Source organism: Vicia villosa, linkage group LG6 (genome assembly GCF_029867415.1).
Source record: "Vicia villosa cultivar HV-30 ecotype Madison, WI linkage group LG6, Vvil1.0, whole genome shotgun sequence".
Taxonomy (NCBI): domain Eukaryota; kingdom Viridiplantae; phylum Streptophyta; class Magnoliopsida; order Fabales; family Fabaceae; genus Vicia; species Vicia villosa.
The window spans coordinates 76,877,671-76,949,759 of record NC_081185.1 but is presented as its reverse complement, the minus strand read 5'-3'; the positions used below and the strand labels follow the sequence as shown (position 1 = coordinate 76,949,759).

Genomic DNA, 72,089 nt, shown 5'->3' with positions numbered 1-72,089 from the left:
GTTTCGAGAATGGCGGAGTTTGAAGAAATGATGAGCAAAGAGCGCGAGCAAAATAGAGAGCGGTCGAAGAACGTGCCTATTTTGGACTTAGGATCCACCGATTGGTTCGGTGAATTTTAGTTCGTTCCGGATCGTTTTTTGTTTGTAACGATCATTTTTTGTATGTATTGTTGTTTATCACGTAAAATCGGATAGATTCAATACATATATAATATAAGTATGTTTTATGTTGTCATTGCCTATTTTATGCCTATTTTGTATGCTTTTGGTATTGTTTACACAAAACAGAATGCAATGCACAAAATGCAAAATTCACCTCTGTTTCTGCATAATTCGGAAATGAACTTCCGAAATATACATGTCTGGAGCCTATTTTCGGAAGTTCATTTCCGAAATGTCCCCTGAGGCAGGATAAGGTTTGTTGGGTCATCAATGCTCCAATAAGTCTATAAATACTACACACTTTTCTTCATCCTCTTCACACCACAAAACACAAATGACACAAACCTACCCCCACCTAGCATTCGTCTACTTTGAAACCGGCTACCCGATGCCGTTCCAATTTCGCTTCTCGCGCGACACGCCGTTTGCGGAATTGATACCGTCGCTCAACACGCTTTTGCGCTATCCCGAGAATCGAAAAGTTGTCAAGCTCGAGTACTGCTCGCCATCGCTTAACGACGAGGGAGGCATTAAGTTCACACATTTTGAGATCAAGAACGACGAAGATTTAGCGGTTATGTGGAGAACGTTCGACCGATTTTCTTCGAAAGGCCCGATCGAGTTGGACGCCAAACTTCAAAGATCGGCGGACGACGTTATCAAAATGTTGACTCATCCCCACCTACCCGTGTTCAACAATATGTAACTTTAATTTTCAGTAATATTATCGTTGTAATCTTCACCCGATTAAATAAAGCGAATCGTTGTTGTTTTTCATTTTTCTTCTGTCCAGACATAAATTCGGAGGTTCATTTCCGAATTCCATCATGGGGGGTGAGTTCGGAGATGAACTTCCGAAACACCACATTTTCTGAAAATGTAACTTTATTTCGGAGATGCATCTCCGAAATCAATATTTTATATTAAAAAAAACACGTTTTCGGAAGTTCATTTCCGAAAACACCTTTTTTCCAAAAAAAAGTACCTTTTCGAAAATGAACTTCCGAAACTAGGGGTAGTGTGGTAAATTCACCAGGGGTGGGCAAGAAGGTTAGGAGGTGGGTGAAGAAATTTTCTAATTTAAAATGGTAGTTAGAATTTAAATCCCTCTTTCATGTGTTTATCACTACTTTCATTGGGTTTAATTTTTTCATCTTTGTTTTAAAACCAAGAAATATAATTATATAAAGTTCCAGTTCTTCGACAAACCTATTGAAGAAAACACACAACAATCTGACAACAATAATGAAATCCAAACAGAAATATGACTCACAAGACACAATCTAATGAAACGACGAACTTCAAAAAATCTGTGTTGATTAGTACATGGTTATGTTATTTTATACCTGCATTTAACATAATATGATCTAACGAACACAAATTCGATATAATATAAAACTAAGAATAACAAATTTGGAGTGCGTTGATTTCTAGCATACAGTGAAATGAGAATAATTAAACAAAGCAATTCCAACAATCATGATCTGTCATTGAAATGTCATAATATACTATTATTATATTTTTATAAACTAACAATTTGTCTTTTTAAGTTATACAATCTTTTTTTTTTTTGTGATATTTAACTTGTACTATGTTAATATTAAAATTCTATAAACAGATATGATTATATTAATCTATAAAAAATAAAATTTCATACCTTCCAACTATTTTAGTATTAAAATTCTATACACACTTATATTTTATTAAAAATATTCATTTTTTAGAAAATAACTTATTATAACTTTTTTCCAAAATTTATTAATTGAAAAATAAATTTAGTGGAAAGGTATGTCCGATTGGTTGGGATTGAAATTCCAATTGATCCATGATTTCCAAGAAAGCTTTTGTAGGTGGAGAGAAGCTTGTCTTAGGTTGAATATTAAGAACGGTAAGGCGAGAAGCATTTGGTTGGCTATTGTTTGGAGCATTTGGCTTTGTAGGAATGATATCATTTTCAAAAATTACGGATGGAATTATAGAGACATCGTTTGGGATTGCAAAGTTTTGCTATGGAGGTGGTCTTTTATAGAGAAAATTAATCATTCTAATTGTAACTTTTATGAGTTTAGCAAAAACTCTTTGCTATACTTATCTTAGGTTCTATTTAGTGAGTAATTTTATTTTATTTTGGGTTTGTTTCTAGCCCCTCATCTTGTAATCTTGCTTGGATCTTTTGATCCTTATTAATATATTTCTTGATTAAAAAAATAAATAAATAAATTTAGTATATGTGTAATTTTAAATATTAACTTTATGTTAATGAAATTTTTAACATTTTAAATATAAAGGCAGTTATAAAATGAAAAAAAATAATTGTTTAAAAAAAAACAGAAACTATGAAGTTGTTATTAGGGCTCAACTTTCTATAGCTAGAACAATACTATAAGTCAATCCACGAGACCTGCAGTTTTGAAATCATTCAATTTTCCTGTGTCTGTTATTAGGGTTCAACTTTCAATGGTGTAACATGAATCTCCTTCCTCCCAACGTCTCACCGTCGCCGGTATTCCTCCCGGAAGAACTTGTCGCCGAAGTGCTTTCCTTTCTTCCGGTCAAAACACTCCTTCGACTGAGATGTGTCAGTAAGTTATGGAAGTCACTCATCTCTCATCCCACCTTTGTCAGACAACACCTTAATCGATCCGCCGGGAATGCGGACCTCACACTTGTATCTTCTTTTCTGGGTCTGATATATTTCAAAACTTTTCCTTTGTTGGATCCAATCACTATGACTCTTCCCAATGATCCTTACCATCAATCGAATGATATTGACGGCTTCAATATTGTTGGTTCCTGCAATGGTTTGCTCTGCTTGTTAAGTTTCTCTTACATTGGGCATAAAGATATGTATCTTCGTTTTTGGAATCCTGCCACGAGAATAATATCAGAAAAATTAGGGTATTTTAGTGATCATACGGACCCATACCATCCTCGTAATTTGACATTTGGTTATGATCATTCAACTGATACTTATAAGGTTGTCTGTTTCATTCCAAATACAAGAGAGGTTAGAGTTTTTAGTCTTGGCCATAATGCTTGGAGAAATATTCAAAATTCTCCTTTGGATCATTATTATAGGATGAATATTGTTAATTTGAATGGTAGAGTTATTTGGTTGGAAATTCATAATGACACTGGTTTAGGGCCAATTATATCACTTGATTTGAGCACAGAGACACATACTCGGTTTCTACCACCTGACGGTTTTGACGAAGGACTACTTATTGAATCAAAACTAAGTGTGTTAAATGATTGTCTTTGTTTTTCCCATGATCTCAAACTAACTGAGTTAGTTATATGGCAAATGAAAGAGTTTGGAGTTGAAGACTCTTGGACTCAAATCTTTAAAATTAGTTATGATATTTTAGATATAAATGAAATTTTTCTGTTGTTGCCGTTATGCCTTTTGAAGAAGAATGATACACTAATATTGACAGACAAATTTCTAAGTCAGTTTGTTCTCTATAATTGGAGAGATGATAGAGCAAAAAGCATCCCTAAATCTTGGCCGTTGAATTCCAAGATTTATGTTGAAAGTTTGGTTTGGTATGGTTGAAAGTATGTTCCTCTAGAATGATTTAATTGTTTGAATTTGTGTTAATACATTTATGCTATTGCTATATAATAGGTTGTGTGATCATTTTCTTATGATACTTTATTTATTCGATATGATTAAGTTGTTTTGTCTTTAAGAAGTGAAAACCCACCTAATATAAACTTGATCATGCCAATCATTATCGCTATCGAAAGTTCACATGTCACGTTGCTGGTACATTCGATGAACTTTGTTGCCATGCGCCTGCATTTGAACTAGTCAAATGCAGATGAAAAGAAGTTTCATACCTCTTCATTGCAGTCAATTGCCGACATCAGATAGACTATGGTGCAAAAAATGGTCCACCTTGAAAAATAATTTCCATCGTCCATGTCTAGAAGTCTTCATCATGCCGTGAGTCTTATTCTTAAAATGTCATCAACTTATATGACCCGTCTATACGAATTGTGAGACCTGGAAAATTTAATAATTTACTCTATGTGTTCGAATAGTTTGACTTTTTATATCTAAGAGATTTTTACAACTCTATAATTTTCTCAAATAAATTTAACAGAGTCTCAAATTTTTCAAAGTTAAACTATAGGTAAATAGTGTCCCATAAATTATTTGTCAGGTTATATCGTGAATAAATTGAGCTTCTATTTATTTTTTCATAGAAAAACTATAGCTACACATGGCCTCCAAAAATTTGAGATGGCCCTGACTTCATGTTTAAGTCAAGTTAGTCTTCCCTATAGGCCTTAAAAGGAGCTATAACATGGAACAAACAACCAAACATTATCTAATTTACTTTTGGGTTAATAGTCATTCACACCTCTGACATATAGGCGAGTTTTGATTTTTCCCCCTTTAAAAATTTTTTTTGGATTACCCCCTATAATTTTAAAATTTTTAAAATTCTAAGTCTTTTTCCCTCAGAGGAAAAATTACCCCCTGTAAAATACATTTTTTTGATTTACCCCCTGGTTTTTACACGCTTAAGGAGTGCCCGAAAATTATAGGGGGTAATCCAAAACTTTTTTTTAAAGGGGGAAAAATCAAAACTCGCCTATATGACAGGGGGGTGAATGACTATTAACCCTTTACTTTTATTCGAATATCCTGTTTTCTGCATTTTACATTATGTGCAAATTTCCTGTATTTTGTTCTGTTGTAAAAGTTTCTTGAAGAATATGTAACAATGAGAAGTCATTGCAATACTTGTTTCAATTTCCTTATTTTATGGATTTGACTATGTTTGGGTAATTTCTTAAGGACTTAGGGTAATTCTTATGACAAACCTTGTGTAGTTTTTTAATTGATTCGTTACGAGAAGGTTTACAAATGTTTATTCCAGTATTCTTGATTTTTCTTCATAAATTTTTATAAAAGTAGAGGTAAAATAGATACCACTCACATGTTGAAAAGGTCTAATTTAATATCCAAATTAGAAATATCAGACAACCAATTTGAAGCGACGAAAGTGTCTCGAACACGGTTGAGAAAGTCTTAATTTCATAGTTGTATTTTAAAATTGATTCTAAACAAATATGTTATGTTAGAACAAGATTTGGTTCTGCACTTTATCTCTAAATTTTGATGATAACAACACATATATTTTTTATGTAAATAATTTTATTTCTAATGTTTTCTTAAGTGTGAAGATCAAAAGCTCTTTGTGATTCAAGACTGTTGTCTAATGAATCATCAAATATGTTGGCACGTCAAAAAAATTATTCTCGTCTACTCCTGAAGAAACATTAGTAGTTCTAAAAGAATACTGAATGTTAATCAGAAAGAGTATCTCTTGCGTACTTCTCAATAAATTGCTGCTTCAGTCAGGTGTCTCAAGTATCTCAAGATTAGAAAACAAAGTCTACATCAGATTGAAGTTGTTTCTTCAAAGATCGGATGCCAATATATGTTCGTCAGAAGAGTTGTTTCTTTCAACTCTAAAGACATAATCAACATCAATTGATAATGGTCAAGATTAGAAATACAAATTAGTTACCAAAATTAGATACAAGTTTTATATCTCGAGATATATACAAGTTTTTAAAATTGGATGAAAAACTAATTTAGAAAACTTAGAATCTATGTTCTAAGATTTTAGGAGATCTTTATGCACAACTGGTGCGTCACTTAGCTTGTGGATTAAGAAATATCTAGAAGTAGATTTCTAAGCCCATGGATTGAAGAGATGTATTTAAAGAGAAGGCCTAGACCTAATGTAATCATGTTTTTCTTTTCAATAATTTATAAATTAGGGGAAGCTTAAGTCTTATGTTTCAAGAGTCTCTTGTGCAGTTTTTAAGTCACCTATGTATCTTTCGATACCATGTAGTAGATGGATTGTTACTTGACAAATTGTCAAGTTATTGTTCTCACTCTTGAAGCTTTTAACCAAAAGAGTGTGAGTTTTGTATTTGAAGTGTAATCTTCTGAATTGAGTTGTTTTTTATACACTCATTGGGATTTGGATTGTTAGATATCACTTTGGTGATTTTGGAATTGAGATGGTGATTTCTCATATCTAGATGTTGACTTCTAGGTAGAAGTTGCACGAGGTAGTGAATAGGAGAGAAGCTGTAAACTAGGATTGTTTAGACTCTGAACTAATACTGTTATAATGAATTTCCTTCATGGCTTGGTAGCCTTCAGAGTAGGTGATGTTGCATAGAACTGGGTTAACAATTCTCTGTGTTATTTATCATTTTGTAATTTTAACTTTGTATCATTTTCAGTCTGATATGTCTAATCTTTTTTCGGATGTTGGAACATATGTCTTAAGAATATGAGTTGTTGAGACTGTTGCGTTAACATGTATTGTAAGTGCTAGAATTTCACATATAACTATACCCCTCGAGTTATTTTAATCACCTATGTGTTAAGTGGAAACTTTTCATGACACCCTTCATTAGCCCGCTACTTTAGCCGAGGTAAAACGGCATTTCGTGTTCGAGGTTAAAAGCTTTATTTGTTGTAATATATATATATATATATATATATATATATATATATATATATATATATATATATATATATATATATATATATATATATAGAGAGAGAGAGAGAGAGAGAGAGGACGACTCAAGGATCATAAAAAGAGAAACCAATTCAGTGCATTAAAATCAACAAATCAAAATTTAATGGTCGTGATTCATTGTTCTTATTTCTCATAATAACCAAATGTTCTCACTTGAGTCATCCCATATATATGTGTGTGTGTGTGTGAAAAAATTTAAGCCTTTGCCCCTTAGAAAACAAGATTCTGTTTTTGGACACCCCCTATCACCTGTTTGGCTGGGTGTGCTGGGAGAATCTTGCTGACTGGGCGCCATAATCCTTGTTTGGCTGACTGGGCGTATGGCATGGCTGCTGCATTTGAAAAGCGTGAAAAATGCAAATTAATAAGTTGCAAATTTGGCTGACTGGGCGTATGGCATGGCTGCTGCATTTGAAAAGCGTGAAAAATACAAATTAATAAATTGCAAAACCTGGGATTCGAACCCAGGTCACTATTGATTCATAGCTGCAAGCTTACCACCAAACCAAGCATGTTTTGTTGTTTATAATTGCAAATCAGTTCTATATATTAATACTCTATTATTTTTCAATAATATATAAATTAAAAAAGTTGTACATATATAAATGTCTTTTAATTAACGTTTTTTTAATAAAATATTTAATTAACGTTTTTATTTAATGTTTTTAATTAACTTTTTTTTATAATTACGTTTTTTTTATAATTACGTTTTTAATTTACTTTTTTTATAATATGGGTTAAATATACAAAACTCCCTTGTAATATAGGCGAAATTCGCTTTTCCCCCCTATAATTGTTTTTCAAACACCCCCTTGAAAAATAAAAATACTATGTTTTTTGCCCCCTAAGTGTAAAGTTTACCCATGTAATATTTTTTTGTTTGATTTTCCCCCTCAGATTTGGTATTTAAATTTCACTCTTAGGGGGTAATACAAACAAAAAAAAATTACACGGGAGAAACTAAACAAAATATTAACAGTGGGTAAAGCGTACTTTGCCTATGTTACAGAGGTGAAAAGTTGTATTAACCTTTATAATATGATATTAAGGCATTGATTACTATTTATAATTTCCCAACTACTCTATTTTTAATTGTTAATTATTAAACAAAATAATTAACTTGGCAGCTCAATAGTCACATTCAGAAATGGAAAACCACTTTACATTCTCTTGCCTCAATGCATTCAATGGGAACTCAAGAGGCAAGCTCCACACTCCTTAAATTATTTTTCCACTACATTCCATGCATTCACCTTGGCATAAGAAGAAGGGAACAAATCTCACGAATGCACCACATCAAATTCCTTTTTTCTACAATCTCACGGTGAAACACGTTACTTCTGCAAAACTCACGCAATCGTAAAAGTGATCACCATCCCCACTCAATTACACTGCCCTTGCAACCACACGACGTCCAACATCATGTTGAACAACGCCGCCTCCACAGATTTATCGATATATCGCTTTTGCGTTTAGATATTAATTTGATTTGTTATGATTGTGGTGTTTTTAATTGAAGTAAATGGAGAGGGAGTGAATCAAGAGAAGAGATATATTATTTTGAACTTTGAAGAACTACCCGACTCTCGATAATTATTTTCAAATTTTGGGAAGGCCTTTGTTGTGTATTGTTATACCCCAAAATTTGCCCACATATTTTTCAAGAAAACTCCAATCTGAAAATTAAGAGTCTCATATAATCATGGATTATTTCAACAAATATCCTAACATATGAAACACTTAGTTTTTAGAATTTTTCTTATACAGTAAATTGGCCTGCAGTTGAATTTATTCTTACGCAAACGCCAAATACTGTTTATTACTTCACACATGCTATTTATTTATTTACAGATAAATAGTACTGACACAATTGGTACAGAGTTAAATCTTTTTGCAGGCGCAAAATCAGGAAACTCAGACTGTACTGGTAACAAGTAGATTATTATTATCTTTTGTTTCCCACTAGTTTTTGTACTATATTCCATTATTTTCAAAAATCTTTTCAAATCTCTTTTTCAAAAATCAAATCTCTCTTTTTCTCAACACTATCATCCACTTTCTTTCAAATCTTACTTCCACTCAAATTTTCCTTTTGTACGGAATCACATCATTCCCCAACGTCTCTTTCCTTCTTTCCATTCTATAAATACCTCTCATTTTCTTCCATAAAATCTCACATCAAATTCCAACTCATCTTTCAAATTCCTACCTCATATCTATTTTCTCTTCTTCTCTGACAAGAATGGCAAAGTGGATAGAGACACTGTTTCTTACAGTCATCACCATTGCTACGGTGATCATGACTTTCTTCTGCCTGCATAGTCCTGAAGAGTGTGGACCTGCAATGGTTGCACTCCCAATCATCTACATGTTATTGTTCATAGCATGGGTCATTAATCGTCATTCTTAAAATTTGCCGTATTTCTTATTTCTTAAATGTACCGTTTATTCGTCGTACTGTTCAATATAGTATGTGATATTTGTACTGTCAGTATTAAATGTTGTACTATTTGTCATAATATTGCTTAATTACTAAGATAATATTTTGTGTGTTTTCTGCCAGTCAAATATTCCTATTTCTGTGCATTAAATGATTTTCAGGGTTATTATCGGTAATTTTGCCCGCATACCGTAAATATTAATTATTTATTATGTGTATGTTTTTCTAACAAGTCATGTAAATAAACTTTCATTTTTCACATAAAACAAAAACAACAAAAAAGAAAATTAACCTTGACTATTGATTTTTCACTCTAACTGCTACCTGAACAGTCAGTCGACAGCCAAACTGCTGGCAGTACAATTCTCAGTGTTTTGTACCATCAATCAAATCAATCTTTCACAATTCAAAATTCCAAGATCTTTTGTGCTAGAAGTCTTCTGAATATCACGCGATTAGCAGAGACTCAACACTGCACAAAAATCAGGTACGCTTAACTGTCTCTTACACAAACAGTCCCTAATCAGGGTTTTTCTTGTTTTTACAGGAGCAACAAGTTTTTGAGAGCTCAAATGGATTTCATACACATCCATATATCTCAAAGTACCATCATACAAATTTTCAAACTTCAATTCACTCAGACGCACCGTCAGTAGCTCAAACAGTCAACAGACGACCCGTTTGACCAAAAAAGTCAACAGACAGTCAAAAATGAAATTTTTTGTCAAAGTCCATATTTTGTCAAAGGATTCATCATTTTATCATTGGATGATCATAATTCATCAAGGAAAGATCAAAAATCAACAAAACCCTAAGATTCAAAATTAGGGTTTTTGCCTGAAAAGTCAACTCAACTTTGACTGATCATAACTCTCTCATCCTTCATCCAAAAAATTCAAACCAAAGCTTGTTTTGAAGGAAATTCAATTATCTTTCAAATGCCATTGATCCCATGGTCATTGGATTCACCATTTGAAAAATATGATCAAAGACATTACAGGTCATTTTCAAAGTCAACAAAAAGACACTTTTTTCAAAAGGACACACAAGGAGCTTCAAAAATCATTTTGACATGAGACCAAAGGCATTGGTTAGAGGACTCTTTCAGGTTTCCAAAAAGTGCAAGATCTCCTTCATATGACAAAAATTGAAGGATTTACACCTTGTTGAAGTTGGCTAAATTTTGGGAAAATACATGAAATCAACATTGTTCAAAATGGCATTTTTTCCAAATGGGGCCAAGTTTTCAGCATTCAAACATCATTTCCATGATAATATGGGCCTCCCACGACCAAGACAAAGCCCACATCATTTTTATCCATTTTTGATTTAATATTATCACATATAAGATTAAATTTAAAAAGGAAAATGGAAGAATAATGGGTAGCTTATTTTCCAAGCATGACTCATCAAATAATCACTCCAATTATGCAGCAAGGAAGCTGCAAGGAAAGCCTAGAGCAAAGGTGTGGAGATCAAGCAATGGTGGCTTAAGTTTTAAGCTTGAAAAGTCAAGATTCCAACAAAGCTCATGAATGCTTCTTAGCTTATTTTTTAAGCACTCCAAGGCTTATATAAAGGCAAGAATACTTCACAAACAAAGGGGAGCCAACACACCACGAAATTATAGCTCAAGCATAGCATAGAAACATCATAATCCTCACAAAAATTTCCAAACTTTGTAATTTTCAATTTCCATATTCCAATCAATATTAATACAAACAAACACTTTCAATCATCTTCTAAGATCATATAAAGTAAGAACAAACTCTTTGTGTGGTCCCATGAGAGTCGTATCACGTGCATAAGCGTTCTTCATATTCATACATGAACAATTTTCGTTTTCCTATATTTACTTAACCTCAATATAAACTAATCATTCTAATGAGTTCATAAGGCCTCATAGGGTAGATCTGGGCTCTAACATGAGAGTTTCCACGTGAGAATAACTCTATGCCATTAACAAGTGTTCTTACATGCTTAAGCTTCAACCTCTTCGAATCCCTAGATACAGCGCCCAAATAACAAAACTAACACCACCATCGTGTTCAGGAAGTGATTTTAAGTAGATCTGGGTCATTTATTTTTATTCATAACGCTTATTTTTGCAGGTGTGGGAAGCTACCAAAAGTTGCGTTTCTGACGTACAAATAGGGGAGGTTTAAAACCCCCGCTATTTGTTTTAAAAATAATGCAGACGGAGGTTGAAGACGACCACGCGTCCAAGCGTGGTTCGTCCGTCAAAAAATTGACCATTCTATCTGCATGCGTGGCAGATTCCTTTCTCTTCATTAGTTGGTCAGCCAGTGTGGGTCCCAGCGTGGACTTTGAATATCTGACTAATCATATGCACTGATTTCCATATGGCTATCATGTTCCCTCATGATCTGAGCCATATGATCAATCTCAAAAGCCAATCCAACGCATCATACAAGCAGTCCATACCATGCACTTTCCAGCCCATCACACAGGATCAGTATCCTTTTATTTTCTATTTTATTTTCTATTTTATTTTAATTTCTTTGATTAATTAAAAATAGTTTTAAAAATCCAAAAAATACACAAAAAATATTTTTATACTTCTAAAATAATATATTATTTTCTGAAATAAAAATATTTTATTTTTCTTCATAATTTCAATATTTTGCATAATTAATTAGTATATATTTATATATTTGCTTTTAATTATTCTAACCAATCAAAAAAATCATAAAAAAATTGTTCTTTGTGTTAAATATTGTTTATATATTATAAACTAATTTTGTACATATTTTGAATCATTTTATCTTTAAGTTTTAATTATTTGTATAATTATTTGCATAATTATGTTTTAATTAACTTAAATCAATTTCAAATCAATTTCAAAAATTCCAAAAAAAATTAGTTTTGTTTTAAAATTAATTGACACATATTTTTGTACATATTTTAAACTTAATTTCTAGGTTTAAATCTATTTTCATCTTTTTCTTCATTTTAATTTAATTAATCATGCATTAATTAATTAAAATCAAACCATAGAAAATCCAAAAACATGCCTTTTATTTTTCTTGCAATTTAAATTCCTAGATAAATGTATAGGATGTCAAATTCATGTAAATAGGCTAGTTTACATTTCCTGCACAATCGATGTAATAGCGTAGATTTACTTTCCGCACTTTACATTTCTGCATTTTACTTTCCAGCCCATATAAACTGCGTGTATGTCAAAGATAAAATTGAACCGTTAGATCACTAACTTCAAAGATAAATATCTGAATCCAATCACAATCACACTTGCACCTCTTCAGGTAATCCTTTCTCATTCTTTTCAAAATCAAAGTCAAAATTCTACTGTTTTGAGTACAAAATCGAACCTTGCTTTTATATCCGGTGAAAGGATAGATTTTTAAAGGAAATAGGATAAAGACCTTACAACTCAGGGTAGACCTCCTAGTTTGCTTGCTCAAATCAAAACAAACAAAATTCTCATACACTGTTGATTTTTCAAAACTTTCAAAAAAGACAATACTTTGTATACATCCAAACACGGGTTATTACAAAGTTAACGTTCTTTTCAAAACATCTTTCGAAAGATAAACAAGCATTTTGTATACATCCACACACGGATCATTACAAAATTTAAATTACAAAGGTATTTGAAACCACATATGAGCAATTTCAGAGCAATTGAAAAGTGATCGAAAAACAAGTGAGCTAAGCAAACTTAAGAGCCCATGGATAACCATGGATACAAAGGGTGCTAACACCTTCCCTTTGTATAACCTACCCCCTTACCCAGAATTTCTTAAAGGTCTTTTTTCTGTTTCTTTTATAAACCTTTCCTTAATTGGATAAAATAAAAGGTCGGTGGCGACTCTGTGAATTTTCAAAAATGCGAAAGCATTAAGCGACAAAAAAGAATCAGTTCACGTATCTCTACATATCAGAGGTATGGCCCGGGATTAAAAAAATCGGAGGTCCACATGTATGTATGATTAACATGCAAGGTTTTCAATCTCTTTGTTCAGCTAATAAGCATCAAATCTTTGGCAATGCCATTTATTTTTATTCCAATGGTTTTCTTTGTTTTTACATTCTGGGATTAACAAATATAAATTTAAGGTGATCTCTTCATGTTGGTGTTTTTTCGTTGTTGATAGAGCTTCTTTAGAAACTTAGTTTGGTGATCATCAAGAAGCAATCAAGTTTATTTTCTAGGATTTTTGGTCTGAGATATTTAAGAAGCATATTGACAACTTGAAATAACCATAGGGTGAGTTGAAAGATGAATACTTAGCTTTTTGAATTTATATTTGTTGATATTTGGTTTTTTAATTAGATTTTGATGGTTGTGTTATTTGGTTATGCTTTAGGTTACATTTGTGTTGCAAGATGATAAGCATCTTTGGCTTGCAATGGATAAAGAGATATTTTAGCACTGTCATTCCTGAATGCAGAAAACCTCTTCATTCGGAGCCGATGGAAATGCTTCAACTCTTTCACGGTGATACTATATTGATCCGGGTATTGTTTATTTTTCAATATCTTGATCAGGGTATTGTTTATTCTTCAATTAATGTCTTAGTGTCTATAATTGAAGCAATCTTCTTTGCACTATATTGATGCACTACCATTTCAATTTGAATATGATATGTAGATGTATATCAATGTAGTTTTGGATGCAATATGTCGTCGTGACAATCACACAAGTTTTTCGCTTTGCTTTTTGTTTGATTTTAACATTTTCTTTGTTTTAACTGTTTTTCAATTTGTGTTGAATGTCGTACGGGTTAATTGTTGTTCCAAGGCATATAATTTTTCATATCTTCCATGTTTCGTGGATGTTCAAGGGAAAATAAGTACAAGTGATAAGTCTAGTAGCCACACCCCCACATCAAACTTTAGTTGGTGAATATGAAGTTGGGTTAGAAGAAACTACTTTGATGTCTAAAGATTAGAATATTTCTGCTTTACAGCAATTAGGAGGAGTGGGCCTACAACATACTCTTTTGTTGCTCACAGAGATGTTATAATAAGTTACTTTGCTAATATATTTTAATGATATTGTGCTCAGGTTAAGGCGTTTCAAATTTACTAAAGTCAAATGCAAATAAAGGAATTAATGGAGCTGATGATGATCTATTGAAAAGGAAAAATGCATTTGGAACTAATACATATCATCGAAAAAAGGGAGAATTTTTTGGGTATGTTCTTGATCTTTATATCATTATATTTTTGTTCCAAATGAATTCATTAGGAATGTTGGTATTAATTCTTAGTGATTTTTTGCAGAGATTTTTATGGGAGGCTTGGAAAGATATGAATCGCATAATTATCATAGAATATAATAAAATTGGTTTGTAAGTGTTCGATTTTGATTTACTAGCTGATCAAATTGATGGAAAATTGGTTTTTAAGCCTTTTTTATTTTGATTTTTGTGCTGAAAATTGATTATGAGGTGATGTCATAGATATTGCAACTGCTTGGTTGGATTGAACATGTTAATGGAAGTAGCTTCATTGAAGCTCAATAAAAGTATCAAAATGTAGCTGAGTGTGTCATGAAATTGGTTAGATGGGAAAGCATTTTTATGGAAGAGCAAGCTCTAGGAGTATGCCTTCCACCCAGAATCAGCTTGAATTGAATTTTTTATCACTATATGATGTATTGTCATGTAATAAGTTGAATAATGTAGCCTTTAGGTTTATAGCATTTGGTAGTTTATAGAAGTTAAGGTAATAAATCTCACACCTTTTTATCTCTGAGGTGATCATTGCCATGGTGATTTCCTATGGTAAAAGAATGTATAATCTTCACCACCAGTTTACCTATTTATTCTAATGGGATGAATAATTTAAAATTTTGAACTTACTTTGTGGTTTTTTATTGGGTTGGTCCATTAGTTTGAATAAAAGTTCATCGAAGAATCTACAAACCCTACACTTGAATCTAATACACTTAGATAATCAACAATTTGATCCTAATATCCTTAGTGAGGAGAAGAGGGAGAGATGGAAAGATTATACCTAGATTGAACGAGAGACATATTGCTCAAAAATTTATAAACATATGGACAGTAGCCAAATTTTGGATCATCCTAGCGATGAATGACTCTTTAGGTTTGTATATGTCCTCACATCGTTTTTTTAATCATGTATTCATATTTTTTTAAGTTAAGTTTTATTTCAAAGTTTGAATACTATGATTCAAGTTTTTTTCTCATTTTATCTATCATTTATATATCAGGTCCAATGTGATATACTCCATTTGTTTAGTAGGCTAGTTGGTTGGTTTATAGTAGAAACACTGGTATTGGTGGTTCTGGCGGATACACCTTCTACAAGTACAGAATCCAGGTATCTTTATTTCTCACTTTAATCATATGCACTCATATAGTCATTCTACCAAAACATTGTAGAAATTGAAAAGAAAATGATGGTTTTGAACAATGATATATGGATTATGAGATAAGAGCAATAATATCGCAGTACATGTCATTGGATAATCAATCAGAGAACTTAAATAAAGTTCAACATGCTATGTACAAGTAGAAGATGATGAACAAAAGATTATTATAGTAAAGTCATATTTCAATGCAAAGATCAAAAGAAGTTTGTGTCATTTTCAGCACTACAATCTATATCTAGATGGTTAGTTATTTTTATTATATCGTTTAAAGCAAAAAATCTTTAATTTTAGCTGTGTAATTTCTCACAAAGCCTTATCTATATAACATGTCATTTTTCGCATTACCTATGTAAGTTTATTCAGACATGATGTTTTGAATTAAAATAGATAACAATATATTTGAAAGATAGTTTAAGTTGCTTATAATCTCAAACTAAATATGCTAAATTTTGGAGAGAATGGACAGTAGAAAACATATGATATCATTATTTTGATTATCTTTATACAAGTATGTTTTCTTATTGAAAAACAAATTATTTTTTTAACATAAGAAATTTTATCCCGTACCACGCACGGGTATAGACACTAGTATAGAATATGATTCAATGGCCTAAGTCCTTCATGGGATCACTTCCTCCGCTTCTAGTTTATTTTGATTAGCATCAACTTATTGGCTAAGTCTGCCTCATTATCGTCACTATCATGATGATTGTGATGATGACTTATCATCATATTAATCATAATGGTAAGTGACGAGGATGAGGTAGAATTAGCCAATAAAATGATGTTATTCAAAGCAAACTATAAGATAAGGAAGCGATGTCATTAAGGACTTAGATCATTGAACCACATTTTATATGTTAAAGAACGTAAGATGCATTATGAGACGGATTCAATTTAAAAAATATTGCTTGATCAAAGTTAGTTTTCTAATACAACTTAATTTTCATATTATAAGTTTTTGAATAAATTTAAGTGAATGCATTTTCAGTGAAGGGTTAGTGAAAAAAAAAATCAACGTACAATATAATAAACTCAACTTGATCTTCTGTCAATATGCATAACAAATTAAAGAACAAAACATTTTTAAATCACAAGAAAAATGTTTCTTATGACTTAGCAATGTTTTGTTCTAGTTCTGAGAATATTAATCAACAACAACATACAACAACATTTATCAAAAACACAACAACAACATACAATAACATTTATCAACAACACAACAACAACATACCTTTTATCAACAAACCACTGACAAGATATAACAACACAATACATAATAAAACAGTTCACGAACATACATTTTATTGAAAAGAATCGTGGAATTAATGATGAAGTTCATCTACTTTATGTTGTTATGGAAAAAATACAATGCAAATGATGTTGACACAATAGTTCCATACTTCTTGTATTGTTTTTCCATACCAACACAAACTATATGTAAACTGTTGTGAAAAACGATACCAATAACAAAGTATAATAGGGAATTATAGGGGAGAAGAAGAACACAATAATTGGTTATAACCGTTATTCTTTTACTTTCTCTTAAAACAAGATTACAAGTTTACAAGAATAACAAATAACCTCTCTCACCCTAAATTAGGATTTGCAGCTTAGCAATGATGAGAGACTAGTATGCTATTTATAATAAAACCTAACATACTAACTAATGGGCTTTTTCCACAAGGCCCATTACACAAGTCAACTTAATAAACAAGCTAACTTAACAAATTAGGGTTTAAACACTAAAACCTAATTTAACATGCTAACAACCCTAGCATCTTCGACACAAACATGTGAACAACCTTCGACTTCATGCTTAACCCTGTCGAACCAAGAAGCTACCCTTCGGCCATACTAGAGTTCGATCCAAAATCTCACAAATCTCCACCTTGGATCTAACTCTACAACATCAAGGGAACAAACTAGCTTTCTTCATGCAGCTTTATCAACTGCATACAGTGGAAAAACTTGCAACTCGACAATGTCTTGGTGATCATATCAGTAGCATTGTCTTCAGTCGAAACCTTCAGCACTTGGACTTCTCCACGCTCGATTACTCCTCTGACGAAATGCAGCCTCACATCAATGTGCTTAGTTCGCTCATGATAGGCTGAATTCTTCGACAGGTGTATTGCACTTTGACTATCACATTTAACAGTGATACCTCGACCTTGAAGTTTCAGCTCCTTCGCAAAACCTTCAAGCCACAATGCTTCTTTCACAGCTTCAGTTAATGCAATGTACTCCGCTTCAGTGGTTGATAGAGCAACAACCTTCTGAAGTGTTGCTTTCCAACTAATTGCTGTGCCAAACATAGTGAAAACATATCCAGAAATAGATTTCCTGGAATCCATACAACCTGCATAATCAGAGTCGACATATCCTTCGATTACTGCTTTACCATCTTCACCCAAGGCTCCACCATAAATTAGGACTCTATTCAGAGACCCATTTATGTACCTTAAAATCCACTTCAATGCTTGCCAGTGAGCCTTTCCAGGATTCGCCATGTACCTGCTTACAAGACTTACTGCGTATGCTATGTCGGGTCTAGTACAAACCATAGCATACATCAAAGAACCAACTATATTAGCATATGGGATGCTATTCATATAGGCTCTTTCCACATCAGTACTGGGACACTGATCAATACTCAGCTTGAATTGAGGGTTTGTTGGAGTCACAACTGGCTTCGAATTCGACATACCAAACTTTTCAAGAATCTTCCGTAGATATGCCTCTTGAGATAGGCATAACTTCGACTTCTTTCTATCTCTTCGAATGTCAATTCCAAGAATCCTGGAAGCAGCTCCCAGATCCTTCATATCGAACTCCTTATTGAGTTCAGCCTTCACCCTCATCACATCTTCAACACTGTTGCTTGCTATGAGAATATCATCCACATAAAGCAACAAAATAACAAATGAATTACCAGGTCGAAATCTGAAGTAAACACAGTGGTCGAACTGACTTCTAATGAAACTTATGCGTGCCATGAACTTGTCGAATCTCCTATTCCACTGTCGAGGAGATTGTTTCAGCCCATACAAGGATCTCTTTAACTTACACACATAATCATCCTTCCCCTTTTCGACATACCCTTCAGGTTGCCTCATCAGGATCGTTTCATCTAGATCACCATACAAGAACGCAGTTTTCACATCCATCTGTTCCAGTTCAAGATCGAACTGTGCCACCATGGCAAGCAGCATTCGAATGGACCTATGTTTCACAACAGGAGAAAACACATCATTGAAGTCGACACCTTCTTTCTGAGTGAAACCCCTTGCGACTAACCTTGCCTTATATCTTTTCGACGTCACTCCTTCAATTCCTTCCTTAACTTTGAAAATCCATTTACAGCTAACTAACCTTTCCCCAGCAGGTTTCTTGATCAGTTCCCAAGTGTGATTATCATGAAGAGATTTCATCTCATCATCCATGGCCTTCAGCCATTCAGTCTTATTTTGACTCCTCATAACTTCTTTATAATCTCTAGGTTCATCATCAAGAACCTCACTGGCAGAGATTAATGCATAAGCTATAAGATCTGCATACCCAAGTCTCTGAGGTGGTTTGATGACTCTTCTCGACCTATCTCTCGACAATAGGTAGTCATCGTCAGTTTCCTCAACTTCCTCAGCATCTTCTGCTTCTTCTTCGACTTCATCAGGGACATGCAATTCAGCATCAACATGCTCCACCTCAACAGGAATCTCTACCTGTTCCAGCTCTTCGTCAGATGTTTCTGTACTTCGACCAACATCATCAGTTTTCTTAAAAGCCATTTCAGCTTCATTGAAAACAACATCTCGACTGGTGATACACCTCCTGTGACCTGGCTCTAGGCACCATAGCCTATAAGCTTTGACTCCTTCTGGGTATCCCATGAACATGCATTTCAGAGCTCTAGGTTCGACCTTGTCTTGCCTAATGTGAGCATAGGCTATGCAGCCAAATACTCTCAGTTTGTCGAGATCTGGTGGATGTCCCGACCAAACTTCTTCAGGTGTCTTCATATCTAACGCTGTCGAAGGACATCTGTTTATCAGATATGTTGCTGTCGCTACAGCCTCAGCCCAGAACACCTTCTTTAACCCCGCATTAGTCAACATACATCTAACTCTCTCCAAAATAGTTCGATTAAACCTTTCAGCCAAACCATTTTGTTGTGGAGTACCTGCAGTAGTTCTATGCCTTGCAATACCAGAGGTAGCACAAAAACTGTCGAATGCCTCATTGCAAAATTCAAGGCCATTGTCGGTTCTCAACCTCTTGACCTTTCTGCCAGTCTGATTTTCAACCAGAGTCTTCCAACTTTTGAAATTCTCAAACGTTTCATCCTTAGTCTTCTGGATGAATACCCATAATTTTCTGGAATAATCATCTACTATGGATAGGAAATACCTTGCCCCAGAATGTGATGCACACCTTGCAGGCCCCCAAAGATCAGCATGGATGTAATCAAGGGATCCATGTGTTCTTGATTTGCCTTTGTTGAACTTCACTCTGCAAGATTTTCCAAGTACACAGGGTTCACAAAACTTCAGCTTTTCGACTTTGTCTCCACCAAGCAGATTTTGTTTCCCTAATTCGACCAGACCCCTTTCACTGACATGGCCCAATCTCATGTGCCAGATTTCAGTTTTCAACAAAGGTTTTGTGGATGCAACATTTGTCGAACCACTTACAACTTCAGCCTCAAGGGTATACAAGCCTTGTTTCTTCACGCCTCTCAAGACTTCCTTCGAACCCTTCATGACTTTTAGGATACTTTTCTCTCCTTGGAAAACATATCCTTTCTTGTCGAATTCACCAAGAGAAAGCAGATTTCTCTTCAAATCAGGAACATACCTGACTTCAGTCAACAACCTTATTGACTCATCATGGAGCTTGAATCTAACAGATCCAATACCTGCAATCTTGCAAGCCTTGTTGTTTCCCAGCAATACTAATCCACCATCTTGATCACATAATTCCTCGAACAAGTCTTTGTTTGGAGTCATGTGCCAAGTGCAACCTGAATCCATAATCCACTCTCTCTTAGAGTCACTGCTTGAAACCACAAGAACATCAGATGATTCGAAATCATCTTAAACAATGGCAGCGTTGCCATTATCCTTACCTCCATGATATTTCAGGCGTTCAGGGCACACCTTTCTTGTGTGACCCTCCTTTTTACAATGGTAGCATCGAATGCCAGATGCTTCGCCACTGTAAGACTTCGACTGGCTTTTGCCTTTCTTCTTGTCGAACTTACCATCCTTTCGTAAGAGTTTTCCTTTAACGGCCAAACCTTCGCCAACAGTCGAAGGTTTATGCTCCTTTCGTTCATTCAAGTCCTTAGAGTACAAGGCTGATTGAACTTCTTCAAACGTCAGGGACTCCCTTCCATACAAGAGAGTTTCTTTGAAGTGAGCATGTGATCTAGGCAAAGAACACAATAGTAACAGCGCTTGATCTTCATCATCGATCTTCACATCAATATTTTCAAGATCAAGAATCAGCTTGTTGAACATATCCAACTGCTCAGCCAATACTTTGTCTTCAATCATCTTGAATGAATACAAAGCTTGCTTCAGGTAGAGTCGATTTACCAGCGATTTGGTCATATACAAACTTTCAAGTTTCACCCATAACCCTGATGCCGTCGTCTCCTTTGATACCTGTCGGAGAACCTTATCACCAAGGCTCAACAAAATTGTGATGTGTGCTTTCTCGATCACAGTTGTCTTCTCCACTGCCGTTAATGCAGCATTCATGGCTGCCTCTCCCTTCAACGCTTCCAAACAACCCTGCTGAACCAGTAGGGCTTTCATCTTCAAGCGCCACAGACCGAAATCATTCACTCCGGTGAATTTTTCAATCTCATACTTTGTTGACGGCATCTTCTCCACGCTCACCGCACCAATTTGTTGTGAAAAACGATACCAATAACAAAGTATAATAGGGAATTATAGGGGAGAAGAAGAACACAATAATTGGTTATAACCGTTATTCTTTTACTTTCTCTTAAAACAAGATTACAAGTTTACAAGAATAACAAATAACCTCTCTCACCCTAAATTAGGATTTGCAGCTTAGCAATGATGAGAGACTAGTATGCTATTTATAATAAAACCTAACATACTAACTAATGGGCTTTTTCCACAAGGCCCATTACACAAGTCAACTTAATAAACAAGCTAACTTAACAAATTAGGGTTTAAACACTAAAACCTAATTTAACATGCTAACAACCCTAGCATCTTCGACACAAACATGTGAACAACCTTCGACTTCATGCTTAACCCTGTCGAACCAAGAAGCTACCCTTCGGCCATACTAGAGTTCGATCCAAAATCTCACATAAACGATAGCCAAAGTAAGCGCTTTGTTAAGGTGGTTTTCTTCATTCATTTTCCCTATAAGTCAGAAAACATAAACATCATGAGATTAACAGCATACATGAAAATTTACTAAAAGAAAAAACGAGAATATCATATCAAATGAAAAAAAACCCTTTTTAACAAGAACTATGGAAAATGGGAGAAGTTGCTTACCTATAAGTTTTAAGAAGCTTATGACACGAGTTTGCTATGCGGAAGAGACAAATGTTAGGGTTTTGTTTTGAGAAAAATGAAAGAAAGCTTATGAAGAAGAAGAATAAATATAAAGCTTTATGTTCTCTGCTTTTGAACTTGATTACCTTTAAGTTTGAAGAAACATATGAGGACGAGTTCACTACTTATGGAAGAGAGAGAGAGAGAGAGATAGAGAGATGTTAGAGTCATGTTTTGAGAGTAACGACTATTATGTGTTGAAGCTTAATAACTTCGCATGTATATATATATATATATATATATATATATATATATATATATATATATATATATATATATATATATATATATATATATATATATATATATATATATAAAGTACCACGGCCGTTAACAAAAACCGTGATAATAAGTTTCACATATTTACAACGGTTTCAGTAATGAACCGTGGTGATAAATAATTTTATTTTAATATATTTATAAGATTAAACTGAAAACACCTTTTTGCAATGAAAGAAGAAAAAAATATTGGTGCTTAGAATCGAAGCAAGTAAACTTCAATATACCACAACAGTTGGGTTATAGGCAGGGGCGGAGCCAAGGCCCAGCCAGCCTGGGCATGCGCCCGGGCTCAACCCCTATTTTTTTTGTACTCCCCTAATTTAATAGTCGATTTTTAGATAAAATCAGGGGCAAAATTAGTAAAAATAAGGTGTGAAAATTAAATCAGATGAATAATAAATGGTGTAAAGTTTTTGCCCAAGCTGTCTAAATTTTCTGGCTCCGCCACTGGTTATAGGATCGTAATTAAATGTATTTTAATAAATAATTTACAAATGCAGGCGCGTGTAAATGAGATTTTACCACGATTAACATGAAGGCCGTTGTAATAACGTGTTACGAAAGGTCTTTTTGTAGTAGTGATTTTTAAAATTTTCAACTGATTGGCTTTTTCTTGAAAACGTCTCGTAATACCTTGAATGTGAAAAATTAAATCTGAGCGAGATAGTTTAGAAAGTACCTTTATTTCCTCTTCAAACTCTGAGCTAGAATCTAAGTCAGATTATGTATTTGAAGATGGTCAAGCCATCAGAACCAAATTGGCTTCTTCCTCACCTTTTTTAGATTCTTCATCTATATCAAGTTCATCTCATGTTGCCATGAGACTTTTTTAGACATTGTCTGCAGCTCTGGATATATTTAACAATTAAGTAATCGAGCTTATAGTAGTTGAAGTATCCTTTTTATCATCTTTGTTGATTATGGAGCAGTGGCGGATCTAGAAAATTTGTTTACTGGGGGCAAGAAATTAAGAGTTTTTTTAATAAAAAAATAAATATAATTATTAAATTGTATAAGTCGATGGAAAAAATAACGTTTGTGTTGAACGAGTTAAAAAATGACTATTAAATATTGATTTTTGGATAAATTTTGCTATTAAAATTATGCTATAAATGTTACAGTGTACTATTTCAATTTATCACAAAACTAAATAAGTTGATGATTTATATAAATGTATAATTTTTAATATCCCTAAAAAATATATTTAAAGATATTATTTTTCATCAATAAAATTGATACTACGTATTAAAATAAATTTATATTAGGCTATATAAAGGGACTAAAACTTAACATACAATTTATGTGATCAAAATGATAATAAGAACTTTGAAAAAAATAACAAACTATTTATTTGGTAATTGATAATAAAGAATTGGTTACTTAAGAATATTGATTAATAAAATAAAAATAATATAATTATTAAATTGTTTATTAAGATTAAATAAAATAGGAGATATAATATGAGAGATTAGGCAAAACGTAAAAATTGTATGGGGGCAAAAATTCAATGTTTATATAATGAAAGAAATATTATATGTAATGTTTAATGGCAAAAAAAAATTGGTGGGGGCACCAGCACCCAGAATCTAGTATGTACATCCGCCTCTGTTATGGAGCTCGATTCTCTAGATCCACCGCCTCTGCTTGAGAACCTTATGTTTTTCTTGTTGGCCAGATACTGAAATCTCTTAATTAGAAATGTCATTTCTTCATCTTCTAATTCTTCTTCTGAAACTTCTTCATGTTTGATCAACAATATTTTTAATGTTTTTAAATGAGTGATTTTAACTGTTTTCTAAAAAAATTCTTCATGTTTTATGCAATTTGTTACTGAATTTCTCCATTTTGTCCATGTTTTAGACAACTTAGACATATGAAACTAGCTATTGATAATTAGGGAAAAGACTGCATTAAATTGGTAAATTACAAAAGAATTTATGGTCACACCGTAACAAGTTGTTACAACCGTAATTTCCTTATGGAGATGGATTCCTATTTTTGGACCAACAAAATTTACGATTTATCTGTAATAATGGATTACGGTTGTAATTCCTCCTAATGCAGGGCAACTTTTGAAATTCTTCCATTTTACTTTTGGAGTCTCTTGGTTTTCAAGGTGTTTGACTTCATGTTTAAGTCACTTTAGTGTCAATTAGTATCTTATATACGTAAAAAAACATGTTATAACATGGAACAAATAACAAGCTTTATCTACTATACTTTTATACTCGGTGTTAATTTCCTACATTTTGATGTGTTGTAAAAGTCTCTTTGAAGCATATGTAACATTAAGAACTTAATGCAATACATGTATCAGTTTTATTGTTTTGTTTCTTATGTCTATGCTTTCAATTGTTATGCGCTCTTTTAATTTAATTGTGTGTGGGTAATTTTTTTAAATACTTAGGGTAATAAGGACTTTCAATTGATTCATTACGAGAATGTTTACAAAAGTTTGTTCTAGTATTCATAATTTTTCTCCATAAGTATTTATAAAAGTATAGGCAAATTAAAATAGATATTCATATAGTGAAAGGGTCTGACTTGCTATCCAAATGAAAAATATCATACAACTAAGTTGAGGCGATGAAAGTCTCTCGAATTCGGTTGAGAAAGTCTTATTTTCATACTTGTATTTTAAAATTGATTTGGAACAAATTTGTTACGCCAACGAAAGTGGCTGTTATGTACTATTTTATATGTTTCTAAAACTTGAGTTTATTTTCTCGTTATGACTTGGAATCTATATTTTCTCGTTATGACTTGGAATCTATATGAGTATGTCAGAGGCGTGATTAATTGACTTTAAGCTCTGCTTTTACTATTTATATTTTTATAACAAAAGGAACATTTTAAAACCAAATTGTCATCATCTTAACTAAACAAATAATTAACATAACTAAATACTTAAAATTAGTTTTGTCACGGCGGGGAAATTTAGACTAAGCTATTGGTTAACTTAACTTGAAAAAAAGTAAGAGTCGACACTAATCTTTATTATTTCCAAAGAAATAGGAATAGAGCGAATAAAACATACAAAAAATTTAAAACAAAACTAATAAAACAAAGAGAAAAAGATACGAGGGTTGGTTATGCAAGGGGAAGGTATTAACATCCCTCTCATCTGTTATACTCCATATGAACCTTTTTGGAAATCTGTGATATGAAATAAAAGAGTTGTGTGCAAAAGATTGATGGAATTATAAAAGAACATATTTTATGGTTTTTATTTATGCTCGGAAAGACGTCGGATCTTGTGCCTACATACGTCTTGAGTGAAATAGGAAAGTCAGAGCCTTTGTAGTTCTACACATAAAGAAAACACAATGGTTTTCTTTGATTGATTTTAGATTAAGAGACACTTTGTCATCTTAAAGGAGAAAACTCAACTGATCAACCATAAACATGAAAACAAATGGATCTTTGCATCATAATGAAAGAAGGGCTCCAACTTGGATAGAGATCAACAAGTTTGTCACTAGCTCTTTCAAGTGGAAAAGAATCAACACCATATCAATCAATATCATGGAGATAAGAGAATTACATTTCAACTATGATGATTACTCATGTCTAATCTTTTAAGAAAAGATTTTAAAAGAAAAAACATGGCAAAATGTTTGAATGAGGTTTGTATTTTTGTTAGGAGAACAATCTCAAATGGTCCCCTTAGGCAAGTCGTAGTTGAACATTTCCTCCTTTAATTTTGAAAGAGTTTTGATAAGCTTAAATGTCTTAGCATTTACTCAACAAAAGATTTGACCGATCACTTGACAAAGTCTAGATTTATTGTGAAAGAGTTTAAGTTTGCAAACAAGGTTGATGACGATGCACAAGACGATAGACTTACAAAATATGACACGAGATATGATTTGGTATATGGACAAAGAATGTAGGGGTTCAAAATTTATTCATGCAAACAAGCAAGCAAACAAAGCTAAAGAAAATAAAGAAAACAATAAAGTTATTTACAAGGCTTCGGGAATGGGGGAAATAACTTGCCAAATAGGACTGGAATGAATATAAGTCCATACAAACAAGTCTATAAGTCCATACAAACAAGCATAAAAAAAGATTAAACATGAAAATGATCAAATTAAAGTGCAGGTGTACTAGCAAAGTCGGCTAGTCTTCTAAACGACTAATTAGAATAATTAATCGAATAGGTCTCGCTGTAAAAAAATCCATAATTTGTGCAAGTGTGGTTGATTGTGATGCTTAAAAGCAATAGACTTATGATAAAAAATGGATCCCAATCGAGTATTAGTTCTTTGAAAAGTTTAATGCATGAAATTGCTTAACAATAAAACAAAGGAGAAATGTAAAATATTATTACATCACAATGGAGAGTGAAATACACTTTGATTAAATAAGGATGAAACACTTACTACAATATTACAAAACCTATTCTTATCGACAGTAAGTCTTTCCCACTCTGAACATATAAGAAAATCAAAGTTCTCGTTTTTTTATTATATGTGGTATCCAACCAGTCAGATCGACTAATCCATATAGAGGACTTTCATTCCGCGTAGTCCTTGAAGGTTTGGAAACTTTTTTGGTCCCAGACATCATCGAACTCGAGACCCCAAATCAAAGTTCTCGTAAGACTGCCATATGAATAATTAGATATATTGTTTGTTTTGTCCACCTTTATAGTGACTTATGAGATGCTCATAACAACCAATTCATAAACAAACAAGACAGGCCCTTTCTTGTCAAATACAAAAAAGTCCACCACAACAAATCAATCTCAAATCAAAATATCATGTTTGGCTCTCTCTCTAAGATAATGACATAATCCCTGCCCATTGGCATATATTTGCGTCCACAATATTCTATGGAATAAAAACCATTTACATATTCTTTTATTATGGCAAGTCAATCCAAAATATCGAGTAGTTTCTAACATACTTGCATACAATTCATAAGATTCCAAGTTAGTAATTCCACCATGAATTAATATGTCCTTCATTCATTGGTCATGTATCATTTAAAAATCTTCTAGCAAACAACATCACTTTCATGTAATATTCCGAGTAATGTTGCAAGGCAGAGAATAATCATAATTGTTGATATATCTTATCCCATGACATACTTTTTCATTTGATTTAGTTTTGTAAAAATGTTTTTCAATTCTTAAATTCTGAAAATATTTGAATTGATTAGGTAACTTAGTTTTACAATTTGTTTTTTGAAAAGCATATTCTATTTATGAGTTTTCAAAATAAAGAAAAGTGGTATCTTTTCTAATAATGACAAATTTATAATATTTTAAATTTTAAATTATTTTTTTATATATGATTAACCATATTGTTGTATGAAAACATGTGTTAAAATTGCAAATAAATTGATAAATAATATTTCTAATTTTTTATATTATATTATTTTTACATTTTTATTAATCTTTATAATATATATATATATATATATATATATATATATATATATATATATATATATATATATATATATATATATATATATATATTATATTTTATTTATATTAGTTTGATATATTTTTTGTGTTAGTATGATTATTATATTTTATAAAAAATGTTTACAGTTTCAAACCAAAAACAATAAGAGTAATGCTATTTAAATTTTTAAAAAAAAACTAATAAAATACACCATCGTAGAAAATATACAAAAAAAAAAAATTCATTTTCTACCTATTAATGAAATGGAAATACAAATTAAAAAATTTGACATATTTGTATCTGTTGAATACTTTTTAAATATTGAAATGTTATGCATTTTTATTAAATGAACAATGACATTAAACTCATATTTATTTGATAATTATAAATATAGTGTGTTTGCTAAATTGTCATAATATGGATATAAATATAAAGATGATTATTATAAAATATAGTGAATTAGATGTTAGTATGATTATTATAATAACCATCCACATATATAAATATAATTGATTTGAAAAATACTTTACAATAAAATTTAATATGATAAGTATTATATTTTAAATTTAAACAGTAAACTCAGCTATAAATAGGGAGGTGCCTTGTCATTGTAATATATATGAGAAATTGAGACTTGCAAATAAAAGCAAAGAATTACTATACAGATCAACACAGATTCTTCTTCCTTTCTCCCTATCTAAATACCTTAATTTCTAGTTTTCTTTTCTTATCAAATCTTTATGTAGCAGAATCATTTTGCAACTAAGGTGTGGATGATTCAACCGAATGAAGAGTGAAGAACAAAAAGGGTGATTAGTCAGAAAGATTGATTTTTGTTCATCAAGATTGATTTAGATTATCTCCTGTAGGCTGCATGGGACATCCTAAAGAGATCGTTTGGAGGTGCAGAGAAGGTGAAAGAGAGGAGGTTACAAGCTCACAAAAGAAAGTATGAATTTCTTCAGATGGAAGAAATTGAAAGTGTAGCTGGTTTCTTCACTAGGGTTATGAAAACAAGTGAATAAAATCAAGATGTGTGGATAAGTGTTGACATCAAGATCAATTGTTGCAAAGATCTTGTGATTATTGGCTCCAAAACTAGATCATGTGGTAGTAGCCATAGAAGAATCGAAAGATTTTTCAAGTGTGACAAAGGAAGAGCTTCAATTGACGCTTGAATCTCATGAACAAAGAATGACTTAAGGATCTGCAAGCAAGGAAAAAAGTGATATAGCTCTGTAGGCGTAATTAGGAAAAGAAAACCAAGTTAAATGAGAATGGATTGGAAACAAAGGGAGAAAAAGTTACAACAATTCTATTGTAGAGGTAACCAACAAGACAGAAACCGGTATAACCATGGAAAACCCTTAAACCAGAGCAACTAGAGAAGTGGGTAGTAGGTAGAGGAAGATGTGGTAGAAGAAAACCTGATAAGAGTTACACTTATCAAAATTATGGTCACTATTCTAGTGATTGTACTGAACACAAAAGAAATCAAGAAATTTATGCAAGGCTTGCAAAATACGAAGAAGATGAAATATTGTTGATGGTCACAATGAGAGAATAAGAAATATTTAAGGACCAGTGGTAACGAATAGAAGGAAAGATTAGTAATTTCCAATGTATTATACATACCAGATATGAAAAGTAATTTGCTTAACATAGGGAAATTAATCGAGAAAAATTACAAATTATTAATCGAAGATAAGATTATGAGAGTTCTCAAATCAAGTGGTAGATTAACTTGAAGGTGTAACACCCTTCTAAACCCCGCGACAATTTTTAAACAATTATATCAGAGTAAAACATAAACACAAGGGTGCCACAATTATTTAAAATAAATAAACCAATCATGGTCAAGTCATGCTTCATTAGGAAACGGTTCACCAAATCATAATCATGTTTATCACAGCGGAATAAGAAACATCATCAAATACATCCAATGGAATCATAATCCAACACCAAATAGAATAGATTAATTTCATAAAAACTCTATAACTATCGTTCCCCAGTGTTACAGATCAAAGCATGACCGACACGACCCAACATAAACGGATAAACTCTATGAGTCATCCTCACCAAGTACTAATGTCGCTACTCCTCAATCTGAAAATGACAACATGTAAGGGTGAGTCTCATTCTCAATTAGTAAATATTATGCAATTCATAAGCAACAAGCATCATAATATACTATTCACCCAATTATACATATTCAGATTCACATCTATTATTCATTAATTCACACAATAATAGATTACAACACATACTACAGAAATCCATACAATCATGTTATGACAAGATGCATATGACACAACTGACACTATGCACGTGGTACCAATAAACCGTGGAATCAATCCACCTAACCGATCTACGCCTCATCGAGATACGGTTCACCGACACAATTTCCGCACAATGGGAAATATGTCCACCAACGATCCACTCATCAACTGGATCCATCATCAAATGCATATGAATGAATGAAACACACATATCATACTTAAAACACACCGAATCATGATGAACAACTCATCTCGACACCACATCACTGAATAAGTATGTACATGTTTTCAACATCATTCAAATAGTCATGCATACATCACAACCATAATAACAAATCACAACCAATTCATCATCACATCAAACACATTGTCACACTTATCTCATATGCACACAATGTTCAATTCTCATCAAGTAATTAAATCGAGTTTTTAAATAAATAAAGTCGGCTACTGCCAATATTCATCATTCATCATATAAAACATTTAATTACTTGCACAATGCCCAAAATGGCACTAAGAAATGATTCACGGATCAAAAGATACGTTATTTTGAAGTTTGGAAAAATTCACACACAGCAAGGTTCGCTCAGCGGAGCAAGGCAGAAGCGAAATCCTTCAGACCCCCGCTCAGCGGACCTCAAGCGGCGTCAAACAGAAGCGAACTACGTTGGGACCTCCGCTCAGCGGACCTGCGATTTCAGCAAACCCCAAGTCTGCAACAGACCCTGCGATTTCACATCCTTTTCACCCAAAAACGATTCCAGACATCACATACAGGCATATAATCATCATACATTCAATTATACACTATAAAACATCATCCAAACTCATTATTAACCAAATAGTTCACACAATTATCATCAATTCAATCCAATTATAACACCCTAACCTAACAATCCCAATATCTAATTGAACCAAACCATACATCAATCTACCTATCACCTAAGACCACATAAGAGATACTAAAAGGAAGAGTCCTCCCTTACCTCGATGAATTTCTTGAATGCTCTCCTTCTGGGTTCACGTTCTTGCCTCTTTCTCTTCTCTTGCTCTTTTCACGTGTTCTTCCTTTCTCCCCAAATGGTTCCTTTTTCTTATTTTATGAAAAATAAAATAAAATAAATTAACCACAACTTAGTAAAAGGCCTAACTAATTAGCACCCCTCTTTTACTATCACCACACCATAAGCCCAATAACTCTTACTCCATCATTTTCCAATTAAATCTAATTAAAATTCTAAAATTCCAATTATTTAATTTAAATCCAATTAAATCAATAAACTGAAATTATGGGTGTTACAGAAGGAACCTATGTCTCAGAACATAAATTTCAAGATTGAACTCAATGTGATGGAGCACAAGTGTCTGGAAACTGCAGTTAGCAAGGATGGATGGATATGGCTCTACAAACTTGACCATCTCAACTTTAAATACATCAGAGATCTAAAGAGAAGGCACATGGTTTCAAGTTTACTAGAAATTGACATTTCAAATGAAGTGTGTGAAGAATGTGTTCAGGAAAATCATCACAAGAATAGCTTCAAAAAAGATGCAGGAAGCAAGTCGAAGGCAATCCCTAAATTGATATACATTGATGTGTGAGGTCTTATCCAGGTAGATTTGATTGGAGGTAACAAATACTTTGTCATATTCATAGATTATTTTAGTCGAAAACTATGGATATATTTAATCCAAAAAAAATTGATCTGCTTAAGGTGTTCAAGAGTTTATTATTATTATTATTATTATTATTATTATTATTATTATTATTATTATTATTATTATTATTATTATTATTATTATTATTATTATTATTATTATTATTATTATTATTTGTTATTATATGTAACTATATATACTAAAATATATATTTTTTTCTTTAAAATAATATTTAAGGTAGAGATTCAAATCAATCCCAATACAAAGGGTCATATATTTAGTGCTTTTCTAAATATGCCATGTGCATTAGTCAAAAACGAGAATATTGAATGTTCAAAACAAGAAAAAAATTGATATATATATATATATATATATATATATATATATATATATATATATATATATATATATATATATATATATATATATATATATATATTAAGAGGAGAAACATAATGCACATATATTCTCTTTTTTATTTTACCAAAATTTATTCATTCCTACAAATGAGTTTAAGCAAGTTTAAAAATTTGATCTCAGTTTTCAACTTCATTATATTGTTACTATGTTGTTCTTCATTACATTTAGTTCTTGTTGTTGCAACAAGCAACACCACATCATCACCATCATCATCACAACAACTCATGAAAGACAATGAAACTCTAAGCTCAAATAATGGAAATTTCACGTTAGGTTTCTTCACCCCTCAAAACTCCACTAATCGCTATGTAGGAATTTGGTGCAAAACTCAAGACTTTGTTGTATGGGTTGCTAACAGAAACCAACCATTGGTCAATGATTCTTCTGGAGTTCTTACAATATCAAATGATGATGGCAATCTTGTTGTATTGAATGGACAAAAACATGCTATTTGGTCATCAAGTTTGACCAATGTTACATCAAAAACCAATTCTAGTTTCACACTTTCAGATTATGGAAGCCTTGTTTTGTCTGAAACAACAACAGGAGTTAAATTATGGGAGAGTTTTCAACAGCCTTCAAATGCATTATTACAAACTATGAAGTTTACAAGTAACATGACCCTCACATCATGGAAAACCCTTTCTGATCCATCAAACGGAAGCTTCTCCATCGGTATCAAACTGTTGAATATTCCAGAAGTTTTCATTTGGAATGGAACTAGGCCGTACTGGCGAAGCGGTCCATGGAATAATCAAATCTTTATAGGGATACAAGACATGGCAACTCTTTTTATTTTTAACGGTTTTAAGTTTGAGAAAGACAGTAGTAAGAGTGGAACCGTTGTTTTGTCTTTCGAAGCAGAAGACTACGGACTCTTGATCTATGCCTTGAATCCGCAAGGTGAACTGCATGAAAACTCATGGAGTGATGAGGAAGAGAAATGGAACGATACATGGACTACTCATAGATCAGATTGTGATGTTTATGGTTTCTGCGGTCCATTTGGAATTTGTAATTCAGAAGGGTTGCCAATTTGTAGCTGTTTGGAAGGGTTTGAAGCAAGAAACCTTCAAGAGTGGAATCAAAAATATTGGACTAATGGATGTGTTAGGAAGAAACTTTTACAGTGTGAAGAAGCCAAAAATCAAAGCAGCAGTAGTTCACGTGGTAATGAAACCGATAGTTTTTTGCATTTGAGGACGGTAAAAGTACCCGATTTTGCAGAATTGTCATCTAATGAACAAGATGAATGCAAAAACCAGTGTTTGATGAATTGCTCTTGTACTGCATATACGTACGTGGCTAGTATTGGTTGTATGTCTTGGAATGGAAATCTAATTGATATACAACAATTTCAATCCAGAGGAACTGATCTATACATTCGCGTACCCTATGTCGAACTTCAAGTATCAGGTAATATTAGTTGTTATGTTACTTAGTATATTCTCCTTTATCAGACCTTATTGTTTTAACTTTTTTATCGATCCCTTATTACAGATAAAGGGCATAAACGAACAATCATCATTGCAGTTTCAGTTTCGATAGGAGTTATCATCATTGTTGCGTATTTCATTTGGATAAAGGCTTTGAAACCAGGTAAGTATCATTGATGTGGAATATGGAATAACACATGTTTGATTTTTGCCACTCCTGCTAAACTGTGATACTTGAATGATTCAGAGAGAAAAAAGAAGCATCATAGGATTTTTCATTTCCACAAAATCGAAAAACCAGAGGAACACTCAAGTGAAAATGTAATTGGTGAATTGTCACAAGCTAAGCTACAAGAGCTATTGCTGTTTAATTTTGAAAAGCTTGCAACTGCTACGAATAACTTTCATTCATCGAATAAACTTGGACAAGGAGGTTTTGGACCTGTATACAAGGTATGTAAAATCGAGAGAAGTTCATGTTGTTTGAAGTCATTAGTTGCTTAAAAGTTTTTATGTATTCTATCATATGGAATACTGCAAGATGATGGTAAAGAAATAGCAGTTAAGAGACTTTCAAGATCATCCGGACAAGGGTTAGAAGAATTCATGAATGAAGTAGTAGTGATTTCTAAGCTTCAACATCGCAATCTTGTAAGACTTTTAGGCTGTTGAATCAAAAGAAATGAAAAGATGTTGATGTATGAGTTCATGACAAATGGAAGTTTGGATGCATATATTTTCGGTTAGTTCTTTTGAAACATTTCGTAATTTACTTCATTAATCGTGAATAATTTTATTTTACAAACGAATTCACAATATTTTCACCTCTAGTGAGTTTTCTTGAAAGTTTTTAACATAAGTTTTTAACAATAGATTCTAGCCAGAAGATTTTGATCCATCTTCAGATAAGTTCTATATGTTGTCATGGTTTTAATTTGTATAGATCCTTCAAGAAATAAACTCTTGGATTGGGAGAAGCGATTCAACATAATTGAAGGAATCGCTCGTGGACTACTCTACCTACATAGAGATTCCAGGCTAAAAATCATACATAGAGATTTGAAGGCAAGTAATATCTTACTAGATGAGGAAATGAATCCAAAAATATCGGACTTTGGTATGGCCAGAATCTTTGGAGTGAGTGAAGATCATGCCAACACACAAAGGATTGTCGGAACATAGTAAGTTTACCTTCTTGTTTATCTGTCATTATACATCAACTGTTAGAATAATGATCCCACTTTAAGAGAATAATCATCCGAAAAACACAAACAATGAGTACACAATGCTTGATAACGAAGTTTAACCAATTGTGTATGTGTCTCCGACTGAAGACCGCTTCCAGTCCATTTATATTATTTCAAGCTTAGCGTTTACATTGTACAACCAACTAGTATTTAAATACTACCGTTCATATTACAACATTAACCACAATCGAGTCAATTTTGATATTTCAATGCAGCGGTTATATGGCTCCAGAATATGCAATGCAAGGAGTATTTTCAGATAAATCAGACGTGTTCAGCTTTGGAGTTTTGCTGATAGAGATTGTTTGTGGAAGATGAAACTCAAGCTTTTATGAACATGAAAATTCTCTGACTCTCTTTGGATTTGTAAGTATCTACTAATAGATATACATACTAGTATTGAAATCATATTAAAACTAACTTCAATTTGACATTTGCTATTGATTTTAGGCATGGACTCAATGGAGGGAAGGCAATATTTTATGTTTAATAGAACCAGAAATATATGATGATAATCATCATAAGGATATTTTGAGGTGCATACATATAGGACTTCTATGTGTACAAGAATCCGCTGTTGACAGGCCTACTATGGCTACTGTGATTTCTATGCTTAACAGTGAAATAATGGAACTTCCTCCTGCAAGACAACCTGCATTCCTACTGATGCAGAATATGATGAATACAGTGTGTTCTGAGGAAATAAATGAAGTTTACTCCAATAATGCTGTGACTGTTACAGATCTTCATGGAAGATAGAACATTGAAGCTTTGTGTAATGGACTCATTACCAATTATTGAACTTTGTATATTCATATTTTTTTTTTGGTCAAGTCTTGAACTTTGTATATTTGCAATAGGCATATAGTATAATTACTTTATTCATGTTGTTCTTTATATACATTTAAAATCATTCTCACTGCAATTGGAATCTTCTAACAGAATATAGAAAATGAAAAAAATAAATAAACGAGAATATCGAATATTTGTCCAATACTCTCACATCAATGCCACTACATTATATCGTGGGAGTCGAAGTTGTCCAGGAGATGGCCACGCGCTATCAATACACTTAATTAGGGTCCAATGATGTCGGAAGACAGATAGATATGTTAATCAGGAATTGATATTATACTTTAAATTATTTACTTCCAGTAATAGGTTAGATAAATTAGCCAATATATGGAATGTAATAGAGAAAGGCATTAAACCTGTATATCCTTGTTATTTTGGCTGAAAAGCAACACTCCACTGGATTGCTCTGGAAATCTTATTTCTCGTTCGTATTTGTCTCGAATTCCTTTCTTCATATTGAAAGCCTTTGGTTGATGTCTCTGTGATTTCTTCATGGTTGCTGCTTTGGGATCTTGAATCCATGGTGATTTGCGATTCTGTTTCGGCATTCTCGGCAATTGCAGATTGTGCTTTTGCAATTCTGTTTAGGTTTTTCGGGCGATTGTATTTAGTGATCGTGGTTCTCGGAGATTTTATTAGGTGTTGGACCAATCATGGTTATTCGCGGTTTTATTGTTCGGGGTTTTGGCATGCTCGTGACTGGTTTTTTTTAGGTTTTTTTACTAGTTATTTAATAATTTAAAAAAAAAAAAAAAAGAAGAAAGAGAGTATTCACTGCACTGCACTTGTGTTATTATATCAAGTAAACGAGAGAGAGGCATCTTCTACACGTGCAAATTTGATATTCACTTTAGAGTTAAACTAGTGGGATATTCGGACTTCCGCACGGTACTGATATGGGATGGACCGGTTAGATAAGGTTTATTGTTTGCCACAAAGAAAAGGTATAAAATATCTGTAAAAAGATAATTGTATAAGTTTCAAAGTATTTTTTTTTTTTTTTTTGGAGAAGCAAAATAGAATAAATAGAGAAGAATCTCACTAGCACAAGTCATACTAGGAGAATAGCAGAGTCAATACAACAATATATATGCAACAGAGGTAATTACAGAACCCCACAGCCTGCCACTGCCACTTCTATGATACACCGTCTACCTACATAGTAAGAAAAACAGCCCCGAATACTACAAATACTAGAAATAGCAGCATTCCACACAGGTTATACTCGTAGTAACAAAATAATAGACATCTTTTATATCAGCCCCTGTCAAAAATTGATACGAAACCGCTCCAACCAAGGCTTTGTATATTTGTAGCAGCGAGTCGAAATTAAATGACCGACTGAATTCAGCTCCACAGTACTAGAGAGAGAACTCAGTTCCATATTCCAAAATTTCAGGAGAGTCAAATTAATATTGAGGCATGGTGCACCAGAATTCTCTCTAGAAACATAAGCCTGAAATCCAAATCTGACCAGCATTCTCAAAAGTCTGTACATAACCATACGCAACACTGCAATATTAAAAACTTCCTACGCAATATAATACTCTGAACTACACCAGAATGAAAGCTCTGCTTATGAGTCTATATGCTGCTGTAGACTGCTGAGCAGGCTGCAAGACAGTCATCCTTCATGAGTACCCATAGTGATTTAATCGCGGCAGCCAAGAACAGCTCTAGGATTTGGATACCATAGGGTACAATTGTGGTGTATGCTACTTGATTTGATTTTCAACCAATTCCAAGACCATCGTTTCACATCTTCGACCATATTGATCAAATTGATATCCTTGTTTCTGAATATCTTCTCGTTTCTTGACCTCCAAATGCACCAAATGCAAGCGAACCAAATCACCCTAACCCTTTCAGTGAATGCTCTTCCGCTACCAATGAGTCCTTCAAATTGATGAAGATGATATATCCCCTCATTATGCAATGCTGTTGAAATTGATGAAGATGATATATCCCCTTTAAGTTTCAAAGTATTATTAAAAGAAAAAAAATTGCAAGATAATTGTTTAAGTTTCTAAAATATTAAGAAAAACTATTAAACACAAAATTTATAAAAAATCAATTGTGAAAAATAAAAAGAAAAATATTTTTTTTTTAAGATTGACTGAGTTGTAATAATAAAAGGATTTATAAAGTTTATTAAATTAGACGAATAAATATTTAAAATTAAAATTAGTTGAAAATCAGTAAATTTTACATAAAAGCCCAAAAAAATAATGATATAAAAGAATTAAGTTTAATGTTGTATTTATTAAAATTTGGACTATGGTTTAAAATATAAAAAAAGAAGTTTAAAATCCGTGCGTTTGCACGAATACTAGTATGATTACTCGTGTGTTCACACTGTAATGGCGTGTTACCGGTGCGTTCACACTGGTACAAGTGTGTTACCCGTGAGTTCGCACTGGTACGGATGTGCAAAATATATCATCATAAAATGTATTTCTCAATACTGGTTACCTGTGCGGCCATACGGTACTGATGTGTTACTCGTGTGTCCACACGGGTTCTGGTGTGGTTTGGACCGAGTTTATCAGATACATATAGTATTAAAAAAATGGAATGTATTTCCATATAAAATTGAAATATAGATGTTGCATTGTTTAAAAATAAATAGATTTTTATAGAAAATGATATAAATAAAAAATAAATGTTATCAACATTGTATAGATTCCACTTACTAAATATGTATATAAATTGTAGAATCACTTTATATCAGAAATTAAAAACAAAAACCATAATGACCATTCCTTAACAAAAACAAACTTTTTTTAGGGACCAAAAACAAAAATCCATAATTTATAGGGACCAAATATATATTTAACCCGTGCGTATGCGCGAATTTTGGTATGGTTACCTGTGCATTCGCACAATACTGTTACCCATGCATTTGTATGGGTACTGGTGTGTTATCTGACAGTTCACACATATTCTGATCTGGATACCCGTACATTCGCACAGGTACTAACATGTGCATTCGTACGGGTAATGGTGTGTTATCTGAAAGTTCACACATATTCTGATCTGGATACCCGTACATTCGCACGGGTACTAAATCTAATAAAAATGAAAAAACAAAAAGTAAAAATTATTTAACCAAGAAGATTTATTATTTTTTTTAAAAATAGTTTTATTTATATTTAGAGTAAAAATATAATATGTCAAAAAAATTTAAAGTATCTAGTAAACTATCATAATCTTAAAAAATCAATATATTTAAGATGTAAAATTATGTATTAATAGGCATTTAACTCCTGTAACGTTAGCGAATTTTGGCAAGTGTACTTAATATTTATTTTATTATGAAAATTTTTTAATTGAATTCCATTACATATCTTGAACAGTACACGATCTGTCCATGCTCGTAAAACGTCACAAAATCAGTAAACGTCACAAAATCATACTATAATATATCCAAAAGATGTTAGATTAAATCTTTTCATGTTTGTAACCAAAAAAAAACCTTCTCCTGAAAAAAAAACATGAGGCAATATTGTTGGAATATCTTGAGATATAGTACTAAAAAAATCAAGTTTTTTCTTGTAAAAAGTAGAAACTACAATTAGACAAAGATAATCATTGACGAAAATAGAATCATTCAGGTCAAACTTCTGAATTTCAATACAGGTCGAATGAGTAAAAGATAGCAATATCCAAATGACTTATTAGATAGCAAAATTCGAATTACCAAAATTCGAATTACCAAAAGCCCAACCTGCCCTGCATAAAAACCACCAGAAAAATCTACTTCAAACCAACTAAACCGCACATTCCCCTTTTGCTGCTGCAGCCTACCATATTTGAAATTTGAAATGTTACTAAACACTAAATGTAACATGACTGTTTAATAACATAAAAACCAACTTATGAAAGCTAACATAATTGTTGCATCAAAACTCACATATTAGTATTATGATTATCACAAAATCATCACATTAAACACAAAAACCCTAATCACAAATTGAAAACCCTAAATTTAAACAAATAACCAATTATAAACCTTTCAAACAGTGATTTCCCCGTCCATTTCACTTCACCATAAAGCTTTTTACATTTATCTGCTAGAGTACCTGAAAGTTTAAATGAGAAATCTCAGTAAGCATAACTAATATTACACAAGTAGTCAAAAGAAGTTGGTTCACGCATACGCACCCCACTCGTCGCCGGAAATCCACCAACTACAATCATATCGTTGCTATCCCATTTCGACCACCATCACCACCACAATCATCATCTCAAGCCCGTTTCCACCGTCGGAACACACTTGAAACCAAGATCGTCACTCATATGTTTGCTTTCAACCGTCGAAACACACCTGAAACCAAAAATCGCACCCACACAAATCAAATATCACAGATTTGTAAACGAAAAAACGTTTGGATTAGGGTTTATCAAATATCACAGATTTGAAACCGAAAATGGTTAGGATTAGGGAAAAAATCAAACGTTAAAGAAGGAAGACAAACAAAAAGAGAATGGCGATAAAGAGAAAGAGAAGGAATAGAGAGAAGAGGGAAGAGAAATGAATGAGAGATAAGAGGATGGTGGTAAGATAGAAAGAGAAAGCAGACAGTACTAAAAGAAGAAGAAGAAGAAGAAGAAGAAACACGTGAAAGAGAGAGAGTGATGATTTCTATGTCAGAGAATTTTGAATTAAAGTAGGTTACATAGTTTGTATGTAACCAAACAACCCAAAATGACATCATCAATTAATTCCAAGTTAATTATCAAAGACAAAATGCAGTAACTATCTATTTAGAATAGAAATACATGACATCATTAGTTGAAAAAAAGTAAATTTAAGACAAAAATTGCCCCCATTTTGGGGAGGTGGCAAAATTAGAAGGAAGGGCATTTGGGTGTTTTCCAAAACAATTGATGTTCTTATATGGTAGATATGTCCTGCAAATTTGAGATTCACTTTAGAGGCATATTTAACATGGCAATCTTCAATTTTAACATGGCAAATTGTGAGGGTTTTAAATCCCTTTTAAGTAACTTAAAAACCCCAAAGTGAATCCAAATCCTACTCTAATAGAATCAGACTCTTATACCATCTACATATCTACATGACACTTCAAACCATGATACAATACAATTATCAACATTTGAAAGCATCAACAAAACCAATACTTGATTAATTTAACTAATAAGAAATAGAAAAAGAAATAAATTAATTAAGTCTAAAGTCTTAGTTTAATTTGAATGTTATAAAAAAAAAACATACGAAATCACATTTTAGAAATTTTAAGTTAGGAATCTACTCAATGAGCAAGTATTTAGAACCCGTGCAGTGCATGGATGAGATTCATGCACGGTACCATCCTGGATAAATATACTTAACCAAGCTTAATGAAATCAATATTATGAAAGAATTAACAGAAGAGGAGTAAATTGGAAAAATAAGCAAAAGGTTGAGATTTTTGCATCTAAACCATGATGAATAATTAGTTTATCATTTCATAATTCTAATGAGTTTACGCTTTGTAAGTTATTGGGTGCGTTTGATTTGCTAAAAAATAAGGGACTGGCCAGTACAACTCTAGTTTTCCTGCGTTTCATTTAAAATTTGTTTACGATACAGGACAAAACTCAAGATTAAGGACTCGACAAAAACTCAAATTTTTGTCCCTCACTAAACCATGAGACAACTGTTTGTCCATGATACAAGTTATTTAAAATACGGAAATACCCTTTATTTTCTACTAAAAATATACATTCTCTCTCCTTCTCTATTAATATTTACAATATGAAAATACTTTTTTGTCCCTAGTATAAATTATTTAAAAGACAAAAATACCCTTTTATTTTCTACTGATACAAGGTTTTTTTGTTTGACAAATTCAAACTTAACGCATATCATTAATCTAAAGATGTTCAATACAAGGAGGTATCAAATGAAAAATACTACGTCTAGATCAAGAATTAGCCCCCTTTACTAAACAGTGGGCAACCGAATTCGCTTGACTTTTAATAAACATTACCTCAAAGTTAGGATAAGATAGCAATAAGGATTGTAAAGCAGAAATAATTAGGCTAAACTCGGATCTACCCGCGTGCTTTGATCGAAGAGCTTGAACAACCATTTGGGAGTCACTTTCAAAGATGACATGCCGAAGATTCAAAGTTATAGCTCATTGAATTGCTTCTTTAAGGGCAAGGGCTTCCGCTTCTAAGATAGAGTGAGTACCCATATCTCAAGCCACACCTGCATATATAAAGCGACCAAGGTTATCACGAACACATCATCCTCTATTAGTAGTACCTTTTTGAGAATTGAAACCTGCATCGACATTACACTTGAACCACCCAACATCAGGAGCTTCCCATCACGTAGAAATTTGGGTAGGATTATACGCAATTTGATCCCGTTGAGCCTCAAACCAAGCCTGCCAGTTACTTAGAGCCAACAATCTAAGAGTTGTGGCCTCATCATTCTCATTATTCCATAATTTATTATTAAAATTCCTCCATAGCCCATCTAACATAACAACTACTCTCCCAGCATCCTCCTATCCTCCCAACTACAAATATAAAAAATAAGAGCTTTAGCATCAACAAAGGAAACTAAACGGGATTCAATCACTGAGTACAAACCTGCTGCCCGCCAACAACGGTTAGTAGCATTACATCCAAACAACACATGCCAATCATCTTCAATATTAGCTTCACAAAACTGGCACCCTGACGGGCACTGAACGTGAAATTGTTGGAGCCTTAGCCTGGTCGGTAAACAACCTCTACAGATCCTCCATACAAAAATACCATTTTATTTTCAACTAAAAATATATATTCACTATATCATTCTCCTCTATTAATATTTACAATGTGAAAAATATTCTTTTGTCCCTATTACAAATTATTTAAAAGACCAAAATACCCTTTTTTATACTGGCAGAAGTTATTTAAAATAGATAAATACATTTTTATTTTGTACTAAAAATATATATTCTCTCTCTCATTCTCCTCTATTAATATTTACTATGTTATATATATATATGTGTGTGTGTGTGTGTGTGTGTGTGTGTGTGTGTGTGTGTGTGTGTGTGTGTGTGTGTGTGTGTGTGTGTGTGTGTGTGTGTGTGTGTGTGTGTGTGTGTGTGTGTGTGTGTGTGTGTGTGTGTGTGTGTGTGTGTGTGTGTGTGTGTGTGTGTGTGTGTGTGTGTGTGTGTGTGTGTGTGTGTGTGTGTGTGTGTGTGTGTGTGTGTGTGTGTGTGTGTGTGTGTGTGTGTGTGTGTGTGTGTGTGTGTGTGTGTGTGTGTGTGTGTGTGTGTGTGTGTGTGTGTGTGTGTGTGTGTGTGTGTGTGTGTGTGTGTGTGTGTGTGTGTGTGTGTGTGTGTTAATAAATGTAATTTTATTTTATTTGTCCTGTCCATTGTCTATCAAATATCGTACATGACAAAAATTTGTCCAATACTTTAAAGGTCTGTATTATAATGTTCTGTCCAGTACTTACTATTTTGCTAATCAAACGCACCCATTGTGTCAATAACTATACATCCTAAATTATCACCAATCACCAAAAATGAAATTACAGGCACACTAAAGTTAGTTTTAGATGGCCCATCTACTATCTACCAATTACTAATCAATTGACCAAACTACCAATAATGCTCTTTCACTCAAAAAAAATTACACTGCAAAAAGGATATTTTAGTAACTAACAAATTAACACTACAACTTTTCTTCTTTCCAATAACTATTTGACACTTGGCAATTAAAATCCTTTCTTCATTACCAATTATCCTACACGTTTTTACACATACACACTCACTCTCTCTCTCTCTCACTCTCTCTCTCTCTCTCTCTCTCTCTCTCATTTTAAATCACTTTTCCCCATTTTCCCTTGTCTCTCTTTCTCTCCTTCCCACTTCTCTTTTCTCTCTCCTCAAACCCTAAAATGATTTGAACAAAAAAAAGCCATAGACTCCCATCCCAACCGTTGCACAACCAGATAGCGTCGGGACTACCCTATTCTGAACATCGTACTATATCGATGATTTTTGTGATTATCTGGTTGGAAGATGCAAGGCAACATGCAAATGCGAAGATGCCGTCGCATAAAAATGAAGATGATAGTATTGGTTCCTCAATAACATCTTCTTGTAGCACATGATGCACAACATATAAATGGACTTCCCCATTCAACTAAGCTATTGTATGTATCCTCCTAGTTCCTTTGTCATCTTTCAACTCAACTATGCTATTACACTCCATTTGGTCACGATACCAAAGACTCTATATACTTGGATAACATAACTCTTTTAACCCATATAATACCTCAAAATAACTCCAATAATCAAGATCCACATCCTAGGTTTCCTCTAAGCCATTATACCCTAATTTTGTGACCTCCGAAAACTCACTCACGTGATGAACAATGCACACAAAGCGACTATCCATGACCTAGAAACGAAATATGAAAAACCCTAAATGAGAAATACAGTTAAGGGTTATAAAACTATAAACAGTTTGCATTAGTCATACCTTAAAAGAGATGATGGAAGATCTTCGTGTTCCATAAACCCTAAAGATGAAGATGACTGAAATATTATTATACCTCTGCGCAAGAAGATGAAGTTAGATGATTGTTTCGCGAATGATGATGAAGATGGATGGAAGATAATAAAGCTAGGGTTTTCAATATGGTAAGATGAAAAAAAGAAATAAAAATGAAATATGATGGGTTAAGATGAAACGTTTAGAAGAGAAGTAATTTTTATTCAAAATTGATAATCATAAATCCATGTCACCTAATGATGCTTAGCTGGACTGCTAACATAGCAAACTAACATAAATATATAACTTTTAATAGAAAGGACGACATTGGCTAACAGAAGTACAAATAAGGGACCTAAAAGTAACGTTTATTATATAAGGGACTGAATTGAAACCTGAAATTAAATTAAGGGACCAAAGGATGCATTAAGCCTTATATTTATTTCCCCAAAACTATTTTTTTTGCAAACAAACTTTTTAAAACTAAAATACAAATTTAACAAGAGGTTCTTATAGAGTACTATAGATACATAGGGTGCTAGTATCTTTCCTTTGTATAATCTACCTCCGCACATTTGATCTCTGCATTGTTTTGCTTTTTAGCTTGCTTTTAACTTAGTTTTCCTTATTGCTTATGCATGTTTATTATGGGTTTTGTTTGATCTTTTCTCTTTCCTTGGAAATAATAAAGCTCAATGGTGATTTCTTTATCTTGTGAGTCAAGCTAATCAATAACTTGGTCTTCGATTTTTCACTGCGACACCTATGTTGTGCAACATTTAAGTCAATATGTTTTTAATCCTCTATTGTTTAATTATCAGGCAGCCAATCATGTTCTTCGATACCTCAAATCACTATCGGCCAAAGGACTTTTCTTTCCAGCTTCTAGCCATCAGAAGTTATCTGCTTTTGGTGACTCTAACTGGGCAAGATGTCCTGACACCAGAAAATCAGTTTTTTTTTTGTGACAGTAAGTCTGCCATTTACTTAGCTCATAATCCAACCTTTCATGAGAGGAGCAGACATATAGAGCTGGATTGTCATGTTATTCGTGAGAAGATTCATTCTAAGCTCATTCATCTGCTACCTATTTCCACCTCTCCACAATTAACATACATGTTTACAAAGCCACTTCATTTGTCTGCTCTCTCCATCATTTTGGACAAGTTAGGACTTCGTAGTATACATAATCCAACTTGAGAGAGAATATTAGCATATATCATATTAAATAGCTTAAACCAATAGATAGTTGACACTTCTATAGTTTTTATTGACTCATAGCTCCCTTATATATAAACTAATAGTGTACATACATTTGTAATCTTATCCATTATTAATCAATACATTTGCAACTTCTTTGATGGTTGTAACAAACTTTCAGTTACATCTTTCTTCTTCTTCTCTTGGCACCTTCCATGGAAGCTATGGTTGAATTACTTGCTTACGTACTTAATGAAGATTTGGCCTGAACCATTACCTAATTTGTTTTCTTCGTCGACAGTAAGTCTTTCCCACTCCTGCACACCTAAGAAAGTCAACGTTCTCGTAAGGCTGCCATATGAATAATTAGATATCGTGTTTAGTTTGTCCACCTTTATACGCTTGAGATGCTCATAACAACCAATTCATAAAAAAACAAGACAAGCACCTTCTTGTCAACTACAAAAAAGTCCACCACAATCAATCTCAAATCAAAATATCACGTTTATCTCTCTCTATAATGTACCATCTCTAGTGGAATGAAGTCAAGCAAACAGCATCATGTTCAAGAAATATTGCGAGTAATGTTGCCAGGCGAAGAATCATCATAATTGTCGACATGTCTTAAAACATGACATGCTTCTTCTTTTTTCCAAGAAAAGTAACATTCTTTGAAGATATAGTTCAACGACCATGCATCTTTCACATTTACTTACAAATAAATGTTTGCCAATAACTCCATGCAAACTCTTACAATCGATTCTTTCATTGAAAATTTTACTAATAAATAATTTATTTAAAACTTTAAAATATATTTTTATATGAATTATATTGTTTTAAGAAAGTAAGTCGTAAATAGATTTATAAATAATTTTTCCAATAGTTTCTTTCCATATTTATTACTCTTATATTTTTATTTTTTTATTGATTATATTTCTTTTAAGTGTTATTCAATTTAAAAAAATTTGCAGAATTTTTCTTTACATTTTCAAATTAAATAATAAAACAAATGTTATTAAATTAAAAAAACTAATACAATATTAAATACTGTATAAAATGCTCAACAAATTAATTTATTTGTCAATGAAATTGAAAAAAATATATATTTAAAAAACTTAACCTATAAAAATTTATATATACTATATGTTAAAAGTCATGTCTAGGTATGTCAACAGGGTTGAGAATGTTCGGAGGATGCTTCCCCGCTCTTAAATTTATTTTCCATCCCAAATTTCTGCCACGGGAATATTTTCCTCCATCCCTACGCAGATCTATATAGATCAAATCTTTAAAAAAAAATTATACTTTACGATTAAAACTATGAGTATTTTTTTTTTAAAAAAAAAACACATATATTTAACAATTATTTTAAATAAAATACATATTGCATCAATAACAAAAAAACAAAAACACATGTTATTGCTAATATTTTTTTTGTAAAAATAAATAAATATTAATAGAACTTGTTACTACCATGCCTCCACTAAGGCAAGTGAAACAATACATTATACAATAACATGAAAATAAAATAATTCACTAATGACTCTTCATTTTCTAATACATTAATAATTTTTTATGTAAAATTATATAATTATATATCATATAATATATAAAATATAAAAGTTAAATAATATAGTCGGAGTCGGGGAATCCACAGGACGAAGGATACATTCCCAATCACTGCCCTAAAGTGTCATCAAGGAATCTTTTCCTCCATCCCCACAAGAGAAAAAATCTCCAACTTCGATGCTCTGAACAAATGATCCCCATATGGATCTCTATTAACGTATGCAAATTAACATCCCTAGTCGTGTCTGCATATGAACAATTATACGTATTTATTTGACATTTATAAATATGGTGTGTTTGTTAAATATTCATATTGCGTATATTAATATAAATATAAATATAATTAATGTATAATATAATGAAGGGTTAAATACGTTTTTAGTCCCTATAAATATGCGACCCTGCATTTTTAGTCCCTATAAAAATTTTCTTCAATGAATGGTCCTTATAAAAGTATTATGCACCTAGTTTCAGTTCCTACTGTCAAACCAATGTGTATTTTAGAATGATTATTTTGTAGACATGTTCATAATGTTTTAAAAAGTTCCTGAAAAAAAAAAAAGAAATTCAAAATTTAATTTCTAAGTTGAGATTTTCATTACTTTTATCATTATTTTTTGAAATTTGAAAAATTCATATTTAATTTTTCTCGTTTCAAAAAATTCTAAATCTTGATAAATAAATGTTTTACAGTATTCTAAACATATATAAAAAAATATTCAAAAATTTAAAAATTAAAGGGTAATTAAACAGGTTTTAAAATTTTAGAAAATAGTAGGGAGTGAAATTGCATGCATAAAAATTTTAGAAGGACCATTTATTGAAGGAAAATTTTATAGGGACTAAAAATGCAGAGTTGCATATTTATAGGGACTAAAAACGTATTTAACCCTATAATGAATTAGATGTTAATATGATAATTATAATACCTACCTCACATATATAAATATAATTAGGGACGATATTGGGCCGGGTTTGTGCAAGATAATATAGTTCTCATCCCGATACCTGCGGTTTAATAAAATTTCTGTATTTGAGTCCAAACTCGCGTGGGCACCAATGTTCATATTCGTACCAATACTTTATGGGTATCTCAATACCCATATTTGTACCTGTTTACACGCGTTTTTAGTAAAATTAAATCAACTAATTATTAAATACCATATAATTTTAAGTTTTGTAACAATATTGTCAAATTCCAAAAACCAGCGAGAGGTTCCCCACACTTCTTGGATCCGTCTTAGGGTCGAGTAGCGGCCTCAACCCGAGCGGATATGCGATGTGTCTTGAAACTTGGAATCATAAATGAATTCGAGTACCATTTTGACCGCCTCTTTCATGATCTTTTCTATAGGTAGAACTAATGTAGCAGCATAAGAAAGCATTCTCAATCCAAGCTGGCCCTCGGTCCCAACACTTTCTTTACTTTATCAGAAGCTTCAAGCGTAAGTAATAGAAGTCTCAGATGCAGGACAGTGGAGCCCAATGGCGTATGAGTTCCCGAATCCGCTCTTGAGAGATCATAAGACTGCGTAGAAGTGGTCATCAGTGTGTCCACAACACTTTCGTTCGTAAACCGATAAGTAGTAAGTTTTTTATGTAAAAAACTATTATGAATGTTATTGTTGAGTTAAGAAATAAATAAATAATTTTATCAAAATGTGTAATAGTTTAATAGGGATACATTTTTTTTAAATTAATAAATGTGTATTTTAATATAATAAAATAAATTTCATTATATAAATATGTAGTGCGGATATGGGGCAGGGTGAGTAATAAGGTACTCGTGCTGACATTCATATCCGCTCATTTTAATGAGTAATTACTTGTATTCGTACCCGTATTCATTTTCCAAATTTTCTCTATAAATTGTGACCAATTTTTACGGGTACTCGTAGGCTATAGACTAAATTGTCATCCTAATTCTTAAATATGATAGACACAATTTACATTTAAATTTATTGCAATAAATATTATACTAAAAATATTTATATTGAAAAATATTTTTAAAAAATTATAAATTTTACATTTAATACAATAAATATTATACTATAAATATTTTGAATTATATCTAAATTAATATATATATATATATATATATATATATATATATATATATATATATATATATATATATATATATATATATATATATTTTGATGTAGTTTCAAAAAAAATTAAATTTTATTAAAAAAAATGCTTTTTATATGTTTCTCTGAAATTAGAGAACATAAATGAAATTGGGCTAGATGCAAAAGAATATGAAGGGATGGATTGAGATTTTCTAAAACATTTCTTCCATGTCTCCTCTCTATTAATATATTTTTAAAGCTACATAATTAAAAAAATAAAAACTCTGCCAAACCCATTTCTTTAACACTCCGGTCAATATCATCTTATCTTACTCATGATAGTGTGTGTGAACTTACACATGTTTTTCTAAATATGCCTTGTGCACTACTCAAAGACGAGAATATTGAATGTTCAAATAAATAAGGAAAAAATTATCGGATATATAGAGAAGCAAAATAATGCACATACTATCTCTTTCTTATTTCTACAATAATGAGTTTAAGCAACTTCAAAAATTTGATCTCATTTTTCAACTTCATCACATTATTAGTATTACTATGTTGTTCTTCATTCACCACATCATCATCACAACAATTCATCAAAGACAATCAAACTCTAAGCTCAAATAGTGGAAATTTCACCTTAGGATTCTTCACCCCTCAAAACTCCACAAATCGTTATGTAGGAATTTGGTGCAAAACTCAAGACTTTGTTATATGGGTTGCTAACAGAAACCAACCTTTGATCAATGATTCCTCTGGAGTTCTCACAATATCAAATGATGGCAATCTTGTTGTATTGAATGGACAGAAACATGTTATTTGGTCATCAAGTTTGACCAATGTTACATCAAAAACCAATTCTAGTTTCACACTTTCAGATTATGGAAGCCTTATTTTGAAGGAAACAACAACAGGAAATACTATATGGGAGAGTTTTCAACAGCCTTCTAATTAGACATGGCAATAAAACCCAGACCCACGGGTACCCACCCGAACCCGCCCCAAAGTTGACGGGGAAAACCCGTTTTGACTGGATTTGGGTTCGGGTTTGGGTTTTCCCTGAATAGAAAACATGGGGATGGGTCGGGTAATGGGGACACTAGTACCCACCCCGAACCCGCCCCGTTTATTTCAATATGTACATTATTATTTAAATTTCATAATTTATATTATTAAATATGTGGCTAATGTTTTAATAATTTGATTTGTATTTATTATTTTAAATATTTGAAATATATGTATAAAATTTTTTGAGATTGTTTTATTTTGTTATTTATAATGTAATTTGATATATGAAAAAGTAAATATTTTTATTAAAAAAATTGATTTTACGAAATACATGGTGGCGGGGCGGGGATACCCGAACCCAACCCGAACCCGTTAAGGACGGGTTTGGGTTTTAATTCCCTATCCCCGTTTGGGTTTGGGGCGGGTTGCGGGGAGTGATTGGGGATTTGGGTTTGGGTTTGGGGGAGGTAAAAACCGTCCCCGCCCCGCCCCGTTGCCATGCCTACTTCTAATGCATTATTACCAACCATGAAGTTTACAAGTAACATGAAACTCACATCCTGGAAAACTCCTTCTGATCCGTCGACCGGAAGCTTCTCTCTCAGTATCGAACGGTTGAAGATTCCAGAAGTTTTCATTCGGAACGGATCTCGGCCGTACTGGCGAAGTGGTCCGTGGAATAATCAAATCTTTATAGGGATACAAAACATGGAAAGTCTTTATCTTAACGGTTTTCATTTTGAGAAAGACAGTACGAGTGGAACCGTTGATTTGTATTTCAGAGCAGACGACTTCGGACTCTTGATCTATGCCTTGAATCCGCAAGGTCAAATGCACGAAAACTCATGGAGTATTGAGAAAGAGGAATGGATAGATACATGGACTAGTTATAGATCAGATTGCGATGTTTATGGATTTTGCGGTCCATACGGAATTTGTAATTCAAAAGGGTCACCAATTTGTAGCTGTTTGGAAGGGTTTGAAGCAAGAAACAAACAAGAGTGGAATCAAAAAAATTGGACTAATGGATGTGTTAGAAAGAAACTTCTACAGTGTGAAGATGCCAACAATCAAAGCAAGAGTTCACATGGTAATGAAGCAGATAGTTTTTTGAAATTGAGTACGGTAAAAGTACCCGATTTTGCAGAATTGTCATCTAATGAACAGGATGAATGCAAAAATCAGTGTTTGACGAATTGCTCTTGTACTGCATATTCGTACGTGGCTGATATCGGTTGTATGTCTTGGAATGGAAATCTAATTGATATACAACAATTCCAAACCGGAGGGACTGATCTATACATTCGTGTACCCTATGTCGAACTTGATATATCAGGTAATATTAGATGCCATGTTAGTATTTTCTCCTTTATCAGACGTTATTGTTTTGACATTTTTATCCTTCGCTAATTACAGATAAAGAGCATAAAGGAACAATCATCATTGCAGTTTCAGTTTCGATAGGAATTATCATTATTGTGATTGTGGCGTATTTCATTTGGATAAAGGCTTCAAAACCAGGTAAGTACCATTGTTGTGGAATACGGAATAAGACATGTTTGATTTTTGCCACTCCTGCTAAACTGTGATACTTGAATGATTCAGCGAGGATAAAAAAGCAGCATAGGATTTTTCATTTCCACAAAATCGTAAAACCTGAAGAACACACAAATGAAAATGTTATTGGTGAATTGTCGCAAGCTAAGCTACAAGAGCTACTGCTATTTAATTTTGAAAAGCTTGCATCTGCTACAAACAACTTTCATTCATCCAATAAACTTGGACAAGGAGGTTTTGGTCCTGTGTACAAGGTATGCATAATTGAGAAAAGTTCCTTTTGTTTGAAGTCATTAGTTACTTAAAAGTTATTCATATTTTCTATTCAAGGGAATACTAGAAGATGGTAAAGAGATAGCGGTTAAAAGACTTTCGAGATCATCTGGACAAGGGTTAGTAGAATTCATGAATGAAGTATTAGTGATTTCTAAGCTTCAACATCGCAATCTTGTAAGGCTTTTAGGCTGTTGTATCGAAAGAAATGAAAAGATGTTGATGTATGAGTTCATGTCAAATGGAAGTTTAGATGCATATATTTTCGGTTAGTTCTTTTGAAAACTTTTATAGTTTACTTGTCATGTTTTTTTTTTAAAGAATTAACAATAGTTTCAACTCTAGTGAGTTTTCTTGAAAGTTTTTAACATAGGTTTTGTGGGAAGCATTCTAGGCAGAAGATTTTGATGCATCTCTAGATAAGTTCTAAGTAGTATGTTGTTATGATTTTAATTTTTATAGATCCTTCAAGAAATAAACTCTTGGATTGGGAGAAACGATTCGGCATAATTGAAGGAATCGCTCGTGGACTACTCTACCTACATAGAGATTCCAGGCTAAAAATCATACATAGAGATTTGAAGGCAAGTAATATCTTACTAGATGAGGAAATGAATCCAAAAATATCGGACTTTGGTATGGCCAGAATCTTTGGAGTGAGTGAAGATCATGCCAACACACAAAGGATTGTCGGAACATAGTAAGTTCACCTTCTTGTTTATCTGTCATTATAGATCAACTGTTAGAATAATGATCCCACTTTAAGAGAATAATCATCCGAAAAACACAAACAATGAGTACACAATGTTTGATAACGAAGTTTAACCAATTGTGTATGTGTCTCCGACTAAAGACCGCTTCCAGTCCATTTATGTTATTTCAAGCTTAACGTTTACATTGTACAACCAACTAGTATTTAAATACTACCGTTCATATTGCAACATTAACCACGATCGAGTCAATTTTTATATTTCAATGCAGCGGTTATATGGCTCCAGAATATGCAATGCAAGGAGTATTTTCAGATAAATCAGACGTGTTCAGCTTTGGAGTTTTGCTGATAGAGATTGTTTGTGGAAGACGAAACTCAAGCTTTTATGAACATGAAAATTCTCTGACTCTCTTAGGATTTGTAAGTATCTACTAATAGATATACATACTAGTATTGAAATCATATTAAAACTAACTTCAATTTGACTTTTGCTATTGATTTTAGGCATGGACTCAATGGAGGGAAGGCAATATTTTATGTTTAATAGAACCAGAAATTTATGATGATAATCATCATAAGGATATTTTGAGGTGCATACATATAGGACTTTTATGTGTACAAGAATCCGCTGTTGACAGGCCTACCATGGCGACAGTGATTTCTATGCTTAACAGTGAAATAATGGAACTTCCTCCTGCAAGACAACCTGCATTCTTACTGATGCAGAATATGATGAATACAGTGTGTTCTGAGGAAAGAAATGAAGTGTACTCAAATAATGCTGTGACTGTTACAGATCTTCATGGAAGATAGAACATTGAAGCTTTGTGTAAAAGACTCATTGCCAATTATTGAACTTTGTATATTCATATTTTTTTGATCAAGTCTAGAACTTTGTATATTTGCAATAGGCATATAACATAATTACTTTATTCATGTTGTTTTGAAAAGACTTTAGTCTTTCAAACAATGAGGTGTTGTTCTTTATTTAAAATCATTTCTCACAGTAATTAGAATCTTCTAACAGAATGTAAAAAATGAACAAAAATACGAGAATCTGGAATATTTGTCTAATAGTCTCAATCAATGCCACTACACTATATCGGATCACTAGATAGGGGGTGCCGAAGTGGTCCAATGGATGGTCACACGCTATCGATACACTTGATTAGGGCCGACAGATGTCTGAAGACAGTTAGATAATAAGGACAACCAGATTCTCTGATATCTGTCCTCTAAGGCTGTTTTCCCTAAAGAAGGCTCTAGAACATCTGAACCATGAGTTATGATATATCTTGAACATCTTGATGGCTTCTCCAAACTTCGAGAAAAAGAAATTTGATTGCACGGTTGTGGCATATGAGGATTGCACACATGAGTGACAAGGGGATGGAGATACTAGAAAAATTGTGGTCTTCTGGGTAGCATGAAGAATTTCAAATTCAGTCAGTGGAAGGCCACGGTGGAGAAGCAGATTGGACGAGTAATGAAGACACTGAGAATAGACAAAGGTGGCGAGTTCTGAAGCATGGAATATGACAAGTAAAGAAAGTAATCACTCTTTATATGATTGAAGCCATAATGATCTTGAAGAGCCTCCTCGGTCGAGCTATGGCATAAAATGCTCGAACATATGAATGAGAAGGGACTTCAGATTCTCGCCAAAAGAGATACTTTGGAAAATATGAAAGGATTGAAAATGTCTCTAAAACCTTGTACACATTGTTTGGCAGTTTCATTTCAACCTCACATAGAAGACCACTAAGTATTCCTGTAGGTGTAAGGTATTTTGTTGCCTTAATTGATGACCATTTAAGAAAGGTTTGGGTGTATGCCCTCAAAACAAAAGGTCAGGTGTTTATAGTATTCAACCAGTTTCATGCTAATGTTGAGCAAGAATCTGGCAAGAAGTTAAAATGTGTTTGCACCGACAACGGAATAAAATTTATGGGAGCTTTCAAACATTACTTTATGAGTAATGATATTAGCCATGAAAGATTTGTTTCAAACACGCCTCGACACAATGGATACTACATCAAATAGTAAATGAAATTAAAGTCTATTTGGATAGATCATTTCATGATTTGGTAGTAAAGTTGTTTCTACTTTCTTCAATAATTGACATATTCTTGCAAAATGTGCAAGGATTATTGCCTTTCTTTCTATGAATGACATTAGCAGCACGGGTAAGTAAAATCAGAATTTACACATTTTTTGATTGAGCCTTCCCTTGATACATTTTGCCAATTTGGTTGTGCAAAAAGAATTGAAAAAGAAAATATAAACCTCTTAGTTAACTATCTGCCATGGATGTCTGAAATACTGACTAAGTTGATAGAGTGCAACCCATCATTGCATTCTTCAGACGACACCGTGCTCAGCATATTCTGCCTCAGGACGAATGCAGGTTTCTTCGGAGGAGGAAGATTTACAATCTCACTATTGAGCATAGAGATCACAACAGCCATAGTGGGTCTGTCTATGGAAAATTCCTGTACACAGAGGAGTCCTATATGTATGGACCTAGAAACGGATTTATAATGTATATGATTGTATATTCCTGGATCTATCACAGGTAAAATATTGTCTTCTGTCCATTGTATCCACACCTATATTGTAAAAACCAAAATCAAACATTTGAGAAAGATGCAAAACATCCATGACTGAGTTAGATAAGAATTAAAAGACTTACGAATCCTAAAAGGGTCAGAGAGTTCTCGCAGTTATAAAAGCTTGAATTTCGTCTTCCACTAATAATCTCAAGAAGCAAAACTCCAAAGCTAAAGACATCAGATTTATCAGAAAAGAGTCCTTGCATTGCATATTCTGGAGACATATAACCACTGCATTGAAGTGTAAACACGATTGAATATCCAGTTATGGTGCCATAATCTTGAACAAAGAAAAAGGTATATTCATATATACTTACTAAGTACCAACAACTCTTCGAGTATTTTCTTGATCTTCATTCCCTCCAAAGATTCTGGCCATACCAAAGTCTGATATTTTTGGATTAAGCTCATTATCTAGCAAGATATTACTTGCCTTCAAATCTCTATGTATAATTTTTAGCCTGGAATCTCTGTGAAGATACAACATTCCTCGGGCTATTCCTTCAATTATACTTAAGCGTTTACTCCAATCAAGGATTTTACCTCTCGATGTATCTATTAAATCAAAAGGTAAAGTTTTGTTACTTAAATTTAAATGCAGCATTAGTACAAGGTAAATTGTGTCATCTACATTCGAAATTAGCCTTCTCACTTGAAAAACATAATTAGCAGTTGTTCATTGTTACTGAACATTTCCATATATGAATATTTAAGGAGTGTCAAAGACTAACCAAAGAGAAATGCGTCCAAACTTTTATTTGGCATGTACTCGTATATCAACATCTTTTCGTCACCTTCAACACAGCAGCCAAGAAGTCTTACAAGATTGCGGTGTTGAAGCTTGGAAATCACAACTACTTCATTCATGAATTCTTCTTGACCTTGTCCAGATGCTTTAGAAAGTCTTTTAACCGCCATTTCCTGACCATCAGGCAATGTCCCCTGGAAAAGAAATGAAGATATAAGTAATACAGTTAACGACCTCAAATAATATTGAACTTAGTGCACTTACTATACCTTGTATACTGGTCCAAAACCACCCTGCCCAAGTTTGTTGGATGAATGAAAGTTGTTTGTTGCAGTTGCAAGTTTGCCAAAATTAAACAGTAATAGCTCTTGGAGTTTAACTAGTGACAGTTCTCCCATTGCGTTGTCATTCCGGTTTCCTGCTGAATTATTTGTATGCCACACATTAGTACTATTATGTTGAAAATCATTTTAGAGTATAATTTGAATTCAAAATGATGATATATTACCATGGTCATTAGATCGCCTTCTCCACATGATATATGCACAGCCGAGAACTAAGACAGTTCCTGCTATCACCGATATAATAATGATGACTGACATGTTTCTATCCTTACCTGTAACTAAGGAAAGTTTAAAATTTTCAGTCCAAATAACCGAAAGGTGAATTTTATTCGTGGATCAAATAACAACTAGCATAATGTTTACCAAGTTCGGCCTGTGCTACACGAATATACAAGTCAAGTCCTCCACTTGAGAATTGTCGTATGTCAATTAGATTTCCAGTCCAAGATATACAACCAATGTCATCATCATATGAGTATGAAACACAGGAGCAATTCTCCAAACACCGACTTCTGCACGTGTCTGATGAAACTGTGAGAGACGACCCATCTGCAAAATCAGGAACTTTAACCATCTGCAGTTTCAAAAATCCATCAGCTTTATCGTCTGCAATTACATTTTGATTTCTGTCTCTTTCACACAGCTGCAGAGGTGTCCTCCTAACACACCCACCAATCCAATTTTGTTTATTCCATTCCGCTTTGTTCCTTGGCTCAAACCCTTTCAGACAACTACATATCGGTGAGCTCTCCGAATTACAGCTTGCAAAATGTCCACATACGCCATAAACATCACATTCCATTTCATAACTACTCCATGCTACTTTCCATTCTTTCTTCTCTTTATCCCACCATTTCTCTTCCAAATTTCCTTCTGAAGTCAGATTATAGATTATACGACCAACTGTTTCTGTTGTTGTTTCAAAGAAGGAAACGTTTCCTTCTCCATCATCTCCAACATGTATACCACTGAGATAATAAGTAGTCATATATGCAATCCCTGTAAAAACCTTACCATTCCACGGACCGGTACGCCAATAGGGCTGAGTTTTGTTCCAAATAAAAAGTTCAGGTATACTAAGTCGTTCGATACTTAGAGAGAAGTTTCCATTGGACGGATCAAAAGGTGCTTTCCACGATGTGAGTTTCACTTTCTCACCTGTTATTTTGTTGCTTGTAATTTTCATGTTTGGTAAAATTACATTGGATGGATGTTGGAAACTCTCCCATATAGTTCTTCCTGTTGCTCCTTCAACTAGTACAAGGTTCCCTGAATCTAAAAGTTTCGAACTAGAATTGGTTGCAACATTCGGCACGTTGGATGTCCAAATGACCTCTTTCTTTCCATTGAGTACCACAAGATCATTACCATTATCAGATATTGTAACAACACCAGAAGAATCTTTGAGTGGTTTGTCTCTGTTAAGCACCAATAGGACTGTGAACTGAGGCTGCCACCAAACTCCGACATAGCGATCTGTAGAATTTTCAGGACTGAAGAAGCCTAAGACGAAGTCACCACTGTTGGAGCTTAGAGTTTGAGGGTCCTTTAGAAAGTTGGTTGATGTAATTGTGTCTATGGAAACACACACATCTATAAAGCATAGAATGATCAAAATGAAATAGAGGTTTCTATAATTGATGAAATCCATTAATGAGATGATTGCTTGGTGAGTTTTAGTTTTAATAAGTGACAACTAACAGTGACATTACTTGGTTCTGTCTAACCAAGAAAACCACGTGATTGACAATGAAACAATACTTTCCTACGAAAGTGTCCTCCAAAGTCATAAGTAGTTGTTCTCATTAGAGTGTGTGTAGAACTTTAGTCAAAATCATGCAATTGCAAATGATTGTTGTTTCATTCAACTTGAAAAGTATAGTCACGTCTCACGTGTAGGCAACTGGCAAATCAACTATACAATAATGTTTATTGAAGTTATTGAAGTTATGGCGCAAACCAACTACCTAATTTGTTTTCTTTATCGACAGTAAGTCTTTCCATGTCCTATCACATGAAAAAAAAAAATCAACGTTCTTCTAAGGCTGCCCTACGATGAATAATTAGATACTAGTAGTATTTGGTTTGTCCACCTTTGTTGACCTTTTAGATTCTTACAACAACCAATCCATAAAAACAAGACAAGCACGTTATACATCACGTTTAACTCTCTCTACCCATTCGCATCTAGCTGCATCCACAATGTATATATCGCCTTTAGTTGAATGGAAAACACGTATATTGAGTAGTTTCTACACACCCACAACCATTTGCTTACAAATCTTCAAGCAAACAACATCACGTTCAAGACTTGTAATATAGAGATAATAAGTAATGTAAAACAAAACGAATGAGATGTTATTATCCACTCACATATGTAAATGTAACTGATTCGAAAGTATTAAAAAATATTTTAAAAATAAGTCATGAAGTTTACATTTAAATGTAATATGATCAATATTATATTATGAACTAGTAAATGACCCGTGCGTCCGCACGGGTCACGTAAAGTCGGTATAAATATTAAATAAATATAATATGGTTATGGTTAAAAAATGTATTTTAATTTATACGAATTAACAGAAAAAAATTAATATTAATTGTCATATAAATATTAATTTAATTTATTAAGTTGTAGTAGTTGTTAGGATATAGATAGATTGGGTAATTGCTATTAAACCAAATATATGGTGGAAAAAAAAGTTTGGCTCGGGCATGCCAATAATTTTTATAATTAAAAGAGATATTGGAATAAAAAGAGATATTGGAATAAAAAATCAGTCTTATCAAAGAAATAATAATAGTTTTATAATTAAAAGATATAGTGAAATAAATAAATAATATTAAATAAATAAAAATAATTTTTTAATTTATAATTAAAATTGGATTAGAAATATAAATATTATTATTATTATTATTCAAATCTCATAAATTATACCAATTTTAAGATATTAAAATTATTTCAATTATATTAATATTTATTTACTTGGAAAAAAAGTGAGAATGACACATAAGTATTTATCTAGGATTTTGTCTATGACAGTAATTTCTTTTTATGATTTTTTTTTAAAATTTTAATTCTAAAATTTCTTCTAAATTTTGGTATTCTATAACTATATTCTTTTATTTTTTTATTATTATTATTATGCATCTAAATATAAATTATTAATTTAAATTTAAAATATTTATTTTTTCCAATTGGGAGAAGAGTATTCAGAGAAATATTTAATTAATTAGGTATTATGAGTTTTTTCATTAATGATTATTAAGATAATAATGATTTTTTCAATTGGGAGATTTAAAAAAGATTATTTGGTAGAATTTTGTAATTGGCAAAATTTTATGAGAATGACACATAAGTCAATTGATTGGTATAAGTTTGTGAGGATGACACATCATCATTAGGTTTATGGTTGTTACCAAAGGTTGTCATCATGACAACCTTACATTTAGATTTAGATTAAGTAGATTTGTTTTTTTTTTTTTTTTATGATCGATATAATGTAAAAATGTCCCATTAGGTCATATTCTTGCAAAATGTTCAACGATCATTGCATCTTCCACTTGGCATACCAGATCACAGAAAAGCACTTGTTGCATCCTTGTTTTTTGGAAACAGATCCTCTCCAGCTTTTTCAATTCTGCCATCTCTCCTGTGCAATTCTGGCCATTGGATTTAATTTTAACAGTCTAATCTTTTTTCTCTTTTATGCTATGAGACTAAATTAATGGCCTGGATTGAAGCAGAATGGGAGGCAGCAGACACCTAACAGGAGAGGATCCAAATCCTTGTTTTTTTGTTCAGAAAATATGTAGTTACATGAACAGGTGAGTTGCTTAGTGGCATTGATGACTACACTGAACTTGAAATCCAACACCATATTGACTCTATTAATCTGAGGTTCTCCTCCCCAACAAAGAGTTATCTGAGGGAATTTCTTTCGAAACCAAAAGTTCATTGATGATTCCTTGCTTTCTATCTTGACCCAATTTACAACCCCTTCTTTGGTCTCTTCTAAAAACAAGGATCTAATATTTCCACTGGCAAACGAAGAAATGCCTACTTGTATTACATTGCCGTGGAACATGTTAATAAGACACACATCAAGTAAGCTTTCTATGCCTTCATTATAAATGTACATGGTTGCTGGAATCACTTTTTCTGTTTTATTATTATCCTCGAATAGTTGAAACCCCCTACAACCATAAGCAGTTATTATCGCGAGTTTGGGAAATACGTGAATACTACTTGGTAACTGAATCATCCGTTGGCAATCCCTCATGAATTATCTTTGGAGCCCAACAAGATTACCTACTGATAAAGGTAACTTGTCGATTACAGTCTGGTCTAAATAAACATCTCGGATTTTCTCCATCTTTCCCAATACTTCTGGGAAGCTGTCAAGACGCGAGCAACCCCTGATATCCAGAGTCTCTACAGATGGCAAGTTGATGCTGTGCACCCAAACTTCTAGTTGGGTGCATCCTTGCACACTCAATAAGACAAGTATATCAAGAAATCCAACCGAGTCATGAAACTAAATTAGTGCAATTGTAAAGACATAGGGTCCCTAAATTTGGAACTTTGGATAAACTAGGTAGTTCAGTTAAGAACTTGCAGTCTTCAAAATTAAGAAAGCTCAGTGTCTCAAATACCTATAAAACAAAAATATATGCATGGCTAAAACTATCAGGATCCAAAGTTAGATACATGTGTTGCATTAATTATTAGAAGTAAGTGTTAAAAAAAAGGGTTAAATGCAATTCACCCCCTGCCATTAGGGCGAGATTCGGTTTTGCCCCCCTAAAGTTTTTTTTTTACGAAAGCCCCCTTATAAAAGTTATAAGCAAGTTTTACCACACCCTTTTACTTCAAATGCTGACTGGATTTTGACCAATTGGCTTATGTGGCATTAGCATTTGAAATAAAAAAGAAAATTTGAAATAAAAAAGAAAATTGGCTTACGTGAAGATCAACAACATCAACACAACAACCCTTTGGTTACGGTGCTTCTCAAATCAACAGCAACCCTTTGGTTACTTTACCTTCGCAACCACAAACCACACAGCAAGATCAACAACATCAACATCAACTTCGACAGCAGCATCAAGAAGATCTTGCACCTGCACCAAGCTACTACTTCTGCTGAGTTGGCACTTGCGAGAAAGAAGAAAGAGGAGATTAAAGAACAGAAGAAGAAAGATGAAGAAGGTTTGCACCTTCTTACACTACTTCTCCAATGTCCAGAAGCTGTATCAGGAAGATATTGAGTTCGAAACATTTGTTTTATAAGGAAATGTGTGCTTACCATAATGGACAAAGGGTACCGAGTAGCCATGATCTTGACTTGCATGGTTATTCGTTGGAGCATGGAAAGGACTCGAGAGATAATGATGGCTCTGAGGATGATGATGACGATAACAATGAAAGTGAAGACGATGAGATGGATGATGAGATTAATATTAATGCTTATGGGGATGGAGGGAGGAGGACGGAGGAGTTTTTTCGTGATCGAGATAAATTAAGTGAGGAGGATGGCCATGGCCACTCTTGGCCGCCATCTATTAGGATGAAGAAACTTGAGGTTGAAATGGCAAAGGTTTTTCAAGACCCTGCAAAGTCACCGTGGGAGCGAAGAGAGTGGATTAAGGCACAACTGTTGCAGCTTCAAGAGCAAAATGCAGAGTACCAAGTCAAGGCTCTTGAGCTTCAGAAACAACGATTTAAGTGGTTAAGATACTGCAGCAAGAAGGATAGGGAGATGGAGAAGATGAAGATGGAGAACAAGCGAATGAAATTGGAAAATGACCGCAGGATATTGAAACTGAAGCAGAGAGAGCAGGAGGCAGATTTCAGTAGGTCCGTGATGTCGTTAGACCCTGCAACCATCGGTATCAACAAGCCGCAAGGGAGAGAACATATCAACTTGGCTAGACAGCAGTAGCTCCCGGTAAGGAATGATCATCATTGCTGAAATAAATAATGTATGAAATGGAACCCTTTTGCTTATGATGCTTCATAATTTGTTAGAACAGTTAGACTAATTTAGCACGTTAGTTATATATATAAGTTATTGCTTCTTTTTTTTTTTACCTTTATAGACTATAGTGGATGCTCCACTTTATGTCTACCTTTTTCTCTTCAAAAGGTAAAATGGAAGCCATGATTATGTTTTTGCATAAATTAATAGATAGAAACAAAAGGCCTAAAGTGGTAACAGTAGTGGAGCAAGACCTGAGCAATGCAGGTTCATTCTTGGGAAGGTTTGTGGAGGCAATACATTACTACTCAGCACTATTTGACTCTCTTGGTTCAAGCTATGGTGAAGAGAGTGAGGAGAGACACGTGGTGGAGCAGCAGCTATTACGTAAGCCAATTTTCTTTTTTATTTCAAATTTTCTTTTTTATTTCAAATGCTAATGCCACATAAGCCAATTGAACAAAATCCAGTCAGCATTTGAAGTAAAAGGGTGTGGTAAAACTTGCTTATAATTTTTATAAGGGTGCTTTCGTAAAAAAAAAACTTCAGAGGGGCAAAACCGAATCTCGCCCTAATGGCAGGGGGTGAATTGCATTTAACCCTAAAAAAAATATGTTTGAAAAGAATACATGCCTTGAGTGATTTAAATGATTCAAGGCAACTCTCAGGAAGGTTAAGTATGGCAAGATTCTTGGGATTGAAATCGTGTGGTAAAGAGGATGACGGATATCCACTCCAGTCAAGCACTTTCAAACTATTTGGGAGAGCTTGAGGGCCTCTGGAAAATCTTGCATTTCTGATTATAAGAATTCTTAAGTTCTTCATCTGTCAGAAGGATTTTCCATTCCATTCCACCTCTATATTTTTGCGCAAGTCAACAATCATGACTTCAATCTTATCAGACTTCAATCTTATCAGTTCCCTGAAATCATAACTTATACATACATATAGTAAATCAGGACTTTGTCATCTACTTATTTGCAGACACACAAATTAAATTATATACATACTTGCATTCAGAGGGCACGTGAGTGGAATACAGAGGTGGAGTACCGGCGTGCAGCGAAGCGGCATGCGGCAAACATTATAGTAATTAATAAAACATTATAGTATAAGTTAATTGATTTTTGAAAAAATATTTTAATCTTAATTAAAACTTTCTTTTCAAAAATAATAATTAACCTACATCCACGTAACCGCAGTCTTACCAAAAACAATACTTAGATTTATAAAAGCCAAATTTTCAATTTAATTTTAACCAAGTCTTTCATTTATTTTGACTAAAGTTCTATAGACACTTTAATTACAACAGCTACTTATGACTTTTGAGGACACTTCAACAGTGCATTAATCCTGATTCCTGCATAGAAAAGTATTGTTTCGTTGTCAATCATGTGGTTTTCTTTGTTAGACAGAACCATGTAATGTTTAAGTTTTATCCTCTAAAATAATTAGTGTTTTTTTTCTTTTGTTTAAATTTGTAATATCAGAGAACTAAAATCAAATATTCTATAGTATAGAGTCAAATTCAATATAAATCAGTTTTATAAAAACTGAAACTAAATATAAAATATTTGAAAGTACCAAGAAAATTCCATGACAATGAACCGTACAACAAAGAAAATTCCAATACGTACCTGCAAAGTCACACATCAAACAGTGTTGTTGATTATTAGAATTCTTTTATGAAAACTAAATTTCACCATATATCATATTAATAACATAAAGCAATCATCTCAGTAATGGATTTCATCAATTATACAAACCTCTATTTCATTTTGATCATTCTATTTAATTTTCTAGATTTGAGTGTTTCCATAGACACAATTACATCAACTAACTTTATAAAGGACCCTCAAACTCTAAGCTCCAAAAGTGGTAAGTTCACCTTAGGCTTCTTCAGTCCTGATAATTCTACAGATCGCTATGTCGGAGTTTGGTGGCAGCCTCAGTTCACAGTCCTATTGGTGCTTAACAGAGATCAACCACTCAAAGATTCTTCTGGCATAGTCACAATATCTGATAATGGTAATGATCTCGTGGTACTGAATGGAAAGAAAGAGGTCATTTGGACATCCAACGCGCCGAATGTTGCAACCAATTCTAGTTCCAAGCTTTTAGATTCAGGGAACCTTGTACTACTTGAAGGCGCAACGGGAAGAACTATATGGGAGAGTTTCCAACATCCATCAAATGTAGTGTTACCAAACATGAAAGTTACAAGCAACAAAATAACAGGTGAGAAAGTGAAATTCACATCATGGAAATCACCTTTTGATCCGGCCATTGGAAGCTTCTCTATAAGTATCGAACGACTTAGTACACCTGAAGTTTTTATTTGGAATGAAACTCGAGCTTATTGGCGCAGCGGTCCATGGAATGGTAGGGTTTTTACAGGGCTTCCATATATGAAGGCTCATTATCTCGGTGGTACACATGTTGGAGATGATGGAGAAGGAAACTTTTCCTTCTTTAAAACATCAACGAATACAGTTGCTCTTGTTATCTATAATCTGACTACAGAAGGAAATGTTGAAGAGAAATCGTGGGATGAAGAGAAAAAAGAATGGAAAATAACATGGAATAGTCACGAAACGGATTGCGATGTTTATGGCGTATGTGGACATTTTGCAAGCTGTAATTCAGAGAACTTACCGATATGTAGCTGTTTGAAAGGGTTTGAGCCAAGGAACAAAGAGGAATGGAATAAACAAAATTGGATTGATGGGTGTGTTAGGAGGACACCTCTGCAGCTGTGTGAAAGAGACAGAAATCAAAATGCAAGTGCAGACAATAAAGCTGATGGTTTTTTGAAACTGCAGATGGTTAAAGTTCCTGATTTTGCAGATGGGTCTTCTCTCACAGTTTCATCAGACACGTGCAGAAGTCGGTGTTTGGAGAATTGCTCCTGTGTTTCATATTCTTATGATGCAGACATTGGTTGTATGTCTTGGACTGGAAATCTAACTGACATACGACAATTCTCAAATGGAGGACTTACCTTGTATATTCGTGTAGCACAAGCCGAACTTGGTAAACATTATGCTAGTTGTTATTTAGTCTACAAATAAAATAAAATTCGCCTGTCGGGTTTTTTGGACTGAAAGTTTTAAACTTTCCTTAGTTACAGGTAAAGATAGAAGAAACATGTCAGTCATCATTATTATAACCGTGATAGCAGGAACTGTCTTAGTTCTCGGTTGTGCATATATCATGTGGAGAAGGAGATCTAATCACCATGGTAATATAACACCATTTTGAATTCAAATTATACTCTAAAATGATTTTCAACATATTAGTACAGACAATTAGAATCATACTAATTCCTGCCTTTCAAATAAATCAGCAAGAAACCGGAATGACAACGCAATGGGAGAACTGTCACTAGTTAAACTCCATGAGCTATTACTGTTTAATTTTGGCAAACTTGCAACTGCAACAAACAACTTTCATTCATCCAACAAACTTGGGCAGGGTGGTTTTGGACCAGTATACAAGGTATATTAAGTGCACTAAGTTCGATAATATTTGAGGTCGTTAACTGTATTACTCATACCTTCATTTCTTTTCCAGGGGACATTGCCTGATGGTCAGGAAATGGCGGTTAAAAGACTTTCTAAAGCATCTGGACAAGGTCAAGAAGAATTCATGAATGAAGTAGTTGTGATTTCCAAGCTTCAACACCGCAATCTTGTAAGACTTCTTGGCTGTTGTGTTGAAGGCGAGGAAAAGATGTTGATATATGAGTACTTGCCAAATAAAAGTTTGGACGCGTTTCTCTTTGGTTAGTTTTTCACACTCATTTACTGTTTAATACCTAATTCGAGTTTTGAGGTTAAACTTTATTCATCATATATGGAAATGTTCAGTAACAACGAACAACCGCTTTCCAAGTGAGGAGGCTAATTTCGAATATTAGATGACACAATTTACCTTGTTTAAATGACGCATTTAAATTTAAGTAACAAAATTTTACCTTTTCATTTAATAGATACATCAAAAAGTAAAATCCTTGATTGGAGTAAACGCTTAAGCATAATAGAAGGAATAGCTCGAGGAATGTTGTATCTTCACAGAGATTCTAGGCTAAAGATTATACACAGAGATTTGAAGGCGAGTAATATCTTGCTAGATAATGAGCTTAATCCAAAAATATCAGACTTTGGTATGGCCAGAATCTTTGGAGGGAATGAAGATCAAGAAAATACTCGAAGAGTTGTTGGTACTTAGTAAGTATACGGATATACCTTTTTATTTGTTAAGGATTATGGTAGCATACTTGGATAACCAATCGTCTTTACACTTCAATGCAGTGGTTATATGTCTCCAGAATATGCAATGCAAGGACTCTTTTCTGATAAATCAGATGTCTTTAGCTTTGGAGTTTTGCTTCTTGAGATTATTAGTGGAAGACGAAATTCAAGCTTTTACAACTGCGAGAACTCTCTGACCCTTTTAGGATTCGTAAGTTTCTTAATTTTTATCTAACTCAGTCTTGAATGCTTTGCATCATTCTCAAATGATTAACTTTTGTTTTTCCAATATAGGTGTGGATACAATGGACAGAAGACAATATTTTATCTGTGATAGATCCAGGAATATATGATCATATCCATTATAAATCCATTTCTAGGTCCATACATATAGGACTCCTCTGTGTACAGGAATTTTCCATAGACAGACCCACTATGGCCGTTGTGATCTCTATGCTTAATAGTGAGATTGTAAATCTTCCTCCTCCGAAGAAACCTGCATTCGTCTTGAGGCAGAACATGCTGAGCACGGTGTCGTCTGAAGAATGCAATGATGGGTTGTATACTATCAACTTAGTCAGTATTTCAGACATCCATGGAAGATAGGAAACTAAGAGGTTTATATTTTCTTTTGGAGCCATTGAATATTATGTTAGCACATTATGTAAGAATATGTCAATTATTGAAGAAAGTAGAAGCAACTTTACTACCAAATCATGAAATGATCATATCAAAATTGAACTACCAAAAATTGAATAGGCAGAGAAAGAGAAGTCTAGGTTTTCATGACAGTATCGAAGAATCAAAATGAACAAATTCTTTTTTAGCAGGAATCAATCTTTAAGAAACATAATTGTCTATGCAGCAGGAAGCTAGGAAAAAGCATATGTTGGATTGTAAGAGAAAGAAAAAGAGCGTACCTGAATAACACCAACACTAAACCAACCATTGCTCACAATTGCTGTATAAAACCTGCATTTTGTGTATATCACTTGAAAATCATATCAAGTTGAGTTGAAGCTAGTTACCGGTAAAAAAATCATCAATGTGACTTTGAGAATCAAACCTTGTGGCCTATTAAAAGGAGTGGTGTGTCTTTGAACAGATACGAGCATAGCAAAATTAGTATATAACAATACCCAAAAGCACTTGGAGGAGAAGACGAGGTGTCTTCAAATTAAACTAGAGAGGTTCTGGATTCGATCTATGTGCTGAGCATTCAGCAGTTAAATCTTTGAAAAGTTTATACCAAAAAACAATTAGTATATGACAATTGATAGAAGTCTTTGGAAAGTGTTACATTAATTTTATTTATAACGGAAATTTCTTTATCCACAACCCTCTGGACACCCTCTGGGCTGATCCTAGCGAAAACTCTAATTTGCCTCTGCTTCGGAGATCTATCTCCGAAGTACTTTTTTTTTAGATTTTTTCAGACTTCGGAAATGCATCTCCGAAAACACCAAAAAATTGGTGTTTTCGGAGATGCATCTCCGAAATGCATGAAAATTCAAAAAATACGTTGGTTTTAACAGTTAGGTATTATTTCGGAAGTGCATTTCCGAAATAAAGTGTTCATATACCATTTTCCCTCCTTCACTATTTCATCATTTTTATCCAAAACAAACCCAATCCCTCTCCAAAACTTCCATAAATATCAATCCATTTTTCGTCTCTAAATCAAGTTTCAAACCGTTGATCACGTTAAAGGGAGCATAGAAAGCTACAATTTGAGGTAAACATCTCTCATTTCATCCCCTATTTCACTACATTGATTGTGAATTCTGTGAAAAAAACTGCGATGGTTCGGAAGTTCATTTCCAAAATAAGTTACCTAACAAATTTCAGAAATGTACTTCCGAAATTATGTCTGGCAGTAAAAAAACCGTTTTGGCAAATTTTGCTAATTTTTGCATATGTTAGGTATGGTGCATCCGTACAACATTGTCGACGATGACGTAGTAGTTCCGGAAGATGTCAACGTTAATAACGATCCGGTTAACGATGTTAAATCCACGATCGATGCGGTAGATGTACGACAACAATTTACAAATGATCGGAGCTTCGCTTGTCGTGAACAATTGCTTGATTAGGTTCATAGCGAAGCTAGTAAACTTGGATTTGGGTGGGTTGGTCTAGATACCAATCCTTTGCTTTGCCAATCAAGGAGTGAGGGAATAATCTCTTAAACACCTGCTCTTCCTCTCTTTCAGGGGCTCCAACTGCTCCAGCAATTTCATAAAACTTTGTCAAGTGTGTATATGGGTCCTCATGATCATGTCCTGCAAAGGGACTAGCATAAAGTAGCTGAAGAATGCCAGTCTTCATTTCAGAATTTCTTGCATTGTTGTCATTTCGTGCAAACTAGGCTGCTCTTCTTGGACTGTTAGCACATGGTGCTCTAGGCGGTGGCGGTGGTGGTGGTGGTGGATCTTGTTCTCCATGGCCTGCCATCTCTTCTTCTATAACTTGTGGTGCTGATGAAGTAGTTGCTTCTTGGGCTAATCTTCGTTCTTTGGCTAGTTTCCTTCTTCTCCTGGTTTTACTGTTCAATCTCCTTGCGGTTCTTTCAATTTCTGGATCAAAAAGAAGCTGATCTGCTGGTACACTCCCACGCATAAACCAGAGCTGAAACACTAACCAAAAAGTGAGCAAAGACTAGGCAATAATAATAATATGTATACTCAAAACACATAAAACTATTGCTATGCTTATAATATCTTAACGCCAATCCCCGGCAACGGCGCCATTTAGTTAGAAAGTATAGGATAAGTATTTTTAGTATCGTCTCCTCAGGGATTGATGCGATATTATCGCCGTTCTACAGCTTAATGTATTTTGAGTTAAGATTCTGGATGTTTTTAGTGTCATGAAAGATAAATAGCATGAAAAGAAATTAAAGACAATAACTTAGGATTTAAAAACGGTTTGGTAAAACTGTGTCAAGATTAGTGTTCATTAGTTTGCTTCATATGTACTCTAATGATTATATATATGAACCTATTAATGATTAATACAATCACGTATCCTCTCGATACCGTTTATCTCTAAAGCAATATCGTGATTATTATCATATTCACCGTCAGATGATCTCTCATGCCGACAATCAACATGATAATCTTTAAAAGCTCAATACATGTGATTATCAACTCACAAATCTATCTCTAGAGTTTGTTTATTGATAGATGAATATCTTTTAGGTCTAGCTTTGAAACATATCTCTCAATAGTGATCCAAAACAACAAATGAAACATAAACAACAAGATATTCACCTTGTATTAATCATTAACCAAGTTCATACATAATAGATCAAAGAAAGTACATATTTACAAACTAACTACCTCTAATCTTGACACAAGATGGAACTTAGCCCTCCATATCCATGGAAGCTTCAACAACAAGCAACAAACCAAGATTTAGTGACATCAAACTCAAGAAGATCAAAGAAAGATGTTTAGAAATCTTGATTTTCTCTTAAGGAAAATGGTTTTTCTCTTCTTCTCTTGCCCTAGCTTTTTTCTCCAAGTGTGTGTTATGATAAAAAACTATCCTAATCTCCTTAATCATCAATTTTATGTGGCTAAGAACAAAAGTTGAAAAAGTAGGTCCGCTGAGCGGAGCAGCTAAAATATCTGATTTGTCTTCAAGGTTTGCTGAGCGGAGGGGGTCCGCTGAGCGGAGCCAACTTTGTTGCTCGTCCCTGCCCATGTCCGCTTCAACTCTGCTGAGCGAACTTTCTGATGGAAAATTTCTGTCTGGGTCCGCTTGAACTCCGCTGAGTGGACCTTCTTGCACAAAACTCCTTCTTTTGATCTTCCAACCTCATTGCAAGCTTGTTTCAACTATTCTTTTCATTCCATCTTGCCCACAAATTGATAAAACCTAAAGAAAACATTACAAGAGTTAATAAACTAACTAAATTTAGAAAATAAACACAAAGTTATTTATTTACATACTATTATATCAAAAGGTAATAAAATTTGGCACAAGAGTTTAAGAAATACCACAAAACTTATATACAAAATATACACAATTGGGATTCTAACAACTCTCCCCAACTTTGATCTTTGTTTGTCCTCGAACAAAGCTAGCTCAGAAGCATTCATCAACAAATCACACAAGGTTAGTAACATCAATTGAATGGTTCAAACTTGAGTTACATACCTACAAGATAAGTCTTTCTTGCTTGTACAAAATTCTAACATGACTATGAACCATTTCCTAAACACAATCATTTCAACACAATTGCATTAAAAAGATAATGTTCATGAATGAATCACCTAGGTTTCACTTCACAAAATAATTGAAGGACAATTGCCATGATAGCATAAGGGACAAATCACACTCACTAGCAATGATGCACATCCAAAAGAATTCATATATTCATCTATACTATGCACACGAGACAATAGAGACAAAGATCACTAAGGACTTCATTCGGTTGTAACTTGGTCTGGGTTCCAAACAAGTGATATTATATGTACACGGCCATTGGAACAAAAAGGGTGAATGATCATGGAAAGCATTATTTATGTACAACACTAATAATATTTTACCCTTTTGTTTTTCACCATACAATGCATTCTTTTCTTTAGATCATTAAAATTTTTCCTCTTTTTTTTTTCTTTATCATATGCTCATTCTTCTCAATTCTTTTCATTGATTTTCCTTTTTCAAAGAATGCATTGCACCACCATTTTGTTTCTTTTCTTTATCTTTAAGAAACATCTCTCCCCAACTTTAAACATTTCTATCTATAAAGACATCAATGCTTTCCATTCAAGGTTCAAGTACTATTGGGTTAAGTGTTTGCCAAAGAAGTTGTCAAGTGAATCACTTCTTCTCCTTATCAAAATTCATTGCGTTTTCCTTTGATTCACTTGACAAAATAAAAATTTAGGCTCAAAATTGGTTACAAAAGATCACACACTCACGGGTAGCCTTGTTTAAGGTGGTTTTTCTCATACTACTCAAAAAAATTGCCTCAATCCCTTCTAAGTTCTAATGTCTCATACAAAGCAAGATTAAACATGAATCATTTGAGTTAACATCAAACACTAGAACACTCTTATTTTTGTACACAATGGAAGTCCACTCACTTATCTAGTTTTGTCCTAATTTTGATTCAAACACAAACAAAATTTCTAAAATGCAATGTGACAAAAAATTTGTGTAAATCCCTTAGTTCATAGTCACCTTATAATCTACAAAGCAACAAAATACTTACCTTGGTATGAACATCATCAAGAATATTATCATCACCATCCAAATTTTTGATGTTGACTTGACACACCTTATCACTTTTTCTTCTTTAGAGCATCACTTCTATTCCAAGACAAACACAAAAAATTATATACACCTTAACATATAATATATGTACACTATTCTACTACTAAAACACAATATTATAACAACAAGGGCATAAATTGCCCACACAAGCACACATTACTTAAACAAAATACTTAATCAACA

General features: G+C 33.3%; 7 protein-coding genes and 1 pseudogene across 15 annotated transcripts; 6 read left to right on the top strand and 2 right to left on the bottom strand.

The window, feature by feature from the left end:
* The first annotated feature begins 2,629 nt into the window (after positions 1-2,629).
* LOC131613912 (F-box/kelch-repeat protein At3g23880-like) lies at positions 2,630-3,718 on the top strand. Its single transcript, XM_058885549.1, has one exon. The coding sequence runs from the start codon at positions 2,630-2,632 to the stop codon at positions 3,716-3,718; it is 1,089 nt and encodes a 362-aa protein (XP_058741532.1).
* A 25,565-nt stretch (positions 3,719-29,283) lies between these two features.
* LOC131609255 (uncharacterized) lies at positions 29,284-36,488 on the bottom strand. 5 transcript variants are annotated; one of them, XR_009286037.1, is made up of 4 exons: positions 36,131-36,485; positions 34,754-34,875; positions 31,144-31,250; positions 29,293-29,984 (listed from the first exon to the last, which is right to left on the bottom strand). XR_009286037.1 is itself a non-coding variant. In XM_058880937.1 (3 exons), exons 1-3 carry the CDS (start codon positions 36,320-36,322, stop codon positions 29,954-29,956), a joined length of 330 nt encoding a protein of 109 aa, XP_058736920.1. In that variant the 5' UTR covers positions 36,323-36,485; the 3' UTR covers positions 29,303-29,953. The 5 variants fall into 5 exon arrangements, 1 of the variants encoding a protein (XP_058736920.1); XR_009286038.1 differs by lacking the exon at positions 31,144-31,250 and having other exon boundaries at positions 29,284-29,984; XM_058880937.1 differs by lacking the exon at positions 34,754-34,875 and having other exon boundaries at positions 29,303-29,984.
* LOC131609256 (G-type lectin S-receptor-like serine/threonine-protein kinase At1g11300) lies at positions 32,285-35,774 on the top strand (annotated as a pseudogene).
* A 13,102-nt stretch (positions 36,489-49,590) lies between the features above and the next one.
* Positions 49,591-50,462, top strand: LOC131609253 (G-type lectin S-receptor-like serine/threonine-protein kinase At1g11300). The gene has a single exon (XM_058880935.1). The coding sequence runs from the start codon at positions 49,620-49,622 to the stop codon at positions 50,082-50,084; it is 465 nt and encodes a 154-aa protein (XP_058736918.1). The 5' UTR covers positions 49,591-49,619; the 3' UTR covers positions 50,085-50,462.
* Positions 50,463-50,595: 133 nt separating this feature from the next.
* LOC131609251 (G-type lectin S-receptor-like serine/threonine-protein kinase At1g11330) lies at positions 50,596-53,578 on the top strand. The gene is made up of 7 exons (XM_058880932.1): positions 50,596-51,473; positions 51,554-51,658; positions 51,743-51,948; positions 52,025-52,235; positions 52,430-52,667; positions 52,949-53,099; positions 53,184-53,578. The coding sequence occupies exons 1-7, from the start codon at positions 50,636-50,638 to the stop codon at positions 53,490-53,492; spliced, it is 2,058 nt and encodes a 685-aa protein (XP_058736915.1). The 5' UTR covers positions 50,596-50,635; the 3' UTR covers positions 53,493-53,578.
* Positions 53,579-54,618: 1,040 nt separating this feature from the next.
* On the bottom strand, positions 54,619-58,143 carry LOC131609250 (G-type lectin S-receptor-like serine/threonine-protein kinase At1g11330). 4 transcript variants are annotated; one of them, XM_058880931.1, is made up of 7 exons: positions 56,747-58,143; positions 56,548-56,655; positions 56,309-56,457; positions 56,023-56,233; positions 55,609-55,846; positions 55,372-55,522; positions 54,619-55,288 (listed from the first exon to the last, which is right to left on the bottom strand). In XM_058880931.1, the coding sequence occupies exons 1-7, from the start codon at positions 58,032-58,034 to the stop codon at positions 54,977-54,979; spliced, it is 2,457 nt and encodes an 818-aa protein (XP_058736914.1). In that variant the 5' UTR covers positions 58,035-58,143; the 3' UTR covers positions 54,619-54,976. The 4 variants fall into 4 exon arrangements, with proteins under 4 accessions (XP_058736914.1, XP_058736911.1, XP_058736912.1 ...); XM_058880928.1 differs by having other exon boundaries at positions 54,620-55,288; positions 56,309-56,460; positions 56,548-56,661; XM_058880929.1 differs by having other exon boundaries at positions 54,620-55,288; positions 56,548-56,661.
* Positions 58,144-61,315: 3,172 nt separating this feature from the next.
* LOC131609252 (stress response protein NST1-like) lies at positions 61,316-63,586 on the top strand. Its single transcript, XM_058880933.1, has 2 exons — positions 61,316-62,334; positions 62,575-63,586. The coding sequence occupies exon 1, from the start codon at positions 61,624-61,626 to the stop codon at positions 62,326-62,328; it is 705 nt and encodes a 234-aa protein (XP_058736916.1). The 5' UTR covers positions 61,316-61,623; the 3' UTR covers positions 62,329-62,334; positions 62,575-63,586.
* A 371-nt stretch (positions 63,587-63,957) lies between these two features.
* Positions 63,958-67,331, top strand: LOC131609249 (G-type lectin S-receptor-like serine/threonine-protein kinase At1g11300). 2 transcript variants are annotated; one of them, XM_058880927.1, is made up of 7 exons: positions 63,958-65,397; positions 65,495-65,605; positions 65,711-65,862; positions 65,938-66,148; positions 66,356-66,593; positions 66,678-66,828; positions 66,912-67,331. In XM_058880927.1, exons 1-7 carry the CDS (start codon positions 64,107-64,109, stop codon positions 67,221-67,223), a joined length of 2,466 nt encoding a protein of 821 aa, XP_058736910.1. In that variant the 5' UTR covers positions 63,958-64,106; the 3' UTR covers positions 67,224-67,331. The 2 variants fall into 2 exon arrangements, with proteins under 2 accessions (XP_058736910.1, XP_058736909.1); XM_058880926.1 differs by having other exon boundaries at positions 65,489-65,605.
* Positions 67,332-72,089: the final 4,758 nt, after the last annotated feature.

What these genes read in the sequence shown, in the direction of transcription:
- LOC131613912 (XM_058885549.1), top strand. Translation starts at nt 2,630, where the DNA reads ATGAATCTCCTTCCTCCCAACGTCTCACCGTCGCCGGTATTCCTCCCG.
- LOC131609255 (XM_058880937.1), bottom strand. Translation starts at nt 36,322, where the DNA reads ATGCCGAAACAGAATCGCAAATCACCATGGATTCAAGATCCCAAAGCA. An exon ending in AAAATAACAAGGATATACAG is followed by an intron (nt 31,251 to 36,130) that starts GTTTAATGCCTT and finishes TCATAAAATAAG; the next exon opens with AAAAAGGAACCATTTGGGGA. An exon ending in CATTCAAGAAATTCATCGAG is followed by an intron (nt 29,985 to 31,143) that starts GTAAGGGAGGAC and finishes TGTCATTTTCAG; the next exon opens with ATTGAGGAGTAGCGACATTA.
- LOC131609251 (XM_058880932.1), top strand. Translation starts at nt 50,636, where the DNA reads ATGCCTACTTCTAATGCATTATTACCAACCATGAAGTTTACAAGTAAC. An exon ending in GTTTTGGTCCTGTGTACAAG is followed by an intron (nt 51,949 to 52,024) that starts GTATGCATAATT and finishes TTTCTATTCAAG; the next exon opens with GGAATACTAGAAGATGGTAA. An exon ending in CTCTGACTCTCTTAGGATTT is followed by an intron (nt 53,100 to 53,183) that starts GTAAGTATCTAC and finishes TATTGATTTTAG; the next exon opens with GCATGGACTCAATGGAGGGA.
- LOC131609249 (XM_058880926.1), top strand. Translation starts at nt 64,107, where the DNA reads ATGGATTTCATCAATTATACAAACCTCTATTTCATTTTGATCATTCTA. An exon ending in AAGGAGATCTAATCACCATG is followed by an intron (nt 65,606 to 65,710) that starts GTAATATAACAC and finishes CAAATAAATCAG; the next exon opens with CAAGAAACCGGAATGACAAC. An exon ending in GTTTTGGACCAGTATACAAG is followed by an intron (nt 65,863 to 65,937) that starts GTATATTAAGTG and finishes TTTCTTTTCCAG; the next exon opens with GGGACATTGCCTGATGGTCA.
- LOC131609253 (XM_058880935.1), top strand. Translation starts at nt 49,620, where the DNA reads ATGAGTTTAAGCAACTTCAAAAATTTGATCTCATTTTTCAACTTCATC.
- LOC131609252 (XM_058880933.1), top strand. Translation starts at nt 61,624, where the DNA reads ATGTCCAGAAGCTGTATCAGGAAGATATTGAGTTCGAAACATTTGTTT.
- LOC131609250 (XM_058880928.1), bottom strand. Translation starts at nt 58,034, where the DNA reads ATGGATTTCATCAATTATAGAAACCTCTATTTCATTTTGATCATTCTA. An exon ending in TGTAGCACAGGCCGAACTTG is followed by an intron (nt 56,662 to 56,746) that starts GTAAACATTATG and finishes AACTTTCCTTAG; the next exon opens with TTACAGGTAAGGATAGAAAC. An exon ending in CTCTGACCCTTTTAGGATTC is followed by an intron (nt 55,289 to 55,371) that starts GTAAGTCTTTTA and finishes TTTACAATATAG; the next exon opens with GTGTGGATACAATGGACAGA.